Consider the following 72,089-nt stretch of genomic DNA (forward strand, 5'->3'; position numbering starts at 1 on the left):
AATAAGACTGTCGTTCCATCAGTTTGTTTCCATAGTCTGCCCTTTGTTTTATTTGATCTTCACAAAGCTGGAAAGTGAAACCATCCTTATCTCCACCCTGCTGCCTCCGTGTGTGAGGACATCTTGGTAGGTTGTTTCAATAACTTGGCCAACACGTGGACACTGTGCATTTGCTCTGCATAGATAAAGATTTGTTTTGGACAAATGGAGAATTTCTGGCCCAGACTGCATGTTATGCATTACATTTTACTTTGCATATTACAGTTATTTTTGAACCTTTTACTGTTTGATCCTGTTTGTCCAGATTTTCCACCAGTTCATTTTTATACTTCTAATTTATTATGTGTGGTGTGTTTGCTCTTATATTCTATTTTTATTCTTATATTCTATTTTTACTGTTTGTCATGCTGCTGCTGCACTACAATTTCTTATCGATCTGTCTGTCTGTCTGTTTTTTAAACAATGTTATTTATTCATTTGTTTGATTTTATTTTTACTCAACAAGACAAACAGGATGCATTAGTCTCTTCAGTGAATCTCCAACATTTATCGACAAAATCCTCATTTCACAAAGTAGTTTTCCTTAACCATGACCAGTAGTGTTCGATTTATAGATCTGCATCCTTAAGTTTCTAACTTGATGGCATAATGTTATCCTGCTCATAGATACACACAATTAAGACTTGTATGTCGATGTTACGGCTTTTTTATCAGTTAGAAAAACCCACAACACAGAATAAGTTTCTTTCTCTTTAAGTCTGAAAGCCATATGGGGTGTGGATTTGGTTATAGACAGAGGAGACATGTCCCAGCAGAGTTTGTGCAAACATGGTCACATTATCATAACATTTACAAAGTGGAGACGATTATATGGCAACGTTTACATGTAGGTAGAAGGTTGTCTGCAAGAGTGTGAGTGAATATACCAGTGTATTAGATTTAGAAGCATCTATTTACAGAAATGGGATAGAATATTCATAAATATGTTTTCATTAGTGTACACGCATATGAAAAAAGTTATTTCTTATAATATACAATATAATATAATATGAATCATGGTTGCCTTACAACATGTTTACAGCGTGGGACTGTTAGTGACGTGTGATGTGTTCTAATGCTGCCTTCAGGTGCTGTTGGGAAGATGCTCCTTTCCACTTGTGAATTTGAAATTACCAACGTGTTGTGTTCAAGTGCTTTTGTTGTCATAGCAAAATGAAAAATGGCTGACACACAATTTATGGTGACCTGCTAATTGGGTAAAACAGTTTTGAATGTGTTAAATTTTTTAATAAAGTATTTTTTGTGTCATTCATTCATTCATTCATCTTCTGAACTTTATCCTTGAGGGTCACAGGGACATACAGTATATACATATATAGAGACAAACAGCCAATCACTGTAACATTCACACCTATGGGCAATTTATCTTAAACCAATTAACCTATTAATGCACGTCTTTGGAAGCTGGAGAAACCGGAGTGAACCCACACACACAGGGAGAACACACAAGCTCCACTTTTTTTCTTTGTAAATTTTATTTATTTATTTATTTTTTGCAAATTGTGTATAATAGAAATGTGCAAAATAATCAGTTTACAGCAGCAGATCGTTAATAAAAGCAGTATTTCTCATTCACGATAAATCCCTCATTGCTCTCCGCCATGTTGAAAAGGTCAAAGGTTATTTTCATCTCTGCAACTCGTGGATCAACATTTCTTCCCAGTTCTCCAGTGGAAAATATGACGTGAGGGGGTATTTTTTGAGGCAATTTTTGAGTTCATACCTAGTATTTACCATAATTCCTATAACACATGAAGGCAGCATAAGAGCTGCTTTGTAGGTAATCAGATGAACCAACTCCCATTCCAGAGCTGACTTTTTTTTTTTTTTTAGTCCTTTGGCTGCTCAGCTCTGACTCTCAGTGGCTCAGCTCTGCTCACGGTAGTATTCTGTTTCTATTGGTCAGCATGCTGGACATGGATGGACCTGACACTGTGGCTGGTGTCAGATCGAGGCCTCAGTCTGTCCAGGCCTGGTGTAGGCAAGGCAAGGCAAATTTATTTGTACAGCTCCATTTATACACAAGGCAATTCAAAGCGCTTTACAAAGGCATAGAAACACATAAAATTACATTAAAATCATAGACTAGCACAAGGACAATAACAGAATAAGAAAAGCACTCGAAGAGTGCAGACCTCCGCCAGGACAGATCTGCCTCCTGTGCGTGTGTGTTTGGTTGTTAGCAAGATAACTCGAAAAGTTATGGACGGATTTTCATGAAATTTTCAAGAAATGTTGATACTGGCACAAGGAAGAAATGATTAAATTTTGGTGGTGATCAGGGGTGGGGGGTGTGTGGGGGGGCAGATCTGTCTTGGCGGAGGTCTGCGCTCTCCGAGTGCTTTCCTTGTTATCTTCGCCAGGAGGTACTGTGATCACTTTGCTTTGTGTGCGTGCATAGGTGCGTGCATGCGTGTGTGCAGGCATGTTTGTTTGTTAGCAAGATAAGTCAAAAAGTTATGGACAGATTTTCATGAAATTTTCAGGAAATGTTGATACTGGGCATTGTTGATATTGGGCCTAGGGGGGCCAGGGGGGCCAGGGGGGCCAGGGGGGCAAGCCCCCCCACCCCCGATCACCACCAAAATTTAATCATTTCTTCTTTGTGCCAGTATCAACATTTCTTGAAAATTTCATGAAAATCCGTCCATAACTTTTTGAGTTATCTTGCTAACAAACAAGCAAACAAACACGCACGCATGCAAACACACCAAGCAAAGTGATGACAATACCTCCTGGTGGAGGTAATAAAACATTAAACAAAAAGAAAGTGCAAAAAACCTGCACTGTGGACATTCAGACTGTTTGGTACTGAGTGTGGTTCTGCTTCTGTTCTATGGATTTGTTTGCAATGTTTTGCTCATTTGTTTTTTTGTGCAAATAAAAGTTTGATTAAAATATTAAGCAAAAGTATAAATACTTTTGTGACAGAACAAATGCACAAAATGAGGCAGTTATAAGGCTTCTCATAAAAACACTGAAAGCAAAAGGGTGTATCAACACACAATCCTTTTATATTGGCCAGTTTAGGTTCAAATATGAGGCTACACGTGAGAAATACAAGGTGTGGCGTGTGAGCGTGTGAACGGGCTGAAATGTGTGTGACTCACGCCCAATGAATGAGATCTGAGAGGCCTGTACCTGTTTAACCTTTTAACCATTTACTTTATTAAAGTATTTGGAGACTTTCTCTTTTATTGTCTGAAACATTGTTTGCTAAAATTATGTCAACAAGGACGTTCTTTTTCTGTTAAGTGTTAAGTTTGTTAGTTAGGATTATGTAACCTTAGCTCCTCATTTAGTAGATCCCCACATCTGGAATATGCATGAGGGAGGGTACAGCTGTCATTACATAAAGCCATGTTAAATGCAGTAGTTGTGTTTGAAAAACAGAGAACGTCATTAATGTCATTCATTTCAGGTCAAGGGCTTGAGATAAGACTGCCATCCAAAGTATCTCAGGAACACAGGTCAGCAGTGTCTGTCAACACACTCCCCACACAAACGTAAATGGAAAAAATGGATCAATGTCTTCAAATTATCTGAATGAAAGGCTCTTCCAGAGAGTAAACAAATCATAAAAATGGATATATGACAAACCAAAGTTCATTTGCTTTCATTTCCCAACATGATCGGAAGTGTCCTTATTCTCCTAAGACCCAACAATGGGTTTTCTGTCTACATCTGTGGAAAAGAGTCTCACAGCTTTATTTAAAAAAAACAAGAAAAAACCCAAACTGTCCACCGAAAGGATATTCCTTAAATATTTTTTAAAAATGTATCTGAAAAAACTGTTGCATCATGATGTTTCCAATAAAGGCAATTATTTCATTAAAAAAGCCAAAACTTGTACTTCCCTGGGTCTCAGGAGGTTAAATGCATCTATTTTCACCATCGTCATGTTTCCAGTCTTATTACAATGATGAACTTATGACTCATAAGCTCAACTGTCCTTAACTGATTTTTTTTTTTTACTTTTGAGAAATTTTAGCTCTTCAACCTCTGAGTTCTGATTCCAGGTAAAGGTGCTGCGGTAAATCTGTTTCAGTGTCACAAAAGCTGCTGTGAGTATGTGCTTGTGTTCCTTTTCTTCATTGTTTTTGTTTTCATGTGTGTTTTAGGGTCAAAACAGGTGCAATAACAGAAAACACAAGGAAAATGGTGTTTTAAAAAAAGCCCAAACCGTTTATTTTTATAGTGAGTCAGTCTCACTCACTGCTCTGTGCTTTACCCCCATTCCACAGGCAGTGGAGGCTGTACTGAGCATGCTCAGATGTCTACGGAAAGAACAAGGTCTATTTTGTTAGCATGTTTGGACATTTTTCCTATTGAGCTAACAGTTGAAATTTTAAGAATATTTCAAATAAATCATACATTCAGAATGTTCACCACAGACACGTCAGGGGTTAGAGGGTTAAATTATGTCATATGTTGCACAGTTACTTGCATGTCAGTATTCCATTTATCTTGAACAAACCTCTTGGTTATGACTTGTGTTCTACAATTTTCCTGTTTATAAAACAGTTTTAATCCTCTTGTACAATAGTTTGCATGTGGTATAGTGAATAGTCATGTATGTACGACTCATAGGAACAGTAGGTGGAAATTCAATCTGCATAGCCTATGCTTGTCAGTGTCATTATTCTCTTTTAACCTCTGACCCCTTAATAACACCGAGTGTATACATCACAGAAGAATCAACTTGATCAAAACTGATAGAAATGGAAGAGTCACATCCCTGGAATAGTCAAGAAACAGGATGCCTAATAGGCCTTTTCACTAATATTATCAGAAGCGTATTTGCTCTGCCTGCTTTTACTACAAGAAAATAGCTTTCTATGGTATCATGAAAAAATGGATCAACAAAGAGCCAACTCAGCAAACACTGTAACACAGCTGCTTGTAACTTTCTATCTTCATAAGCTCCATAGTCAAAGTCACCTGTGTAGAAGAAACGCTGCCATTTCAGCATCAAACTCCATTCTTTTCGGTTCCAGCTGTATCCAGTGGCGAAAAAACCCACAGTGCTTCTAGCTATTATCAGTTTGTCACTCTTTGATTCTAAAAGTTGTTTCTTAATGGTTCTAATCCGATCTGGTCACTTTCTAACACTTTGGTCAAAGGCCCTGTGGTGTTCGTTTTCCTCACCGTGGGAAATCAGCTGAGTGACTCACCACTCCCTCTAGTGGTCACTTAAATCCCCTGGCCCATCAGTGTAAATAAAGTCAGTAAATATCTCTACAATCCATTAATTGGCATGTCAGAACACTTGTTTGTAAACACTATAGAAAGACTACATACAGCCCCTTCAATGCAGCAACATCCCACATCCCTGTTTCTCTTTTAACCCTTTACAGGGCACATATAGAAATGCAGAAATTCAAAATTTGAACCTTAGTGTGTTATTGGAGGACATAATGAGATTTTATTACGTTTGTGAAATTTGACAAAAAATTTTTATTGTTATGTAGAAAATCAAGGTCAATGAAGTTACCATATTTGATTCCTTACCCGCAAGTGGCAAAAAAATCAAAAATCAAAAATCCAATAAGTACATTTTTAAAAAATACAAGAAAAACACATGTAAGGGGAAAGGAACATGCATTTTAGAACATTAGTACAACATAAGTGTTGCTTACACGTCCACATTAACCTTATAAAACCATTTGTATCATATTTGCTAGGCCAGGTTCTGAGACCTCTATCTAATCAACAAGATCAAAAGATTCCTTAAAAACCTGTTGTATTTGACCCAATATGTGTATTCTGCCCCCCACTACAGCCAGTGGAAGAGCTTTTCCCCCCCTTTTCAATATGGCCGTTATTGTTAAATCATCCACACTCTTTTCGCAGGACAGTCTTTGGTAATTTTCTAAACGTTACGTTTAGAAGAACATTCATATTGTTTTTCTTTTTTTTTTTGTTTTATAAGTACATCATGTACTGAAATAATGCATAATTATTTGATAATTGATTATTTATAGCACAGTTACATTGTGTTAAAATGTCCATCCATCCATCCATCCATCCATCCATTCTCTTCCGCTTTATCTGGGGCTGGGTCGAAGGGGTAACAGTCTAAGCAGGGATGCCCAGACTTCCCTCTCCCCAGACACCTCCTCTAGCTCTTCCGAGGGGACCACGAGGCGTTCCCAGGCCAGCCGAGAGACGTAGTCTCTCCAGCAGGTCCTAGGTCTTCCCCAAGGTCTCCTCCCGGTGGGACATGCCTGGAACACCTCCCCAGGGAGGCGTTCAGGAGGCATCCGAAATGTTAAAATGTGTGTATCAAATTTGATATTGTAGGTATATAAGGTACTTTATAAAAACGCCCATTGTGTCAAATGTGTATCATAAACAAAATAACATGGAAAATGTTTTGGATTTTGTTAAAAGGTCTGATAAACATCTGAATTCCAAAAAAGTAGAATTTTGTGGCTAGTTTTTGATGGTCAGGTTGTACAGGGTTGAGGCTAATTAAGGCTAAAACAAGGTAAGCTATTGGTTGAAGTGCTGGGCATGATACTATCACCATCCAACATCAACAGTGATTTTGTTCTGTCTTAGACAAAAGATGATACAACCTGGTGATATCTTTGGTTGTGCCAAGAAAAAAATGAGAAAAGAAAAAAAAAAAAAGCTCTACAATGCACAGTTAGAAAGATCAGGACAAAACCATCTCATAATGTAACGCTGTTATGACCTAAATCTACTTTTCAACCAATTGGATGTAAGCATGAAATGGCACATCAGATGTGCTTATGTAGTGAAAACAACTAACCTCTAGTTGTATTTTGCAAAATCCTCATGCCAGGTTGGCCTCTTTTTCTGAGCCTCATCCTTCTCCTTGTGCATGGTCATTAGTTCAGTTTCATAGTTTTCAGCTGTTGCTGGACAGGCAGGTATGCATGCACTAACATTTACAGTCATTCATCTATCTCTAGTTGTGTATTTCATAGAATATGCAGATTTTGTTCCTGAGAAAAGAAATATGATCTTCATGAGGACAATGAAAAGCAACGTCTCAATCTAAACACAATCACAATGTAGATTTATACATACATTTTTAAAAAATACAATTAAATTGCTCAATAAAAATGCTGAAAATTATTTGTTTGTGCTTTTATTGAAGCTGAAACAGAACAATGTATGTGACTGTAAATAATAACTCTGACTACCATGCAAGTACAAAAGACATTTACAAAACAGAGACTGGCTCATCATTTCTATGCACATTTGCTCATATTTGCATAGGTAGTATCTGATACAGTATGTAAACTAAGCAATGATACTGTGCTTTTGGGCTCAGCAGACGATTTAAGACTTGTCTAAGTATTAAAATCATTAAAGTACTTGTTTTATGACTATTATTCTGTCTTGTCTTATATAATAATAATCTGCCAAAGACTGGTTGCAGAGGTTTAATATATCATCGGATCATGATTTAAAGGTCCATTAACAAATTAAAGAACAATGTGATGTTGTTGTTTGATGGGTTTTTTTTGTTTTTTGTTTTTTTAACAAACTGTTGAACTGAACATTTAATAAATAGCTAATAAACAAACAAACAAAAAAAGAAATACACTATATTGCCAAAAGTATTTGCTCACCTGCCTTGACTCGCATATGAATTTAAGTGCCATCCCATTCCTAGTCTATGGGGTTCAATATGACATCGGTCCACCCTTTGCAGCTGTAACAGCTTCAACTCTCCTGGGAAGGCTGTCCACAAGGTTTAGGAGTGTGTTCATGGGAATTTTTGACCATTCTTCCAGAAGCGCATTTGTGAGGTCACACACTGATGTTGGACGAGAAGGCCTGGCTCTCAGTCTCCGCTCTAATTCATCCCAAAGGTGTTCTATGGGGTTTGAGGTCAGGACTCTGTGCAGGCCAGTCAAGTTCATCCACACCAGACTCTGTCATCCATGTCTTTATGGACCTTGCTTTGTGCACTGGTGCACAGTCATGTTGGAAGAGGAAGGGGCCAGCTCCAAACTGTTCCCACAAAGTTGGGAGCATGGAATTGTCCAAAATGTCTTGGTATGCTGAAGCATTCACAGTTCCTTTCACTGGAACTAAGGGGCCAAGCCCAGCTCCTGAAAAACAACCCCACACCATAATCCCCCCTCCACCAAACTTTACACTTGGCACAATGCCAAGTGCTTGGCACAATCGTTCTCCTGGCGACCACCAAACCCAGACCTGTCCATCAGATTGCCAGATGGAGAAGCGCGGTTGGTCACTCCAGAGAACGTGCCTCCACTGCTCTAGAGTCCAGTGGCGGCGTGCTTTACACCACTGCATCCGGCGCTTTGCATTGCACTTGGTGATGTATGGCTTGGATGCAGCTGCTCGGCCATGGAAACCCATTCCATGAAGCTCTCTGCGCACTGTTCTGGAGCTAATCTGAAGGCCACATGAAGTTTGGAAGTCTGTAGTGATTGACTCTGCAGAAAGTTGGCGACCTCTTCACACTATGCGCCTCAGCATCCACTGACCCCACTCCGTCAGTTTATGTGGCCTACCACTTTGTGGCTGAGTTGCTGTCGTTCCCAAACACTTCTACTTTCTTATAATACAGCTGACAGTTGACTATGGAATATTTAGGAGCCAGGAAATTTCACGACTGGATTTGTTGCACAGGTGGCATCCTATCACAGTTCCACGCTGGAATTCACTGAGCTCCTGAGAGCGACCCATTCTTTCACAAATGTTTGTAAAAGCAGTCTGCATGCCTAGGTGCTTGATTTTATACACCTGTGGCCATGGAAGTGATTGGAACACCTGATTCTGATTATTTGGATGGGTGAGCCAATACTTTTGGCAATATAGTGTATGTATTGCTGAAAATCTCCCAGAGTTTGAAATCTGCAGATAAATGGCTAACATTGGTCTTTAGTGGTGGATCCAGAAAAAAATGGAAGGGGGGGGGGGGGGGGCAGGGCACTATACACATAGAGTAAATTGGTCACCTGACAGCCCAGTGGGTGTATAGCTCAGTAGGTATTGTGTCGGACTCCAATGCAGAAGTTGTGGGCTCAGTTCCTGGTTAAAGTGGCCATTGTTTCTGCACATTTTCAAACGGGGGGTGGCACCAAGAGCCAGTAGGTAAATCCACCATTGGTCTTCAGAAGAACACTACCTGTATTTTTTTCAGAATTTGGTATATAAGGTAAAAAAAAAAAAATGGTGTGAATCTTACTCTCTGATAATGATGGCTAATGGATCACAGTAAATCACAAAGATCATCACACATCCAATATAAAGCCCATCCCTCCTTTATGACACCAGCTGGTCTCAAAAAGCTTTAAAATATATATACATTTGAATTATATAAAAAATGTAAAATATATTGCCTTTTAATTTTTATTAGTAATATTCAGTAATAAAGACTGTGTTGTAAAATCACAAAAATGATATTAGAGAATCCTCTAAGTTACAACTTAAAAACATTTTCTTTCTTGATTTATACAAAAGCTAAATCATTGATGATATTCAGCTATCACTTTTAAACTCTGACCGAAGCCATTTTAGTCATTTTGTATGATTTTTTTTTTTTTTAAATATTAGCGGAACCAATAAGGTCTTTTAGTCTTTTAGTCTGCATTGGTATTTATTGATTATTTATTGTTGATTATTTAAATGCATTTATTCATAGTTGCTTTCAATTGTCCTGTATTTGTGCACTGATTTATTTATGTTTGTCACATTGCACTTTGGATGTGGGCTGATGTCTGGGCTGATGTCTGTGGTAAGCTGCAAATAAATTGCCCATAAGGGATAAATAAAGTTTTCTGAATCTGAATCTGATTCATCAAAAGACACACTATGCAACTTATGGCTTTCTATGTACATGATGCTAAGCTCAGACAATTGTTCTTGAGACATTGTTGCTCTCAAATTATTTCTTATTCACTTTAGCTGTGAAAATGATCTTTCTCCTCAACAATTTGTTGCCATCAGACAAAGAAATACTGTTAATATTGTTTCCACATTAGGGAAACCTACATTAATCTGGTCTTGAGAGATGGTTTGTTACAGATCTGTGTGTTGAATTTGTTCTTTTTCAGGATAATTCTGCTTGTCATACTCATGGATGTGCCTCAGTTCACCAGTGAGGTTAAACACATACATATTCACTATAATTCCATCAATTATCTATCGGCTCCTGACACAAGAAACTTTGATAGTAAATATTACACATCACCTATATTTCAGCTATCTAGTCAATGCAATTATAGATGATTTATTGCAAAATTTGAATTTTAAGACAAAACATTGAGTAAAAAAAAAGTTCTAGAATTTTTGAGGCCCCTGCAGATAGTGGGGCCTTAAACTGGACCTTATTTAGCTTGGACCTAAATCCCACTGCACACATCCTTCATGTTCTGATCAGTATGTGGTGTGGAAGTGGTTGATGAAGTCTCACGTATTTGGGAACACACACTGCCCACAAAGTGAAATTGACAGGCAGTGCTGGACCTACTGTATATATAAGAAACCCAATCAGATGATTTTATATCCAGAAGTTTGAGTGAGAGGCCTTGGAGTCAGAAAGAACGGAGTGGAAAGAACGTGTGTTGGCTTGATTGAGAAGCAGGACATGGAACCTGAGGTCTGACCCTGGGTTTTCATGTCATGATGATGGTTTACTTCACACTGGAGGACATCACCATAAAAACTCATTCTGTACCACCAACTGACTATCAGGAGGTCATGTTTAAGATACTTGGCTATCATGTATAGAAAAAAAAACAACAGCCCACTGACCAATCAGGTCTCCTCAAAAAGGTGGTCACTATTCCCATGAGATCACGTGGACTTTGAACTCATGGCACATTCTGATTTTTTTAAAAAAAAAGGTGTCCATTGATTGGTCCAACCCTCTTACACTTAAAATGTGACATCTGAAACACGTTTACAGAATGATGCGAAAACATTCCCTTCGGTACTAGGATGAACTGAAATAGTTTTTCATAATCACAGTCATTGTGACCTCACAGAGTATATTTTAAAACTTAACTGAATAATTACAAAAACTTCATGAACAGATTATGATGCAAGAATAGCCGATGCATTTGACTGAGTTTATTATTTCCCCAAAATGGGGTTGGGGGATGTAATGGTTTTACCCTGAATGCCACTGCCGGATATCATCATGAGAATGCAATAACTAGGGCAGATTTGGTAGGATTTCTTCTCCCTTGATAACCAACATAGGAGACCCCTAGTGGAAGAACTTACAGATTTCAGCTTCTCTATGAATATTATAAGTCATCCAAATGAGGGCGCTTTAGTTAAATATCTGTTTTTTGGACATAAATCAAGCAATAATAGGCCGACTGAGATAAAATTCAGTTCATATTGATCGTCTTATAAATATCCATTTTCTTCCTACCATCCAGAGTTCATATGGTGTCATTTTCATTCACTAGGTGGAGTTTTGTGGGAAAAATTGGTTCTGTGACCATTATTCTGCCACTATCAGGTCCATGTAGCTTAAACTGAGTTCATATCGATTATCTAACAATTCTCTTTCTTCATTCCACTACCTTGAGTTTACATGATGTCATGTTTTGACACCTGGTGGTGTGTTTTTTCCGAATGGTTGGGGGAGCAGAGGATTGGGGGGATTTCAGGGATATACCCTTGCTGTCAGCCCCCGACAGCGTAAGCCTCGTTATTCTGGTTCCAGGTCTGGAGGGTAATATGTAGGGGTGTTTAGAAGAATATTATAGTAGAAATGAAATAAAATATTGATGACTGTGCATGAAATGAGAATCATCAAACTTTCATTACCTTAGAATGAGACATTTCCTCTTTTTCCCATTATGCAGCGATTGGTATCCAGTGGAACACACAAAGAAAGCTCTGACTGTATAGAACTAAATGAACTCAGGTCTTTATATTCAGTCTTCTGATTTGGACCAGGGGGAGATAGCTGCGGAAGAAAGGTGTGTGTTTTCAAATACAGGTGTTTTTCCCCTGAGTTTGGGCCCTGCAGATCTTTTGGTTCTTTTGATTTAATTTGTCCTTAATAGTCTTTGAACAGGGGGCGGCCATGGCCCAGATCAGTGTTTCCCAACCTTTCTGAGCCACGGCACATATTTTACATTAGAAAAATCACACAGCACACCACCAAACAAAATTGTCACAAAAAGTATATTTATTGAAATATGATGTAAATCTGGTCTCAATGTACTTACACAGTTGGAAACCTGGGTCTGTTTAGTTGAACACAAAGCTGATATTCTTGCAGGAATTGAAGAAAGACACACACAAATCTTCCTCAACAGCTCTGAGTCTCTGTGTTTTTTGAAGGGGGGCACATCGGGGGTGCACGGGCAACATTGTCACAGGGCGTTTGGAACAAGAAAGCTGAGAGGGGTGTGTCAGTGACCCCTTGGACGGACCCCTGGATTGAGATCCATTGTATAATAGTATGGGAGGCATATCCCTCCGCCCCAACCTGATACCGGGGGTTTGCGGGTAACTCATTGATTCACTAGTGAGGGGGCTTTATCAACAGAACACGCCGCATCGGGGCTGGTTCACTTTCACTTTCACTTTTATTTTGCAAAGGGAAACAGGAGACTGTTGTTGTAGAGTGGATAACTGGTGCGTGCAGTCGTGTGTATCTATATGACGCTGCTTGCTTACAGTACAAATCAGGTGAAATTGGATATTTTTCCACGGCACACCTGATTATTTCTGACGGCACACTAATATGCAGTGGCACAGTGGTTGGGAAACACTGGCCTAGATGGCTGAGAGTCGGCTTGTGGGTCACCGGTTCGATTCCCTGGAGTGGTGGAGAGTTGATGGCTGATGTGCCCTTGAGCAAGACACTTAACACCCCATTTGCTCCCTAGGTGCCTCATATGGCAAACCTACTGCTATGCCCTATATGCAGTGTGTGATGCATGATCTAGTGATGGGTTAAAGGCAGGGGACAAATTTTGGTGTGGTGCATGTTTATGGGTGTGAACCACTGACAAAAAATAAGGATTCTTCTTCTTGAAGTTCAACTGGATCGGTTTTGTTCTTGAAAATTTCCATGTGTCATCCAAGAATCTTCATCAGTTATATTTGCTGGTGGGGGAAAGCAGACATAAATCTGTAGGGGGTGTGGTTAATTGAATGTATCTGTACCATTATGAGCTTCTGACTGGATGAACCGCTACAAGCCCAGACAAGAACACATGGTATGTAAGTTAAATGTATGTATTCATCATTTCTAAAGCAGGAGTCAAGCACTCAAATGTCACACCCACATGTGTGTGTGTGTGTGTGTGTGTGTGTGTGTGTGTGTGTGTGTGTGTGTGTGTGTGTGTGAGAAAATTAGAATAAGATTAACAAGTCAATCATTGAACACATATACAAAGTCGGCCATACTGTATGCAAATACTGTGAATGATATTACATTCAGTAGACAGTGAAAGCTCACCCTTTCTTTGCTCAAGTAGAAATGTAGACACTAAAAAAATACATTGGTATTAATGGAAAAAAAGCTGGATTTTATTTTACTAATGTAAAAAAAAATAACAATTACAGGCTCTAAAATTAATTCAAAATATAAAACTAAAATGTAGCCCTTTTTTGACTCATCAGTTTTATTTTGTTTTCTTGTAAATAATTGTGTATTTTATGAATTTTTCATCTAATGTCACATTTGTAGTGTGTGATACATATGTACCAAGGACTTTTTTTTTCTGTAAGTTTTGTTCCATCCATATTTCTAGGTTGAAATCAGCCTTGATGTTGAGGGGCAATGAATGCAAAACAAAATCAACTGGTCATTTCCCTCAGTACTGAAGTACATTTTCAAACTGTCAGTAAATGTGATATGTTTGTGTTAAATCAGTGGTAAAAGGCAGCCTATGTGGATTTATTAATGTTACCATTGTATTTAACTCATTGATTCATTATTAAAATATAAGTGTCATGTCAAATAAGCTCAACAACTGTGATGAAACTAATAAAAGCTGTGATCATCAGATGTGAATATAATGATGCTCTTTACTGAACCCGCACAATAAGATGCTCTGAGTCGCAGTCATAGTCCCTCATTCCCCGCCGCGCGCATTTGCTTTCATGCACGCGGGTGGAGAAGGTGGTGGGGTAGTGTGGGAAGTCGCATGAGTGTGGGGAGCGCGTGTTCGCGACAGCCAGTTAAGACACCAACCTATCAACTGTAATGGGTGGGGAGAGCTGTCACTTTAATGCTCCTTAATGCTGCGTTCAGGGGCGCCTCGTGATGGTGAAATGATGATAAAATCCTGCAGTGAAGCTGTTTAGTTGAACACAGAGAAAATGTTCATCATGCTTTTATTTGAGGTTTTACTGGTGCATGGTGGCCTCGGAATCCCCCCGGAGCTACTAGAGGAGGAGGACGGGGAGAGGGAAGTCTGTTTGGGGTTCTCTGCTCAGGATGGATGGATGGTGATTGGCGACATTCAATGCAGTGTTTGGTCTCTTTCATTTCTTACATAACTATGATAATCATCAATGACTATGACATCAAATAATTAACATGGATATTTTTATTAAACCTTCATTGATAATTAACAAGTAGAAAGATGCAACATTTAACAGAACTAAGCATTACATATAAGTTCAAGTACTGATACAAACAATAAGCAGGTAAGCATAACAATACAAAAAAGTACAATACAATAAACAAAAGTTACCAAATATTAACAAAAAATAAATCATCAAACAGTTCGAGGGTATGTTCACGTTTGCATTTTTTTGCTAAGGCTAAGGTTTTATAATACATTTTTAATTCTTTAGCAAAGACGTTGTTAAGGAGGGATCTGGAGAACTTTGCTTAATGAATATGATATTTGCCCATCAGTATGATTAGATAAATTAAGAAAATTAAAGGTTTATAAGAGCATTTAAATTTAGTTATGATTTCCCTTGGAGATACTGAGATATGTTTTTTTGATTTAGTTAAATATAACTTTCTCCAGTTCCCTCCAAAACATGTTTGAGGAGGCACAGTTGTACAATAAGTGCAAAATTGTTTCTGACTTTTTTTTTTTTTTTTTTTTTTTTTTACAGAAGGTACAGTTTGCAGCAAATCTGGAGAAGAAGGAATTGCAGGGGTAGATGTCATGTAAAATTTTAAAATGAATTTATCTGATTTTATTGGAGATACAAAACTGAAATGGGTTAAGCCACGACAGATACCAATTTCTATTATTAAACTTTGAATTCCAAATGGATTTGCATTCAGGAGAGATTTTGTGGATGTTTTGGAGCTGCTTCCTTATCCTCCTGACACCCAGGAAAGTAAAAGTTTCAACTTTTTTTAATTAAAATAATTGCCTTGATTGGAAACAACACGAAGCACCGTTTTTTTCAGATACATTTTTAAAAAATTATATGGAATGCCCTTTGTAGTGGACAGTATTTATTTATTTATTTATTTTTAAGTAAAGCTGTGGAAGTAAAGCTCTTTTCCCCCACAGAGGACAAAAATGCATTGCTGGATCTCAGGAGGTTAGATGTTTGTTAGTACATTTAGTATCTGTTATTGCAATGCCATTCACACTTAACAAGCATTTCAGATATTGTGAAGTGCTGTCACTGCTTCACACATCACAGTGACTTACATAACATACAAGGAGCAAAACATCCAAACCAAACGGGGAAAACAGGCAGGGGCAATCGAAAAAAAAAGAAAAAAAAAAAAAAAGAAAAAAAGAAAAAAATCCGACGTTTTCAGCGGGTCCTGAAGGCATCATACACAGCTTTCCTGTTGCTGGAGAGTAGTAGGCAGGCCGGTGATTTTCCACTGCCTGATGCCTCTGGTCCCCCCCTCACAAAGGTCACTAAGAGAAGCTTATAAATAGGCTAAAATATAGGCTACCGACGCGTCCAGCTCTCAGTCGCTCTCACGGACACGGGAGGACACGGACAAGACAAAACGGACAAGGGACTGCGCGCAAAGGACATTAAAAGGACAAAATAATATTAGAAAATCACATCAACCCAGCAGGTAACGTGAAAAACCACACGCTCTTTGCACACCTTTAACGCAAAACTGGGGTGGGTGTTCGTGCTGCTTTTAGTGCTTTTTCCATCTTTTCTTTGTTTTATTTAATTTTTTCATATATATAAAATAATATTTGTGAATTTGAAGCGTTAGTGGCATTTTCCCTTTGTTTGAATGACATGTTTTTTTTTTTTTTTTTTCCTCACACCGATGGGCAGTGAAGGTGCGTTTATGCATGTCTGAGAAAAATGAATTGCTTTTTCTCCTGATGATGTTCAGGCACATTGTGTTTTTTTTTTTTTTTTTTTTTTCTGGTGAAGCAACGAGGTCCATTTGGATGGAGGCTGTTTCCTTGTTTCTGCGCGCGCCTGTTTCCTCTCGTGCGCTTGGATTGTGCGATGTCTTTGACAGCTGAAAGAAACGCAAAACGGCCGTTACTTCTGTCAGTTTCCTGGTTCTTTTTTCTGCATCTGTGTTCGGATTCCAGCTACGCGTCAAGTGTTCTCTAGGGTTCTTGAATGTAGATTTTATTTTTCATGTTTTAGTGAGAGGGGGGGAGTGTAGTTGCATGTCATTCAGAGACCTCATGTATATTTGTGTGGCTTTTCTTTTTCTTTTTTTTTTTTTAATAAGGTAGAGGTAGTTCCGTTAAATGTATGTGGGTGAAGTCCTGTAGAAAAGGGGGAAGTGAAGCGCACACAGCAGAGACACGGAGACGGAGATGCTCAGACGCACGTTGCACAACGCGCGGTGCTGTTCCTCCACCACAGAACCGCCCCCCCCCCCCATCCTCTCTCTCTCTCTCTCTCTCTCTCTCTCTCTCTCTCTCTCTCTCTCTCTCTCTCTCTCTCATATTCTACTCTTATGTCTCTCTACCACCTTCAGCTGTCTCTCTTCTTCCTCTGCCTGTTCTGCTCATCGGCAAAAATGAGAAGTTAAAACTCCAAATCCAGTCAGTGAAATATGTTTTACTAACGCGTTGACCCAGGTTCTGTGTGGTGTAATGTGGTAGTTTTTATGCTGGGAAGAGCTGACATTTGGGAACAGATGTTAGTCTAGTCCAGGGGTGTCCAACTCATTTTAGTTCAGGGGCCACATTCACCCCAATATGATCTAAAGTGGGCCGGACCAGTAAAATTATACCAGTGAAAAAAGTAAAATTACATTATGATAATGTTTATATCTACATTGTTTCCTTAAAAATCTGAACAACGTGAACAACTTGAAATGTCTTAAGAAAAACAAGTGCATTTTTAACAATATTCTGCCTCAGTTTATCAGTTTATCATTTACACAGGTGCATTACAACTTGCATTACAAGTACAAATACACAAAACATTTAGTAACAGGTATAATGTTGATGAAATTGCATTTACTTTTCCAAAGATGCTTCATATTTCTTCAGGTTATTCACATATTTTGTAAAAGGATACTTTGTTAATGTAAACATTTTCATGTAATTTTACTTTTTTTTTTTTTTTTTTTACACTAAAACAAAGACAAAAAATCTGCAGTTGCCAATATTCATAGGTTATTATGATAGTATTTTTCTGGTCTGACCCAGTTGAGATCTAATTGGTTTATATGTGTATGTATGGAACCTGAAATAACATGATTTTTACACTACTGATTAATATCTTCAGTGTAATTTTTGCATTTCAAAAATTCATCCTACGGGCCAGATTGGACCCTTTGGCGGGCCGCATGTTTGACACCTGTGGTCTAGTCTATATTTTATAAGGACTGATATTTGGCGAATCATTCTTTAACATTTAAATGACAAGTAATATATTCATACTGATATCTAGTGACTGAAGTTAGTAAATGCGTCCTTCCTGTTTTTAACTTCATTTCCCATCATGCAGCGTGGCACTGTGCTTCCTGTCAACCGTCATGGGCATAGCAACGTGATTGTAAGGCTATTGTATTCCTCAATTACTAATATCTCCCAAAATATTGGTCCTATCACCTTGCTGTTTTTGCTAGTCTCTTCCTTAACCATAAATGCATTGTTCCTGTTTTTAACTTCATTTCCTGTCATTCACTGTGGTACTGCTCTCTCCTGACGTGCAAGGCAGCTTTCTGTCCCTCCCCCTCAGCTTCGCAACGTGAATTAAATCAGTCCCTCATAACTTTAAAAAAGGGAATTTTGAAGAAAAAAAAATTTAATGTGGAGGGGGGACTATTCCTCAACTATAGGTACCAAATTGGCCAGTCAAATATGTCTCAATTTCTCAGAACCGTGCAGATACACACACACACACACACACACACACACACACACACACACACACACACACGATCTTCAATCTTCAGAGAAACTTAGATTGGATGTTACATGTATTCTCATCAGTCCAACATGTTTTCACACTTTACAAGAATATCTGAGAATATGGAGCAAACAACTGGAGCAGCTACATGTGTTAAATGTTTGCTTTGTCAGAATTTACCCAAGACATTTGTTTGCTTGTCCCCTGTGCACATTTACTCTTTGGTATTAAAAAAAAAAAAAAAAAAAAACTGCACAGCTACCTCAATCATGGCAAAATACATGAGTTTTGGTTTTTTTTTCGAAGGACAAAAATCATGTTGCCGTTTCCATCAACCTGCTCTAATGGGATAACTGAAGATGGAAACAGCTGTTCCATGATGTGTTTTATATTGTCTATTGTTAATGGTTTATTCTGCCTTTTTTTTTTTTCCCTCTTACTACTTTTACGGGCTCGGACATGGCGCAGCCTGGCTAGAGCTGGACTTGAAGCACAGTCCTTCTACTTCCAACTACACTTCTCAATATTAACATTAGTATCCAGATTAGTAAAACCTCCTCTGTCGCTGTCATGTTCATTATTGACTTTCTTCTTCTTCTTAAAAACTTTAATCTTCTTGGTATTTGGCCAGTATGGTAATTAAGAGCAGCGCCCTCTGGTGGATTGATTGAGAAACGCTCATTCCAATGTATATGACGCATGGCAGTATGAAGACAGTGACGCATGACAACATTGAGCCTTAAGGTTCTCCATCAGCTCCCAGTTACATTTCGGCACACAGCCGGGCTCCAGCCGGCCTCTGCGTCCGAACTGTACCATGCCGTGAACTGTGACTCAAGAACTGCACTACCTACTGAACTGTGGATAACCTGTACCGTTGCATCCCTAGCCAAACCAGTAAAACAACTGAATAAAAATAGAATAATAACTTATAAATGTCAACTCCAAACTTTTCTCTGTGTTTAGAGTAACAGTAAAATTACATGTTGAAAATGTTTACATCTATAAACTATCCTTTATAAAAAAAAAAAAAGAGAGAGAATAACAGGAACAACCTGAAATTTCTTAAGAAAAATAAGCACAATTTTAACAATATTACACCTCAGTTTATCATTTACACACATTCAGTACAACCTACAGATCCCAGTGGATCTACAAATACACAAAAAATTTTGTAATTTTGAGAAACATAATCACAGTTACACCAAAAACAACAAATATAAACAAAATAAAGAAGAGCAAGCACAAAACTTGTACAAAAAATTTGAGAAACATGAACGAAATGAACAGAAATAAACAAAATAAAACAAAAGCCAACAAATATGATCAAATTAAGTAAAAACCAAACAAAACATGCACAAACATGAACAAAAACATTAACAAATTTTCACAGATTCCTCCCACGGACCAGATTCAACCCTTTAGCGGGCCGTTTTTGGCCCCCGGGCCGTGTATTTGACACCCCTGCTCTAAACTGTGGACTATGTTTGAGTCAGTGGTGGATCTTGGTAACTTCCTGTAAACTCTGATCACAGTTTTACCTCGACTGTGTGCAATGTATAGGTCAACATACGGGAAAGTCATCAGAGGAGCGTGATGGGTTGGATGTCACACTGTTATCTGTGCATGAGTCAACATTTCCACTTCTTGGATCTTTGTTTTTATGGAATATATTTGTCTCTGTCATAAGTGTTGCTGTGCTTCTGCACCGATGATGACCTATTTATCAAACAAGGCACAAAACTGAAACGTCTGTTACCTTGGATTGTTTTTTTTTTTTTTCCGTCTGGTGAAGTTTTGGTCTATGTTGGTAGTGTTCACTATCTCCTCATGTTCAGCCTAGTCCCTGCTTCTGTCACTTCCTTATCTGTGAAACACTCAACTTCCTGTTTGACACGTGTTATATGGGGAGTAAACTTTTATTTGCTTATGCAGATGACATTAACGTGAGGACTGGAATAGAGCTGCAGCAAATGATTTTACTGACTGTTAAATGTTGTAATGATGTTAATTTCTATATTAATGGATTTATTGTTTCATCTAGAAAATAAAAATATCCATTGGTTTGTCAAAAGCCAAAGAAAGTCAGATTAGCAGTACCAGAAAAGGAAAGAAACAATAAAATATTCACATTGACGAAGCTGAAATAGGAGAATTTAACTACTTTTTTGTAAAAAAAAAAAAAAACTCAGTAACTCAGACTGATTAATCAGTTACCAAATGAGTAAATCTCTCGTCAACAGGTAATGGATTAACTGTCACAGTGCTAGACTGGATAAAGATGATATATTTTCAATTGTATTCATTAAATGGATGGTTCTGTCCGAGGGTTTTCCATCTAAATGAGCAATACTTGTTTGTCATTCAGCCCACGTATGTACGTATGTGTCCGTCTGTCAGTCCAACAGTTTATTAGTTAGTGGGTTTATTCGCTGTTAAATCATTTATAACTAAGTAACCTGAGTTTAGATGTGTGTGTGTGTGTGTGTCTACGCACTTGGTGAAATCTCAGCAGCGTTCCCAGAGAGGTTTCTATAAATGAAAGCGGAGTCCACGGTGGATAAAAACATCACCCTCATACGCTGCAGGAGCTGCTGCCACACATTTATGACCATGACCCGTGTCTTTGTCCCTGGACCTTCACTGTTACTGTACATATTAACCAGCTCCAGCGCCTGACCCACATAAATACACACACAGTATACACCAGGGTTTTTTTAAACTGCCCCATAATTTAGGATCATAGTGCTATAAGTTGAACAGTTAATGGTTATGGTAGGGTTAATGGTAGTTGAAAAGACTGTCTTGGGAGCAGCAGCTGGAAGGGAAACCAGTGTGTAGAGATTAGACTAGTGGGAGGATCCAGACCAGGGATGTCAAACACACGGGCCCGGGAGCCAAAACCGGCCCTCCAAAGATTCCAATCCGGCCGGCAGCAGGAATTTGTTTTATTAACAGTCAAGGGTGTCAAATTGCATTATGAAAATATTTACATTTATGGACTATTCTCATGATAAAATGTGAATAACCTTAATAAATATGAATAACCTGAAATGTTTTAAGAAAAAAAAAGTTACATTTTAACAAATAACAGATCCACTTTGATCTGTAAGTTGTGTTAATAATAAACTGAGATGTAATATTCTTGAAATTGCACTTATTTTTCTTAACAAATGTCAGTTTTACATGGTTTTTGAGGTTATTCATATTTTCATAATGCAATTTGACTTTTTTCCACACTAAAACAAAGTGAAGAATGTGGATTATAAGGTACGTAAAAGTTCTTATCCCTATTATTTTACTGGTCCAGCCCACTTGAGATCACATTGTGCTCTATGTGGCCCCTGAACTAAGACGAGTTTGACACAGATGATCTAGACTGATGACTTTAAAAGGAATTCACTCAGGACTTTCAGTTTGAGAGTGAACGATGACCACAAACACCACTATAGATATCTCACATGGTTACATCCTTATGACGGCATGTTGACTCACTCTGGTTTTTGGTTTCAGACATTTAAAATGTATTTTTACTGCACATAAGGGGATATGTACCATTCCTCAGAAACAGAGATGGTAAAATTGGCCTACCTTGAACGTGAGAGTACCACCCCCCCCCCCCCCTTCCCTCTGCAGCTTTCTCCTCTCAGTCCAAACCAAAGCCTAAATATACATATGACGTTACTATGTCACTGTGTTTCCTAGATAGACAGTAGATCAGCAGGAGGGCACGTGATAGTAACTGGACAGTAATCTGTAATTCCAGCTGCCAGTAACATATTTAACTCCCTACATCCCTGATGACATCACAAATGGTTCTTGCAAAAGTGGCAACCGTTAGTTTTTCCTGCTTCAAATCAAGAGCATCTCAAATATTAATATCATCCCTTAGAACATGGGAGTTGTGTAGTATAGTGTTGTTGTTTTTTTTTTTCTTTTTCTGTAGATTAGATTAGATTAGATGGAACTTTATTGATCCTTTGGGCAGAGTCCTCAGGAAATTGAGGTTCCAATAGCAGCACAAACACTGGATATACACATAAAAAATACTACAAGAAAATAGCACAATAACTCTGAAAAAGAAAAACAGGGTTAAAAAAACAGGCAATTGCACATTAGAAAATACTAATAGATATAACAACTAGCAAAGTGGTAATAATAATCATAAAAACAATAATAAAACATAGCAAATTAAGTAGCGTGTGTGTATGTATAAAATGTCATGTCATACAAGTTAAGCCTTGTTGCATCAGAAAATATAATCTGACCAGTTGTATTCAGATTAGGTCTTTTGTATTCTATTGACTCAGACTGATTGCAAAATATTAGACTGACATTGTAGTCTTTTTTTTTTTTTTTTTTTTTTTTTTTTTTTTTGTAGTTCATATACCATGCCTGTCTGATATTGTACAAATAACACTTGCAGCCTGAATGCACTAAATGATAAGCACCAGTTTAGGCCCAAACCGACTAAGCTGAAAACAGAACAGCCGAATCCACGTCTTCCACGTACTGTATCTGTCAGAGGGTTTTGCACATATTCATTCTGAAACTGATCCTCAGACAAAGCACACAGTCTAAATACCGTCTGAGATCAACTTCAGTAGCATATGTGGATGAGATAAGTGTAAATGTGTAAACAGCAGTGAGTCTGTTGACCTCATGTAACCTGGATATGGACTAAAAGTACAATGCAAAAACACCCTAGCCCTAACGGAAATCAATAGTGACTGTTGACCCCAGTTAGATAAGACTGAAAGTTAGAGCGCTATCTTGCTCTTTTTTCTTGTTTTAACCACACTGAGCCTTTTTGTGTCATTGTTTTTCCCATTTTTTTTGCATACTCGTCTTCTTCATTGGGCTGTCTTTAATCTTGCTCAGTTTCACTTTTATCTGTAAAATGACACCTATTTTTGATTACTTTCTGTGATGCACTTCATTTTATCTGCTTATATCTATATCTCTATACCCTGTTTTTTTTAGTTGCTTTTATCTTTGCTCTTCTTTTAACTGTCGTCTGCTTTATCACCCCCTTCCTGTTTCTTTCTTAATGCCCCTGCCCTCTTCATGCACTCAGTATCTTTCCATTCCTCATAAATGAAAGTGAAAGAAAAAGGGAGAAGCAATGGGGAGGATGGATGAAATGTAGGAAGGTCAGGAACGGTAGGAGGGAGAGTCAAGGGAGAAGAACTGAAGAACAGGGAAGGGGATGACAAGGAAGGGAATTGGAGTGGAAAGGAGGTTGAGGATGACAGAAAGGAGGGAAGGGTGCAGGAGTACGAGTGGATTTAATAGGCGGTAAGTCCAGTGGAAATGTACATGGTCTTAAAATAGGAGCGTGTGTTATGTAAGTGCTTAGTGAGTGAAAAGTGTGTGTGTGTGTGTGTGTGTGTACGTGTGGTAATGACTAGGTTCTGAAGTAACTGCCTACAAGTCTTGGCGGAGTGATCTCATACATACACAAACACAAACACCAGACAATGAGCTTCTATGTTTTACGGAGTCTTTGGCCTGAGTCGTAAATCGTCCCATAGTTCATAGCGGTTCTCATGGGCCGGACTCTTGCACTCTTTCTGGATGTCACTTCTAAGGCAGCTGTGCAACTGTGAGTGTTCGGGCTAATGCATCATAGCTGTCACTGGAGAATTTACAAGAGTAACTCTATATCTTCCACTGGACGCTGGTCTGCACTGAGGACAACGTTCTTACTTGAAATACGACTCTGGATAATCAAATTTTATGGGGAGCATGGTGACATCTTCTTTGGGTTTGCTTTTGGCATTCCTTTTGGAGCACTTTTCATGGACCCACCAACAGGATCAACGACTGCTATTCTTGCTCAGTGCTTAGTTCATGTGTTCGTTATTACTGGTGGTTTTCCAGTCATGGTTTTCAGCACTGGAGTTTCAAAGACATTTGTGTCGGAGTTGCTTGTATGTCCTTCATAATGTCGTTCCCAAACCAAGAGTTGGAACCAAAATTTTCATTTGGGTTTGTCAGGTTGCAGAGTAAAGTGGATAACAATACTGACGCTGATTCAGATGGAGCACTGTTCCACATTTTCATACGCTGGTCTGTACAGATACCAAACCCAGATTGGAAAATACAATTAAACATTGTATTTGACAGTGGGAGTAGGATTATCTCAATCAATCAATCAATCAATCAATCACATTGTACTTATATAGTGCCAAATAATAACAAAAGTTGTCTCATGACACTTTACATTAAGAGCTGCTTGAAACCAGAGTCTCTGTGGTATCATAGGCTACGTTCAGACTGCAGGTAAATATGGCCCAAATCCGATTGTTTTGTTTTTTTTCGACCCAGGCCACTTTTATGTCGTCCTAAATCCGTTACGTATCTAATATTTTGTAATGCGACCTCAGTCTGAACAGCTAGGTCTCATTTATCCAACCTTTACATCATTGAAATGCGACAAACGCACAATTCTGAGTTCTCCATACTTACTTTCATAAACACAGTGCGTGCCTGCATGGTCACATATTACATCAGGACCTCCTTGCACATGTGGGTCACTTCAGGGTTGTGTTCAGTTCATACTCAAAACTGACAGAAGTCGCATTTAATGTATAATATGAAACAGCACACAAAAAATTTGGATTTCACCAAAAAATCTGAATTGTGCATGAAGACCTGCTGTCTGAATGTAGTGATGTGTTTCTGCAAGTTTTGGTGCCAGGAAGATGCAAAATTCCAGGAACATTTTATTGTGGTGAACTGTGTCTTAGAGTGACATACTTTAGAGGGTCTGTAGACCCATTGTTAATAGACTTGTCCTTGGAGCTCCACAAGGCATCATTCTTGGTCCTCTACTTGTTTCTTTGCAGATGATGCCTAACTATATAACGTAATCATTGTGAGGCTTTTATCCCCTTATATACTGCCTCTCAAAATATCTGTACCTCCACACTGCTTTAAAAGTCTACAAAGTGTTTAATAATAAATGACATGCAACAAATGCAGAGACTGAAGTGGATACAATATGATATCTGCAAAGGTTATCCGAAGAGAGTCTGACTGGAAATTGAACTCAAACTGGTAAAAACCCAAGTGAGAAAATGTGCATAAAACATATTTTAATTCTTTTCTCAAAAAAATACTCCTTAATCCAAATGGTTCTGTTACATGAATTAATATATCAGCAGCTTCTGCAGAGGAAGTAGTATCATGGTCTGTATTTTTGCTCCCTTTAGCAAATGGCGTCAAACAGGAAATACTTGCACATAGTGTAAACACACATACACAACAGACCAGTTTTCAGTTTCCTCTTTAGTGTTCCTCATTAAGGAAGTTATTCAGCTAAACTAAATGTATGCTGTGTCTATTTAAAGGATTAATTAACTTATTTGAGGGAACTTTATAAACCAGACTTAATACACATGTACAAAAGGTTGGTTACCAATTAATTAATTATAAGAGCACTAATTTAATGAGACCATCTAGTAAACACTGGTATTGTATCACCAAATAGTAGGCTGCCCTCATGAGTGTTGTCATTTATTTAAAGGGTTAAAGAGTTGGTTTTGGTTTTCAGGGTAAGTGCTTTTAAATGCCAGCACTTTGGAAAAAATAAATGTATCTGTAGGGGAATTTATCCAAATTCTGTCACGTCCTTGATCCTGTCCTGTGTCTAATACAGAGAGAGGGAGAGCTGGAGTTTGAGGGCAAAGCAGCATGGCAGATGGAAAGAGATAAAGACATGACATTTTCCACAGTGACAGACATCTGCTGACTACTAAGTATGTCTGACTCTCCTGTGGCCTTTGCCTGGTGGAAATTTACTGCTCAGGCTGTGTTGTTTTGCTGCTGTGGCTGTGATATTAGACATCCAGCCAATCACACAGTCTCATTCAACGAAGTCTCATTAACTTTAACTGGGGGGGTGGGGGGGTGGAGTCGAGTATCAGAATACAAATTTTCTACCATTTCATACAATACACAGGATGAGATGTTTAAGAAGTTGTTCATTGTGGTGTTGATGATTCCCTACACTGCAAAAAAGCCATGTACAAAAATAAGAAAATTAAAGTCATTATTGGGTTAAAATGTCTTACTTCAAGTAAAATTATCTGCTAGTGTTGTAAGAAAATTGCACTTATCAAGTTTTCCTAAAATAAGACAATATAATCTAAGGATTGTAAAAATGCTAAAAATTATTTTAAGCAGAATATACTTGTTTCAACTCTTTGTAGTAAGATTTTTTTTTAACTATGCTATATATATGTAAATGGTTGTATGAAGGCATAATGACTCAGTAGATATGTAAAGGCAAAATTGCATAAAACGAGTAAAAATTTGTTGAGGCTAAACAGTTACTGTCTCCTCCATGCTCACCCCCCAACAATGTAGCTTGTTTTGTCATAAATATTGCTTAAATTAGTTTATATATTTATTTATTTAATCAGTTTATTTAAGTCAGATATTCATTTTTTGCAGTGTACAGACCTGATGGTGAATATGGTACGATCTAAAAATCAGTGTTGCATCGAATGATAATAAATTACTCATGTACCACTTTTTGCATTTAACAAATTAACAAAGCTTAGGTGTATATATACAAAGGGCAGAGAGTTAAACATCTTTATTTTTGCTAATATAGAATGGACAGTAGATGACAACCTGGAAATTAATTTTTAAAAAATCCAATTCTAACCCCAGTTCAAACCTCAGTTAGTTTTTTTTTGTGTGGGGTTGTGACCTTTAATAGTGCTAGTAGGTTTCCATGACTTTGTGCTAAACTGCCTAGAAACTGAAAGAAACTTCATTTTTACTCTGTTTACTCTTTCATTGTGCTCCACAGAAAGCACCCAAGCTTATTAGTCTACCTAAAGGCTGAATACCCTCAGAATACTTGAAGGTGCCCAGTTCATCCTATTGTGTTCTCCAGCTCAGGCTTGTGATCAGATTGGACACTTATTTTAATTCCCTGTACTTAGTTCTCTCCATAAACGTCACAATCCTTATTTGTCCTAGTCTGGAATGACTTAGAAAAATGTTTTTTTTATTTATTTAATTTTGTACTTTCTCCAGAGGTTTCAGTCTCAGTTTACTTCAGATGGTTAACCCAAGCAGACAGAATGCTACCAACTGACTTAATGATGATACATTGTGGATTGTGTGTTATTTGTTGGTCTACAGGCCAGTTTGGCAGATATCCAGCCTCTATTAAGTGGTTCCATCAAAATCAATCTATTTAGCTCATGATCTAATAAACATCCTTATTTGGTTTTTGCATCCTTTTAGGTTTTTATTGCATTTGATGAATCAAACACTGAACTAATTTCAGACTTAATTAAACAAGCTTCTTTCTCTGTGTCCTGTTCCTGTAGAATGGCTCAAAAAGAAAAACTTCAGTGCCTGAAGGATTTCCACAAGGACACTCTGAAGCCATCTCCTGGTAAGAGCCCTGGCACCAGACCTGAAGATGAGGCAGAGGGCAAACACCCCCAGCGGGAGAAGTGGGCCAGCAAGCTGGACTTTGTCCTGTCTGTGGCTGGAGGCTTTGTTGGTTTAGGAAACGTCTGGCGTTTCCCGTACCTCTGCTACAAGAATGGTGGAGGTAAGGTTTTCAAAAACTGTTTGTGTTAAATGATAGCATTGTTCTGCATGGTTTACACCAGGGTGTCAAACATACTGGCCCATGGGACAAACTAGTGAAATGCAAAAATTGCACAGAAGATATTAACAATCAATTATATTAATCATTTTAGTTCATGTTCCACATTCTGACCAGTATGATATGAAGTGGGTCAGATCAGTGAAATACTATTATAATAACCTATAAATAATGACAACTTCAAATTTAGTCTTTATTTTACCGTAAAAAAGTAAAATTACATGAAAATGTTTACATTTACACACTATGCTTTCACAAAAAATGTGAATAACAAATATGACCATGTAATGTCTTAAGAGAAGTAAGTGCAATTTGAACAATATTTTGTCACTAAGTGTTAAGTTTGTTTGTAGATTTCCTGTGTTCTGTAAGTTGTAATGTACGTGTAAATGATAAACTGAGGCATAGTATTGTTAAAATTACACTTATTTTTCTTAAGAAATGCAGGTTCTTCATGGTTGTTCATGTAATTCACATTTGTTTTTAGGATAGTTTGTAGATGTGAACATTTTCCTTCCTTTATGTAATTTAAAAAATTGACATTATTTCTTTTATAGTATTATTGTACTGGTCTGGCCCATGTGGGATCAGCATGTGGCCCCTGAACATAAATGAGTTTGACACCCAAGGTTTACACTATTATACCGTTAATGATACTTCATTCTTTTTTTAATCTTCTCTGTTCTTCCCTTTCTTCTGCTTAGGTGCATTCCTCATCCCCTACTTCATTTTCCTGTTTGGCGGAGGTCTGCCAGTCTTCTTCCTGGAGGTCGCCCTGGGTCAATTCACCTCCGAGGGTGGCATCACCTGCTGGGAAAAGCTCTGCCCCATCTTTACTGGTGGGTAGCCTTCTGTAGCTACAGACCATTTGTGACTGGGTACTTGACAGCAAAAATATTCTAACACTAATGTTTTGGGTTGATTGATGATTACATAGTGCTGTTCACTAAATGACCCAGTACAAGGACATCAGGCCCCACATTCAAGTCTGATGAGTTCTGATCTAGAACCACAGAACATCCTTTTTCCTGAAGGCTTATTCCTCTATCTATGAAATGCTCTATATGTAAAGTGTCATGAAATAACTTTTGTTATGATTTGGCAATATCTAAATAAAATTTGATCTCAAGTGGGCCGGACCAGTAAAATAACAACATAATAACCTATAAATAATGACAACTTTTCCTCTTTGTTTTAGTGCAATAAAAACATGAAATTATGAAAATATTTCCATTTACAGAGTTTCACCAAAAAATGTGAATAAACTGAAAAAAACTGAAATTTTGTAAGAAAAATAAGTGCAATTTTAACAACATTATGCCTCAACTTATCATTTATACATGTGCATTACACCCAAATTTACACAAACGTGGTAACAGGCAGAATATTGTTGAAATTTTGCAGTCTGGAACTAAAATAAGAACAATTTCTACAATATAACATCACAGCTTATTTTTTTCACAACGTACAGATCACAGTGGATCTGCAAATGCACAAAACATTTAGTAACAGGCAGAATATTGGTACAATTGTACATAATTTTCTTAAGATATTTCAGCTTGTTCATATTTGTTCAGGTTATTTACATTTTATTGGTATAGGATAGTTTGTACATGTAAATATTTTCATAGTATAGTGTTATTTTTTCAAGAAGAAAATTTGTAGTTGTCAATTATTTATAGATTATGTTATTATTGTACTAGATCACATGGGTCTGTATGTGGAACCTGAACTAAAACAAATATGACACCTTTGATTCTTAATACCTTCAGTGTAATTTTTGCTCTTCGCAAATTCATTGGAACCTTTGACGGGCTGGTTTTGGCCTGCGGGCCACATGTTTGACACCCCTGGTTTACCCGTTGACTGTTGGATCTCCATCCAGGGTCTCATTGTTACATTAGTGGAGGCTAAACCGCTAATATGAGTCTTCGGCCTGTTAGTGTCGCTGTCAGTTGTTGTGGTGACATATTTGAAAGGTTATAATTTCCAGAAGACATTTTGGCGGTTGCTATCTTCTGGACTCCACAAGACGCTGGTGCAGACGTAAACCTCAACACTTCACTCTGTGATTTACTAGAGTGTAAATTTTTCCAGACCTCTGTTGTTCTTCTCACAGAGGAACTGCTGTGCAGCATTAGGCTGAGTCACACCAGACTCTCCTCCAATCAGGCAGCTGAGACTTTACCCTGCAGCTGTCACCAGGCAACCGGGGCTGTACCGGTACACCAACACACTGAGGCCTCTATTGTGCTTTAACCTTCCCTCACTCTCACCTCCTCGCATGTGAAAACCTCCTCTCTTCCACGAAGGTCTGTTAAAAAGTTACAAGATTCCTTCACCGATATCACTTCCTCTGTGAGGTGATTCAGAGGAAAAGGTTTACTTTCTATTCATTTTGTCACTCGGATCTCTTCCAGTTTGTTGTTCTCCATTCTTTTCCCTCTTTTTCCTTCTCATATGCTCTTATCCTTCTCATTTTTCTCACCTCTACTCATCACCTCCCCCTCTCCTCCTGCTCTCCACCCTCCAAATAAGGATAATGTATTCGCTCCTTTTTTTAATATTCATACAGAGGATTTGTCTCAAGCCCATCCATATGCTTCTCTCAGATTCCTTCCTATTTCTCATTTTGCTGGAGTGGTTTTATCGTCATAACCATCTGCAGCTCAACTGTCTGGATTTTTAATTATTTACACGTGCTACTATTCTCGCTTGAACGTTAGAACCATTCGATTTTCCTTTCGAGACACATTATCCTCCCGCTGTTTCTCACACACACTTGCACATACACGCAAACACACGCCCCAGACGGTGTACAGAGTGTCCCGAACCACACGTTGCTATGGTAACAGCACAGCAACACATCAGAGGCAGAAGGAAAGAGAGAGAGAGGGAGAAAGGAGGGCAAAGCAGTGAGATCTGAGGACTGATGGAGACGAGAATGGAGTGTTAGAGAAACGTAAGCAAAAGAGGGGAGACTGAAAGGAAAAGGAGGCGATATGGAAAATGTGGAGAAGAAGAAGACGACGAAGAAGAAGAAGAAGAGGGATGGATGCAGGAGAATGAGACAGGAAAGAGAACAATAGAAGAATGGAAATATAAAGCAGGAAATGGTTGGGAGATGGGAGATAAAAAGAAAGAGATAAAATGAAGGAGACTATTGTTTTATAGTCTCATTTCTAAATTGAAATTTCACTCAAATTCCACATCTTCAATTAAGGGAAGATAGCTCAGACTCATTCACAATTAATAACTGCCATTATTTGAAAGTACACCCCTTCCTTCTGCAGTTCTCTGAGGTTATGTCCAGACGACAGCGCTTGTGGTATTTTTCTTTTGCGGATTCTAAAAGTTTTGCGTCCATACACATATCATTTCAAGAAATATCTGCATCCAGGTGGAAACGGGAAAACTGGGTTAAAACGGTGTAATACGTATGCCACACCTATAAGTGGTGCTGTACACAGACACAGCTGCAGATATACTAAAATCACAGAAGAATGCAGTGAGCATGTGCATGAGGTTACATCCAGGGTTTTCTTCTTCCAGTCCCATGGTTGTATGGCGTCATTGTTTCCAAAAAGTGGTGTTTTGCTTATCCATACGGTAACACGAGGGCAGCGTTGGGAGATTTTTTTGTTCTGGGACCCGTTCTCCACAAATGCTGTTTCAAGATGTCAACAACACCGGTGTCATGTGGACGAAAGGCCAAAACGATATTAAACTTTTGCGGATTGACATAATTTCGTTAGTATCGATCATGGGTGTCAAACTCATCTTAGTAACACATTTGATCCCCTGTCTGTCTGAAAATGCATGTGATTAGACAAACTCAGGCCATTACAGCGTACATTTTCCACAGCCTGAAAACAAGGCAGATATACAGAAGTGTCCTGTCCTCTCAAATCACCAGCTAATCATGATGTTTAAAAAAACAAAATAAACAACAACTTCCAAGCGCTGCATCTATGAGCAGAATGGGTCTTCATTTGAAACAGTTAGTTTTAGCTTAAATTTGAAATCACAAAGCATAATTCAAAAAGGTTTTGGGGGAAAAATCCAGCCTTAAAATACATGAGATGTGTATTTGAATTATGCAGACACCTGGGGTTATTTCCATTCACTTCTATCTAGAGGTGCACAAATAAATTTATTAGTTGTTTATGTTTACATTACTCATATAATTTATAATTGATAATTGGTTAGAGAATTTTTTAAAATGTTTTTTTTTTTTTTTTTTTTTTTTTTTTGACAAAGCTCTGTATGGGTGTGGCCAAGTGGTACTAGATGGACAGCTGTACTACAGTTTTGTTTGCCCTTTTACATATATTTATGATAGAAAGATGAATGAGGCCTCATATTGCAGGGAATTAAGAGCACTTTTACATGTGTGATTGGAAAAAAAAAATTTAATTTAATTTTCTGTGGACGAAATGATACATTTGAGGACATTTTATTGATCTGAAAATAACTGGTTAATGGAAGTCATTTTCAGTTGCAGCTATGGCTCTACCTGAAGGTGTGGTGAATAAGGTCTTCCTTACTTATTTATGGGACTTTTTGATCCCTTTAGGACCTTGACCCCATAGTGCATCTTTTGTGGTGTTCCCAGCAGCGGCATGTGGCCATCCAGAGGAAAGACACAGCACTGGTCTATTTCTATTTGTCACATCACAACTGCTTCAGCCAGCATTCTGCCAACAATTTTCCACTACAAAAATAATTCTTTATGTACACAGGCCCTTATTTGATGGTGGAAAATGAAGATGGACAGGAAATGTGTAGTTCAATGTGGTCACCCAAAGAAGCTTAGGTTTTAATATTATTCCTCCCATTTGCAGGTTACACTGGTTTACAAGTAAAATGCTTCCAGAAGTAGTGACATTTTACCATCTGTGAGTCACTGACAAAGAAAAATCAAGTCAAAAATGCTGGTTGGCTGAAGTTTCCAAGATACAGTCTTGGGTCAAAATGTGATGTTTGAAAATTAATGAGAGAATGGATTTTACTCCAAAGGAATGTTTGTCTCCGAGCTACCAGATCTACTTCAAAACACTGTCTGCACATTACAATACGTTCACTTTACAGGTTCTATCTAGTGGAATATTTATAAATCTATTGTAAAAATGTACATAAACCAACATGTATGGGTAATAACACTTTATCATTTACCTTGAAAACCTCAGCAAACCAGCACTTTTGTCAGTTGTTTTCCAATTAATCTTATTAAAATACATTACATTTAGCACATTTAATCTGTGAGGCAGATGATTTCTAAAAAAAAAATTATAGACCAGTGTTATCAGGGGTCCCATTTGTAAATATCAAACATGCTTCTCCAAGATGGTGACATATAGCAGCTGGACTAAACTTATTAGATTATTTCAACAAAACACACCATGGAAATTAAGCTTGTTTGGATTGTTTTCATCTGACTGATCAACCACAACCTGCTCCTGCCAGCAGATTCAGACATTGTCATGGTAGAACTGAAGGTCCAATCAGTTCTCGTTGTAAGAGATTAGTTTTGGAGATTATTTAAACACCTTCTGATTTGTTAAAAAGATCAACAGACAAAGAAATCTGAAAATAACTAACTGCTTCCTATTGTTTTGTGAAGGACATTAGGACCAAAAACCTTTATTTAGTGCAAACAAGATTAGTATCTCATGCAAACACACGAGTCCAGATCTTCCAGGCTCTGTGAGACTTGGATGTCAGCTCTTACCACTATCTATTAACTATTACTGTGTGTTACACCAAGACACACACACACACCCTCACACACACACACACACGCACGCACACACACTTATGACCAATGTTGACTTACTAAAAAATATTTGAAAGCTGTATTTTTTTACTGTAAATATGGATATAGAGAGAAAACAGATGAATATAGTAGGTGTGTGTGTGTGTGTGTGTGTGTGTGTGTGTGTGTGTGTGTGTGTGAGGGTGTGTGTGTGTGTGTGTGTGTGTGTGTGTTAAAAAGGCTGTGTTTTGGATGTAAACAGTGGCTGAGGTCAGCTGAGGTCAGCAGAGCAGCAGCAGAAGTGACATCATGGAGGAGGATGCATGTGTTTGTTTGAACATCACTGTTCCATGTGATCTGAGCTACTGACTGTGTGTGGTTTACGTGTGTGTGTTCAGAGATGTAAGCGTTCGGCAGATGCTAATCAGTCAAGTGATTCAAAGTATGTGATTATGAAAGAACTGTCATTGGTACATGAACACACATGAAGACCATACAGCCAACGAGACCACATTCATGTGGATGAAACCAACGTGGACGCACACAGATGGCAGTGACGTTGAATTAATTTGGATGAGTGGCCTTGTGTACTGACTGATACACACACACAAAAGTCACAGTCATTACTTAACCCCTAACCTAAAACCTAATCCACGTTCAAGTCTTTACGTAACCCCCCGACTGCTATACTGTCTGCTGTCATTTCAGGGGATTTTGTTCTCCTTACGCTCAATGTGTAGTTGAAATAAATACACACACACACACAAACACACACACACATAAAAGCTCAAAGCCTTGATTCTGTACTAACCATGGCTCAACGCCAGACTGAGCTGAATGATGCGTCAGCTGACCCTATATTTGAGATAAACAGAACTCTTCAGCTCGATACGGAGCTCACCGTAGACCCCCGGAAAGCTAACAATATAGATAAGTCATAATGATAAGCAGTGAATGCAGTCTTCAGATCCTTTACTTTAGTGTAGCACACTGTGAAAATACTCCACAATGGTCTGAGTTCAAAATAAGTCAAAGCATGTAAGCATTATCAGCATTTTAAAGCAAATCCCAGAGGTTTTCTCGGAATTCTTGGTTTTCAACCTATAAAGAACACTACAGCCTTTATTTTTTTTCACAGACCTTCAAAACCAACACATTTTGGGGTTTTCAGTGAGCAGGAAGGGGATGAAAAGCTGAAAATCAGAACAGTCTAAAGGTGTCAGAAGAGTGGAATAAAGTCGCTAAAGTCGAGGGAGCTCTGGTTGATGCAGTTCTTCAGTTCATCTATGGACTCATCTTCATTCTCTCTGTGTGTCTCATCAGGTATTGGTTATGCCTCCATCGTGATCGTGTCCCTGCTGAATATCTACTATATCGTCATCCTGGCCTGGGGTCTCTACTACCTGTTCCAGGTATGTTTCAAGATTAAAGAAAACCAAACACTCAATCTATCAGTTCTTTTCAGTTTTTGAGTTTCTCTTAAATCTTAGATCTGGCTTAAAATAATTGATTAGGGATGCACAATGTATCAGATGCATATCCATATTGGATGATATTTGCGGATATTGTGCAATATCAGTATGATTAGATGTATTTTCATCAGTCGCAGTCACATATTTGTCTGTTGTGTTAAAAAGGTTTTTTTTTTCATACATTTCAGTGTCTGGCATTGGCTAAATCCCACTGAAAATGTCATTTCAAATATCAGTATCCGTATAGGCAGAGAATTTTGCAATCGGTGCATTCCTGTAATTAATAAATGTGGAACTGAGCATCAGACTAACCCTATGAATATCTAGGTGGAAAGGATTTTTGCATTTTTAGCAACTGTTTTCCCTTCAAGTGAGTTAATGACACTTTAGAAAACTAATAACTGAACCGTTATCATCACCAGTCAATCACTAATCTCTGGAACCAATCTGAAATAAAGCAGGGGAATTATTGCACTGCACTAGCATGTATGGTGCAAGGTAGTGTGGTGTGTCCTTTTAGTAGTAATTACATTAAGTAGTTAAATATGTTAACTCTGGGTCATCTTCTTCTGTTTATCCTCTACGTAACCCTTATGCCCTCCTCACATTTACTATACTCTGGTTACCGTTGAGGCAAAAATGTACACACACATGAAAACTACTATAAAATAATCATAAGTCAACATTTTTTCTTGAAAAAAAGAAAAAATATTTGTAGGCCAATGCATGCAATTCTTAAATTTCATGCATCAGCCTGGCAGTGAGATAAAAAAAAAAAGTGGTTATAATGGAAGTCAATGGGGCATTTTTTCCACGAGGGTAACCAGAGGGAGAATCTGACACTGCAGAAAAAATACTCAAACCAGTTTTGTTGCTAATCTTTGATACATCCAAGGCTCTAATAACCACCAATGTTTATATAGAAAATATTCAATTGGTTTTTTTTTTTTGGTAATAAATCACTCAGAATTCAAATAACCTGGAATTTAAAGGGTTAAAATCCTGAAAATTGTTGAATGTTTGGTAGTTTTGAACAGGGCTGAAGTTGTTTAAGAGATCTGTGACATATTGCTGTATGATGATTTTATAGCAGGTTTTTTGTGTGCACATTTTTGCCATAAAGGTAACCAGAGGGTGCAAAATGCATCATGGGAAAATAAAACACATCTAAGAGTAAAACACACTGGATTTCAAAAATATAACTAAAAAGAACAGTTCTTGCCAAATTTCATGCCAAAAGCTGCAACACAGCTAAAATGATCACCAAAGAAAAAAAAGATGAAGAATGTTCAAAAATGCCTGAGGACCTGAGGGCTAATATAAGGAGGCTCACAGCACATTTAGTGTTTGGTTGAAACCTGTAGAAAAAAAACTAATTTGAATCCCACTGCTTGTGAAAGAAAATGCTAAAATTTGAGTAAAAAGACATTAGAGTCATATGGGAAGAAAGAAAAATATAAAACCACCTGCAAACTCCTGCCATCCCCCACTAGTGTTAGGTATTGACTGGAAGTGACCTGCTCTGCACTAACCACTGGGTCTGACATTGTTTCCATAGGGGTCTTTAAAGTATTCAGCCGAGGTTGTAGAACCTGCATAAAGCTTGTCACATAACTAAGGGTGAAGAAAAGCTCGGAGAGTTTTATTAGTGTCGTCTGGTTTCTGATATTATTGCTATTTGAAATGTCTGCACTGTAGCAACTCAAGGTTGTCTGGTCAAATGTTGTGATTTACAGCATTAGCTTTAGCTCTGCCTGGGTAGTAAAAAATCATTTGGGATGTTTTCCATCCACTCAGTAACACAGTGCACTTTTTTCCTTTAGAAAAAGGGCAGGTCATGGCACTAACACCACTGAATAATGTAATTTTAGAGATAGAAAATATGAAATAAATTGTACTCACATAATCTCCTGGCATAGATGGATGTATTGACAGAGATATTAATAATGAGATATAGAGATATTAATCAATGATTAATGAAATGATTATGTATTTACCTGTGTCTGTTAATGATAGCCAAATTATTTCTGCTTTAAAATACTGCACCAATACTGTACAGTGTATGGTCACAGCATTGTCCTCATTTACTCATCTTTCAAAGAAATTATAGATAAGATGGTATCAGGTCAAATGTTAGTGTCCCAAATATCCAGTGCAGTTTGAAGATCAATGTGTTATGGCCTCTTTTTCTCACATACTAGTCAAAACCAGTGTGTATTTACATACTGTATATGTAGGTGTGTATACTTGTGTCAGGGCAGATCATGTAACATTCAGATCAATAACTCTATTATAGCTCACTTAAACTGTTTGTTTAGGTAAAAAATTCTCTCAGAACACTCCATTCTGCCAGCGTGTAAATCAATGCCATTGTTATAAAAAGAAGGTAGAGTTAAAACGATGGCTATGGGTCATGTAAACCTGAGGCATAAGGACAGTGTTTAAAGAAGACTTGAAAATGGAAAAAGAGACAATGGAAGGGAAAAAAGTGTGTGTTAAAATTTGTTTTAAAATGCGCATATCTCAAGCAGTACGATGCCTGTTTTGCTGGTGAAATGGCTACGTAGCATAACAAGATGATGTCATAAAAGAATAGAATAATGAATGCTCTTGTTATCATGTGTCATGTAAACCAATGTGGCACCAAATCAATTTTACACAATAGCTGCTATCTGGCTGACACTCCCAGTTGACTAATGTTAGCTGATAGCAGCAAACTTAAATCTAGAGTGAGTCGTCTGCTCATATTAAGGTGGTGTAACAGTTTTTTCCTCCAGTGTACTGTCTTACAGTGTCCTGTTAAAGCTAAGGCAGTTGAAGTTCAGCTCTGGTTAAATCATAATCTCTATAAAAACACCAGATCCAATACTTACAAATCATATTTCCAACCCAATATTTGGTCAGACTTCCCTAACCTTGACACCAGCAGCCTTTAACCTGCCATTTGGATTGATACAATAACCAAGCTATGTTTGGGATATTTTTTGGACTGGGATGTCACAGTTAGGCTCTGCTTGGAGTTTAAGTTGCCACAGAACAGCTACACGCCCCTTCACCATGTGCAGATTTAGTATTATAGTAAATACTAGTGTGTTGACCTGTGGGGAACCACAGGCTCTAGATGTGGTAGTTTTTATGCTGGGGAGAGCTTACTTTTGGGAAAAGATGGTAGTCCACATTTTATAAAGTACTGACATAAAATTTTTTTAGTAAATCATTAAAATTTTAACGACAATTAATATATTAATACTGATATCTAGAGACTGAAGTTAGTAAATGTGTTGTTTCTGTTTTTAACTTCATATCCTGTCATGCAGCATGGTACTGCGCTTCCCACCAACCGTCATGGGCATAGGAACGTAATTGTAAGGCTATTGTATTACAAAATGGCTAATATCTCCCTAAATATTGGTCCTATCAACTTGCTGTTTTTGCTAGTCTCCTCCTTGACCAAAAATACATAAGTATGCCAAACTGAAGCAGTCAGCTCTTTCGGGATTTTGTGTGATGCCCGAGACACACAAACAAACAAACACAAACAGAGTCCACTTCCCTTTTAAAACAGCACTGGTCACGCCCATTGTCTCTTGACATGCAAGGCTGCTTCCTGTCCCTCCACCTGGCAGGTGCTTAACAACATGAATTAAATCAGTCCCTCCTGGCTTTAAAAAAGGGAATTTTAAAGAAAAAAGATATTTAATGTTGAGATGGGACTATTCCTCAACTGTAGGTACCAAATTGGCCAGTCAAAAATGTCTCAATTTCTTAGAACCGTACAAATACACAGACAGACAGACAGACGCTTTGATACCTTCCAGTATTCTGGTGAAGATAGTTTTGTATTCGTGTTAATGCCTCTTGCTAAAAATCTGAGCTGCCTGTCATCTTTTGTGCAGGATCCTTAGTGTCTTTGAAAACTGGTAGAGAACACACAAAGCCCTTTGATGGTACCACATTAATCCAAACAGGTGCCTTTTGAGCTTGGACAGACCACAATAAAGGAGGTCTAATACACTATAAGATCTAAAAGGATGGATGGTCTTCAAAGAAGACTAAACAGCTGGTGCACTCAGTACTTTTGGATTGAAGCGTATTCTTTTCAGGTCCAGAGCTTTGAGTGTTGCCTGATCGTAACATTAGTCCATGGTGATTTTTTTTTTTTTCTGAACAGTGGTTGGTGTGATAAACTGGTGATGTGTGATACCTCCAACTGTTGTTCTTTTTTTTTTTTTTTTTTTTTTTTTTTAGTGTTTTCAGCCAGAGCTACCCTGGGCCAAGTGTAATCAGCTGTGGAACACCGGTCACTGCATTGAGGACACCTACCGCAAGAACAAAACTCTTTGGGTGGCTGCCAACGCCTCCAACTTCACCTCCCCCGTCACCGAGTTCTGGGAGTGAGTTACATAAGAACACACACAGAAGCTCACTTTCATAACCACACTAAACTTTCAAATAATTCATCATGTGAGCTATATGGTTAAAGGGAAGTTAAATACTCTACAGTGTAAACCTTTTGTCAACGCTGAACCTGCATGAATAGAAAAATAGGCAAAGACATCAGGACTTTGAACTTCAGTCAGGGTCATATCTAAGCCAAAGGAGGATTTTACTCATTACCTAAATACCAGTAATTTCTCAAGTACTAACCTGCGACTTTAACAAAGGAACATTATGCTTAACAGCTTCTTACACTATTTTCCACACATATAAAAATCAATAATTTGATCGATACGTGAGGAAGTGGGACTGAGCACCAAAAACAAGCAGACAAATTTCAAGGCCTGTATCCTGTGTGTTTCAGACATAATGTACTTGGTATCACCAGTGGAATCGAAGAGATCGGTCCGATTAAATGGGACCTGGCTCTGTGTTTGCTGCTTGTTTGGGTCATCTGCTTCTTCTGCATCTGGAAAGGAGTCAAGTCCACTGGCAAGGTACCTTCACATTCTCTTTTTCCTTTTTGATCAGTTTTATGTTGTATTCTCTGTGATGCAGAGGTTATCAGAGATGTATCATCAGTGCTGGAAGCCATGACAAGATGATGCTCATGTGATTCTAGAGAACAATAGAGTTCTATGTTCAAACTGAGCTCCAGGATAAAGCCTGTGTGAATTCAAAAGACACAAACAGAACAGAGACAGATAATATTTTACATTAATGGCCACTCTGCATCTCTACAGTATTCACTTACTGTCTTGTTTTTGTGGGGTCTGCTTTGCTGTACAGTATCATAGGTGATGTAGCTTTAGATTAATGTGTAAGGGGAACATTTCAGACCATGTTCAATAGCTGCAACAACAACAATAACAACAACATATTGCCTTGGGACCACAGCTCAATCAATCCCAGACAGCTCTTTTTATAGCCTCAACTCTCTTTATTGATTGGTTTGGCTTGATTTATGCTTTCTGGTTTCTCCAAGTAATAAACACAATCCTGCAAGGCCAAATGTGGTCACTGCTTTCCAAACAACAGATACTGATGCACTGCAATTGATTTAAAGGACAGCCCGAGGTCATTTCCTGTTGTACGCCAAAAATAACATTCCATGGTTTGCACATTTATCACTTATAATTGGGTGCTTCTATGAAACTGGGTTCATTTTGGTACCTGGCACTTTGCCAGCTTTTTAGACCCAATAATAAAAGAGAAATGGAGACATATTTCCCCCAGGATGTACATAAAGATGATCTTAGATAAATGCAAAAAAAATTATACTCTTGCTCTGAGCCATCCCAAAATTAATGAATTTTTAATGAAAGACTGGGGCCAAAAATAGGACCGAAATTTGGACAGGAAAAGCTACCTAGGTGACAATGCATTATCATGAAAACATGGCTGTAAATGGTCTTATATAGTGCTATAAATAAAGACACTGTGTTAAAGCTGACAATCCTAGTGGCTTTTCTAATCCAGACGTGGATTTTTCATGAATCAGCAGTCTCATTCTAGGTTTTGTGTGTAACCCATTGTGTCCACTGGTGTTACATCTGGAACCTGCCCATTTAAACTCATATAAATCGTGAGTGATTTTGCAACAGCGGTCATTTTTGTGAAACACTCTGCCTTGCATAATTAATTCGATTTCCAAAATTTACCAATAAAAATAATATAAAAATGTGTTTTATCTGAAAAATCATTTCTCTTTTATCTCAGTTAATATTTATTTTTCAAAATAGACATAAAGTGCTTCCAAACTTGCTCCATAACATTAGTCTACATCTGGTTTGAATTTTTAGCCCCTCTGCCCTGTTTTTAGGGACCAGTTTCATAGAAGCACCCAACTGCCAGTGACGGCTTATAGAATACTAAATACATAGCCAAACAAAAATATATTGTAATAATATGAGTTATTACAAAGAGAGACTGTTTGAACCATGAGCTTCAAAAGGATTTAAACTTCTGCTGTATAAAATACAAACCTAGGGTTTACAGTTTTTTGTGTAATCTCTGACCTTGTTTTTTGGATATCTATCTTAGGTGGTCTACATCACAGCCACGTTCCCATTTGTCATGCTCATTGTACTGTTGATTCGCGGTGTAACACTGCCGGGTGCTGCCGAAGGCATCAAGTTCTACCTTTACCCTGACCTGGCTCGCCTGAAGGACCCAGAGGTAGGTACTGCCTCTGAAGAAGCATACGCATCACCGGGATCCTCCTAGGGTTTTATGCTGATCTAAAACAAGCCAACTAAACTTTCTGTAAAAGAAACAAGACCAGATGCCAAATAGTTTGATGAGACTGAATGTAGTCCTTGGATTCCATTGGTTGGGATGAAGTCTCTTGAGTTTCAAGTAGCGGGTGTGAACTAGACCGGGTGCGGCTGAATTGCTGTTCTTTTATCAGTAAAGTTGTCGGGAGTTGAATCCCAATTCACCTCCTACCCCTCCATTTTGCGTGTTCACGTGAAGGGGTAGGGGTGTCCCGATTCTTGATGAGTCAAGGGCAAGGGCCAAGGGGTAGTGGTAAGTGGGGGGATGTAGGGGTGAATTGGGATTGGGCCTGAATCTTAGTATGTCATCCCTTCACAGTGGGTGTACTTCCACCAGAGACATCACAGTCTAAAAAGGAGGAAAAGTACTGCATTGTACTGTGACTTGTCTATTGTTAGCAGATCAAGACAAGCAAACTCACAAACCACGTAGAGCAAATCATTTTCTGACTAAAGACAAAAGACTCCAATCTTTAGGTGTAACATCTGAATGGATTTTTTCAGGAGAAGTGGCTCAGTTTCTCATATAAAAAAACATTTTGTGAAAACTGTTGGTTCCATAACAATCAGATGACCTCTAACATCTTATCCATATACTAAATTTAGCAAAGACTAAAACCAGAAAACTGTGATGCCACCTGATATGATCTAACTTGAACTAAATGATCATTTGGGACACAAATGACAGTTTGAGGTGTTGCGACAGTCGCAGCCTATTTATAGGAGCTCAACAGTCTGTCATGTAGCTGAACTGTGGAGCAAACACGGATAGATTTTTTTTTGTATCTCTTTTCTTCTTTATGTCTTCAAAACCACAGGTATAAATAACCAAACAGCCAAGAAGTCCAGTTTTCTGTTCAACAAGACTGTCATAAATATGTGATGATTGGCTCACAGTGATACACATGAAGCTTAAGGTCATTAGCAGCAGATTACCTATTATGTTGTCATCAACAGTTAAACTAGCCATAATGGAATCTTTTGTCTTTAGTCCCATGTACGTTTGGTAGAACACATGGTCAGTGTTCAAAGCAGAACACCATGGAGTCAGCCATGTTTCCACAGTAGTTCCAAATGGACTTCCTCTTTTCTTTTTCTCCATTTTATAGTAGTAGCGGCATTATCAGTGGCATTAACAGTCAAACTAACTTCTGAGTAACTAAAAAGCCCAGAATGGTTTTTGCCACCATAGGTGAGGATGAGGGTGTATTCCTTTGGCTGAAATCCACAACTGCATTTTTAGTTTCATCTGTTTACTACAGCCAGTTGAAAATATGTCAGACAAAAACTTAAAACCATTTAACTGTTGACCTAAACCATTTCAGAGTTAGACCAGTGGAATCCAGGGATAATGCAGCTCTTGACTTCTTTATTCAACATTCATATCGTTAGCCTCATAGCATAATTCCTTTGACATAGAAACATCAATATTAATAATCAATATGATATTTATCCCAATATAAAACTATATTATGACATTTGTCATTATTGTTTTGTATCCCAGACCCCTTTTAGAAAAGAAACACCTGAATTCAATTTGTCCACATACTTTTGTTCATATAATGGATGACTTCTGCAATTATGATATGAGGATAATGATATCAAACACAAAGTGTCTCCCCTCTAGTTTGTCTGTACATTACATCTGCCTCTGTACTTCCCATCATCAGCAGACCTCAGCCTTTCTGTCCCCGCTGTTTTCCCTTTTACCCAACAGGTGTGGATCGACGCCGGCACCCAGATCTTCTTCTCTTACGCCATCTGTTTGGGTGCCATGACGTCCTTGGGGAGCTACAACAAGTATAAATACAACTGCTACAGGTGAGGCGTCAGTTTTTGGGGAGCGGGTTAGCGGTAGGGGACAGAGAGGGATGACGGGATCCTTGTGTGTTCATTAACAAATCCTCCTCATGACATATGTGTGACATAGGGACTGTTTGCTGCTGGGAGCCCTCAACAGTGGTACCAGTTTTGTGTCTGGCTTCGCAATATTTTCCGTCCTGGGCTTCATGGCACAAGAGCAAGGGGTGGACATTGCTGATGTGGCAGAGTCAGGTACGAGGGTTCTGAAAAGGCGGCAGTGATGGTGGGCGCTGCTTCCTGGTTAATTAATTAAACTACAGTAAATTCAAAGAAAAACAGCAACAAAACCCTAAAGGAAATACGCTCAATATAATTGGAATTTGGAATTAAACGGATTTCCTGATCCTTTTACAAATGACGGCATCGAAATATGGAAGTTTCCGCAATCAAACACTCCTTGACAAACTACAGGAAAAAGTCCGATCATGTGTGATTCCTTTGCTACAATGTGAACAGCAGGCTGATGGATTTGACTGAGACAGGGGAGTGTTGTCGGGACGTCTGTTTTGTTGTTAGGAGTTAGATGTAAAACACAGAAAGAACTAATGTGCATCTTGTGCCAGTATGCCATCTTGAAAACCTTAGAGTTTTGCTTCTGATTTCCTTTTTGTCTCCATGTCCTGATGTTACTATTGCTGTGGTTACGCTGTATTTCAGTGACATACTGGGTTACGGGGTATTTCTTATACTGAATGCTTTGTGGCTAAAAAGAACCAGGAGGTTTTTTGTTTTTATTGGAGAAATGTGTGATATGTCTTTAAAAGGTATTAAAGAAGACCTTGCCTCACCTTTAGTGCATCAAAAACTTCCAAGATCTTTTCTATTCCGCTTATAGGGTTTATATTAGCACGTCATAAGTGTGCAGGTATTCTGTGAGGCTCTGCTTTTTTGTGTTTTGAAATGAAATTGTGCCTTTTTTTACTGCAATCCCTCAAAATGTGCAGTTACATTATGCTTGTTTTCAAATCCCAACGCAGATAAGATGATCGACTTCAATCCAAAGGTGTTAAAACGCCCACAGGGCATTTTTGTAGAGCTGGGCTGAAGGGGTTGTTTGGAATGTTGAATTGTCCATGTATTTTTGGATGTACTCGCATGCTTTTACATGCTTCAACTTTAATGGCTATCTTCAGATTAGATTTTGTAGCATTAGTATAACTACAGAAACCTTCAATGCTCTAGTTCACATCCTTGATGTCAAAGCAACGGCCACAGATAGATGGATACCTTTTTCTCATTGGGTTACAAAAAGTGAATAACAATCTGATGGTGCCCTCAACAACCATCAAAATTAAGACATTTTATAGAGATTTTGAATTTTGTGCATTTGCTGACAGGCCATCTATCAAAGATTTATGTTGGAAAGTTGAGTATTGCTCCACAAGTTAAAAAAAAAAAGAAAAAGGTAGACACGAATGAAGCCTGCTTTCCCAGAAAGCTATGAAGTTTAGTTATACATACAAATGTCAATAGTCGCTTTTCCATTGGACATATGTGCAAAACTTTACCGATATTTGCTAAATGTTGAAAAAATAGAAGTGTGTAATGTCGGCTTTTCCATTAACTCAAAAATGCGATGATTTGTTTATTTATTATCATGAAATGTCATGATAAGTCATTCCATAAACATGGCGACAAACATAAATATCTGTTGTTTTGAATCTAGAATGCTCGTTACCCCTCTGTCTCGTACTAAATTCAAAAATTATGCGGTTTCCTCGTGTCTACACGTTTGTTTTAAAACTCTTCTTCTTCGCTTGTTGTAACATCCATTTTTTTTGTTCACGTGACTCTAGTTGCGCAAAAAGATCTTTCCATTGCAGTTTTGCATGATATACCAATTTCGCTACACCCGAAAAAACACCTCTTGCAATTGCAAAAACAAGAATTTTGGCAAAATTGTCTTTTTTTTCTTTTAGCAAATTTTTATACACAAGTTCTATTCGCGCAATTTGAAATGATCAATTTGAGAGCCACTATTGACAGCCAGGAGCACTGTGGCCTTGTACTGGAATAGAGGAAGAAACAAAATACATTTAAAAGCCATGAAAGATAAGGAAGTTTGGATGGCAAGTAAGTCTGCTTTAACTGCTGCTTGATTTGGAAGAACATTTTTGATCTGCATGAAATATTACACCGGCTGCAGACACAGCATGATTTTCACTGTGCAATGTAAGCACACATGCTGAGGGTTCTGCTGACTCAAGTTTTAGAAGAAGGGGGGGGAGGGGGGGTGTACATCAAAACTTAATATGTGATGTGTGATACTTTTTTTTACAGTCCAGTATTGACAAATCTGCCTGTGTAATGAGGATCTTGTTACATTTTGTGCTAGTTTTTCCCTCCCAGGGAATGGGACTGGAGTCAACGCGGTGTTTGGTTGGATGCCTTGTCATAATTTGCAAAAAAAAGAAGATAAAACTTAAACAAAAAAACATTGACAGTTTTGTCATTAGCTGCTGTACTGTTTTGTGGTTACGGCTGCTTTCTTGTTTCTTTTAGCTCTGGTTTATGGTTCACTTTATATTTAGCATTAACATAAAATCAGAACAAATTATTTCATAGATATTGGTATCGTAGTTTGAAGGTGCCGCTGTTTTGCCATTGTCATTTTGCATTCCCCTAGAGAAGATGAAGGGGTCACAGATGCAAAATGACTCGAGTGAAATAGGTTCTGATGTACTTTTTTTACACTTTTTTTTTTATTTTTTATTTTTTTACTTTTTACTTTTTTAAAGTTTAGTTTAGTTTTTTAAAGAGTTTAGTTTTTTAAAGATGCACTTGGTGTACCTTTTTCATCTACCCTGCAAAGTGAAATAGGCAGATATTTAGCAGCTTAAATATTTAATATATTTCTCTCAATGTACTTGTTCTGCAATGTTCACAGTGGTCTTCTGTCTTTTTTTAACCTCCTCACAGCACTAGTTTCAATCAGCTACTGTATGTGCGCATTTATAATATGCTTCAGAATGTCTCATGACTTACTTCCACAGAGTCCTTAATGTTCAGAGTCAGCTTAGTTCCATATTATATTTGAAGTGTTTATCATTACAATATTCACATGCTTAGTAACTTATCATAATTAAAGTATTAAACTGTTCCACGTACACTTAACACATGGTCTTGATAACGTCTCTTTAGTAATATTTGATAAAACAGGTGAGTAAACATGTAGCAAACACACTTTTTTACTGACGGATCATAGTTTTGTGTAAAGACATTCCAAAAGCGCAGACACATTTCTACTAGTGTAAGCCAGGTTTGCTCTTGTCTCTGTATCTGGTCTGTTTCTCTGTCTTTCGGGGCCTTTCGTTCCCACTGGAGTGCAGATCAGATGAGCTTATCATATGATACTAATGTCTCCCCTCCCCCACACCTCTCTCTGTTTGCTCTCCCCCCTCCCCATAAACCCCGTCCTCTGCAGGTCCAGGCCTGGCGTTCATTGCCTACCCCAAAGCTATAACCATGATGCCTTTTCCTACACTCTGGGCGATCCTCTTCTTTATTATGCTGCTGCTGCTTGGCCTCGACAGTCAGGTGAGTGGGAATGTTCACACATGGTCAGCTGCATCTTAAGGAAGCGATAACAACACATTCGTAAACACTCACGGCTGTCACATTCTGCCACTTAACTGAAAGTCCAAGTCACAAGTCAGGGGTGTCAAACTCATTTTATTTCAGGGGCCACATACAGTCCAATATGATCTCAAATGGGCTGGATCAGTAAAATAATTATATAATATCATATAAATAATGACAACGCCAAATTTTTCTCTTGGTTTAGGGTGAAAAATGTAAAATTACATTACAAAAATGTGAATAACCTGAACAACCATGTACAACTTAATGTTTATTGAGAAAAATAGTTGCAATTTTAACAATATTATGTCTCAGCTTATTATTAACTAAACTTACAGATCGCAGTGGATCTATTATGTTGTTAAAGACATTTCATGTTTTTCATATTTGTTCAGATTATTCACATTTTATTGTGACAGGATAGCTTGTAAATGTAAATATTTTCATATAATTTAACTTTTTTCTCATTTTACAAAGAAGAAACTTTGGAGCTGTTATTATTTATAGGTTATTATGCTATTATTTAATAGTCTGATCATATTGGTCTGTATGTGGCCCCTGAACAAACACGATTTTGACACTATTGATAGTAACATTGTTAATACCTTCATTGTTGAATTTCATAAACTCATCCCAGTGGCCGGATTGGACCTTTTCACGGGCCACTTTTGGCCCACGGGCCGTATGTTTGGCCCCCCTGGTCTAAGTGGTAGGAGTGTGGCTGTGGACTGACAGCTGTACCGATGTTCCACATTTATTTCTGAGTTCAGTTTAAATTATTCAGCGACTGTGAAGATCGCATCGTTTTCAAGACAAACATGAAAAGTCATTTACCTGCAGAAGGAGTTTGTAGCCATTACCAGCTCTACCCTGTCAATAAAGATTTTATAACTAAACAGAAACACTTGTGTAGTCAATCAGTGTATTGAAGTGCAATACCATGGTTGGCCACTAGACACTGGCTTCAAAACATAATGACTCCCATAGACTTAAACAGATCTTCACTCTAGAAATATTTTCTTCATGGTTTGGTGACAGGGTTTTTAGAGAGTCTGTCTATTGAATAAAACATAGTGTTTTTTTCCTTCAGACAGCTTCACTGTTGTTGTGTGTAATAAGTTGCAGCAACAGGAATGTTACGCAAAGTTCTCCTGAAGGTAACTTTTGTACCATGTTAGCTAGTTTTTAGCATCAACTCACACATTATCTCTCATATTCTTCCACTATTGCACATATGTCTAAATATGGTTACTTCTGGCTCCAAAATGATGACAGCCAAAATACAAACTCCAGTAGTTTTAAGGAAGGTTATTGATGATACTAGATAAAGATGTTGTGGTTATACTGGTGAACAAGTGAGAGTCATGCTTTTGAAACGAATACTGTTAGATAAAAGTCAAAGTGTTGTATTTCTATAAAAAGAGCTGTAAGTTCATGTTTTCTTGTTATGCAAAAAAACAGTGTTTTTCTTTGTCGGCAAAATTATAATTATTTTAACATTTATAATGTTAATTAAAATATAATTATGATTAATTTTATTTATAGAGTGCCTTTCCAAGATGAGATTTACAATGTATTTTAGGAGGTCAAATCAACAGACAGGAAATGTGAAAATCATAAAGATAAGAGCAATTACAGCAGCAATAAAATGGCACATAAAATAAGCAATAACCATAAAATGCACTAATTAAACAGAAGTAAAAGTAAAGTCATAGAATGAGTGGTGTAGTATACAATACACTGACAGGAAGGTTGGATGTTTTTAGAAGACTGTTTTTTAGTATTTTTTAACCCTTGTTGTCTCATAGTCCTTCCTTTTTGAGTAATACCTCAGTAACATCAGCGTCACTGTCTTTGTGCAGTTTGTGGAGGTGGAAGGGCAGATCACATCACTGGTGGATCTGTATCCGTCCTTCCTAAGGAAGGGTTACCGCAGAGAGATCTTCATCGCTATCATCTGCTGCATCAGCTACCTGCTTGGTCTTACCATGGTTACCAAGGTAACAACAACAACACACTGAACATGATCGAAGTGGGATTGGAAACTAACTTGAACACAGTTAGGGTCAAACAATGCTAAGCTAAGGATAGGGTTAGTTTGGAGCAGAAGTCTGAGACCAAAATGCATATATGTGGCCTTATTTGAAATGTCGTCTAGATTGTCTTTTGAGATACAAGCCAAACGTATAAACATAATTTTAAACATGGCATGCATTCCAATCAAACAGGTGAATATTTAGAGGTTAAAGATTAAAACTGATAAAATTGTATACTTGGAAAAGTTGGAATATTTTCTAAATAAGTAAATATTTTAAAAACTTTGCTATGCAGTATGTTTGCTTGAAAAGGATGAGATAGTAGTGAATAAAAACATGGTTTTCTAATTCAGAACCACACATAAATCCATTGTGTTTGACCAAAAATCTGATCTGCAGACAGGATTAATACACAGACGTTAAAACCTCTTTATGGTCTGGACCTGTGGTTCAGTAAACCAGGAACAACAGCGTTCAGACTGTTAAAAGTGTCCCTGGGGAGACGTTGAAGTCTATTTATACTGTCAAGTCATGAGAACGTCCTTGGTCTGGTATTAATGGGAGACAAGACTTTGCTTTATTTTTCTCCTCCTCTATTTCTGTATCATGTCTGTTTCTCAACATTTACTCCCACCTCTTGTCTTTCTCCTCTTGCTCATCTTTTCCCTTCCTTAACCCAAAAAAAAACCCCCAGTACTACTGTTGTGGCAGTTCCCAAATGATTTTTTTCTCTACGTTTAACGTTTCTTAACTGATTTATCACCATGTATTCTAATATTATGCTCTGTATTTTGAATTTTAAGTATAAATTAGGTATTTTCCTATATTTAATGTACTGTCATCAGTGTTTCTCAAGGGGGGTGGTACTGGGACAAAGCCAGGGGGTGTTTGGAAGGAGAAAGCTGAGAGTGGGGGTGCTGAGGTCATTATATCAGAAACAGAAAAAACTGAAGAAAATGTGACTTTTAGTAAAATACGTCATTAACTGAACATAGACCCAGTGTGTCCATCCACTGTCATTGATCCACCTCCATGGGTTTTACTGGTGAATCAATATTGTAGAAGATGACGGTGTTTCCATGTTCACTACAGAGCCTCTGAACGTCCAAATGGGTCATATCTGATGACCACGAAAAGATGACAAACTGTACTTTACACCAGTTATTTACATGTATTGATAGGATTATTGGATCAACAGGTATTAAACAGTTTAGATCAGTAGAGGATTTTGGTCATCGGTGGAGTTTTGGGTCTTCATGGGTTAATGTAACTTCTCAGGTAGTTGTCTGTTGATGATGCACTGTTCATGTCCAAATTCCATAATCTTGTTCCCTGGTGGGAAACAAGGCCTTGTATGCACCATGTCTGACCCATGTCAGACCCACGTCCTACAGTTATTCTTGGGTTGACCTTAGTTTTCCAAGTAAAGATGCTAAAAAAATTCAGTTTTTATCTCATTGCCCATACTCATATACAAATCACATTTTACTCTGGGTTTTGTTCGAGCACCCTGGACTTTGTGTTGGAAGTAAAAGTGAAAAAATAGATGCTGTATAACTAAAAATATAAAGTGACTTTGAGCATCTTAGTCCTCAGGATATACTATTGTGACCTCCAGATAGACTAAGGTCTCTAGACTTTTCCAAATTACCTACGTTTATTCTTTCTCTGTGCTGCAGCATATAAATGAAACCTGTGATATTTGTCCTCCATGAATCTTTCAACAGAACCTTCTCACACTGAAAATTAAATCGATATGTGCAACTGAATGAATTCAGTATGTTGGCCCTCCTGAATCTTTTGTCCAAGTGATGATTGGAGGACATGAATGATGGTGCATCTTACTGAGAGGAGGCTGATGTGATTTATCAGTCAAAACATTCTGACCCTTTTCTAATCGTATCTCAGAAAGGTCTGAGTTTCAGACAGAGAAGATAAAGATTACATGGAGTTACAGCCAAATGCCAAAAATACTGTCTTTACTGTCCAAATTCCATCAACACCAGATGAATACAACCCAGGAAACGATGACATATAAATAATCTAGAGAGCGTCGGTATGAAGAATCAATTCAGACCTCTTTAATTAAGTGAAAATGCTGAAACATCTCATTACAAAGTCTGATTAACAGAGAGGATCGGTGACTTCTAACCCCGACTTGAGCTAAAATGCCAAAGCTGACACACTCTGTATTATATTCTGTACTCTGCTTCGTGCATTCATGTAGGTTACTCTGCTTTCACTTTGCTCAGACACTAAGTCTGTTTATATTCACACTAAGGCTACGTTCAGACTGCAGGCAAATGTGGCCCAAATCTGATTTTTTTTGCCCATATGTGACCTGTACCCAATCTGTTAAAGACAGTTTGAACAGCACAAATCTAATTTTTTCAAATCCAACCCAGGCCACTTTCATATGTGGTCCTAAATCCATTACATATCTGATATTTTGCAGTGTGACTTCAGTCTGAACGGCCAGGTCGCATTTATCTGACCTTTACATCATTGAAATGTGATGAACATCACAATTCTCCTCCGAGATGAGATGCCTCCATATTTACTTCTGTAAACACAGTGCGTGCCTGCATGGTCATTTATTACATCAGGATCGCTTTTGTGCATGTGGGTCACTTCAGGGTCACATTCAGTTTATACTCAAAAAGTGACAGAAGTTGCATTTAAAGTGTAATATGAATGAGCACAAAAAAATCTGAATTGTGCATTAAGACCTGCTGTCTGAATGTAGCATGATACTCTGATTATCATCTGATTTCTGGAGTTTTCAGATTATTCAAGTGGTCTTGTAAACAGAAAAATCTGATATGTTTTATGTGATAATGGCAATAATCTGATTATATTCTCTCTGATGTCTTCCTGCATTGGGTTATAGGTTAATCTGTTGGTTTTCTTTTACATCTGAACATGTGTAAACACAATTAAATCATAGAAAACAGAGGCAATGTAGTCAATCCCGAGTGGAAGACAGTAATAGGAAGTTTGATTCTACCATCACTGTGTTCATACGAACTCCGATAATGGACTGAAACATCGAACAGGGTTTACTGTTGTGGCATTTGTGAAGTGCATGTAAATGTATAATATCTGATCATTACAATTATCTGATTACCCCCAGTTATCGGATTTTTGTGCTCATGTAAACAGCCTCACTGTCGTTGCTTATGCCCTCTCACTTCAGTTCTGTTTCTGTCAAACTTATCTGATGTTTCACATGTTTAATTTGCTGTGTGGTACCAGGCCTGAATCTCAGAACACAAAACACTGGTATGTTTTCACTTGTGATTTATGGAACTGTCACAATTCTAGTTCTGTTTGGTTAAAAGGAGGAGCACAAATGTCTGAGAGCAGCTGTTCTCTGATGACAGTCATACTTCCATCCCCTCTTCCATCCTGTGTTCTCACACATCCCTCCCTTTTCACTGTCATTCTATTTCTATCCAACTCTCCCTCCTTCCCTCCCTCCCCTTCACTCTCATTGTTCCCATGGCAACATCTTTTTATGGTTGTGGTGGCCTGGTTCAACTTTAGGATTCCCATGATTGTTAAAACACTTCTCACACACACGTGAGCACACAGAGACATGTGCACACAAACAGTCTGGCACGAGGATACTTAAGAAGTCTTAAAGGGCATTGAGTTCATTCTGAAAAAAAAAAATGGCCTTAATTAGTGATTAATCTTCAAAACTCTTAGAAATGCTAAGACTTACAGGCAAGCAGCCAATCATTGGACTGGTGTGTTGTGTGGTTGCACCGTGTACATGGAAATTCTGTGAGTAGTGAGTTCTTTTTTTTTTTTTTTTTTCTTTAAGTGATAAAATTAGTCTTATGCTGCAAAATGTCTGTTCACTGAGCTGTCAGAACTGACAGCTAAACCTTGAAGTGGACAAGCGATCCACACTTTAACTTGAAAATGTTCATTTTCATATATTTTTAAACATGTCTGATAAATTGCTCCATTCTCAGACAAACTAAATGGAAAATTTAGACATTACATGAAACCGACACACTGTTAGACCTTACAAAAACAAAAAAAAGCAGGAAGATCAAGGGGCATAAAACTGCATTAGTTTAAAAAGGAATATAACCTGAAATACACTGTAAAGTTTTTTTTTTCCTTTTCACTGCAGCAAAAATCAATGATCAATAAATCTACTCAGCAGATCTTACTGTTTGAATAGGCATGGATATAAGATGTTTTTGTTTTTTGTTTTTTCTCAAATGTGGTGATTTGTGGTGATATCTCTCTGTGAACATTTGACAGTAGATTTATCCTCTATTTTCTTTTATGTTAAAGAAAGAACCATTAAATCTCTGTTGTAAACCTTGTCTGCAGAGTATTTGACAGTTCTGTTTCCTTCTGTGTCCTCTCTGCAGGGTGGCATGTATGTTTTCCAGCTGTTCGATTACTATGCAGCCAGCGGTGTGTGCCTTCTGTGGGTGGCATTCTTTGAATGTATAGCTGTTGCCTGGGTTTATGGTGAGTAGAACAACTAGACAGTGTGTTAGAGGATAAACACTTACATTGAACAAAAATTAGCTTTCTCTTCATACCAATAAAAAACTTTGGTGCATTTTCAGTTCAAAATGGTGCTGAAGTAGTTTGGCTTTTATTTTCAGAAAACTAATTTCCTTTTTGTGACAAATAAAGCTGATCTGTGTCTGTATCTGCATGGGTGGGATTATACTATGTATTCATTTTCATTTCCTGTCAAGTTCTTTGGTGTAACAGTAAACCGTAGAATGCATACTTTATGAGCTGACTGATGAACTTCCTGCTTTCAGTGTGCATACAAAGATAACAAAACAACAGTGTCCACAAGTACCAGTGTAATGCATACAGTGAATGTAATGCTGTGTCCATCTGTCTCTGTTAACAAGCATCTACTTTTAGAATAAATGGATAAGACATATAACAATATAACTGCAAAGTCCATTTAGAAACTGGAGGTCTATCCAATCAGAGCCATTTCCTTATTCATTCAGATCAATTGGAACCCATTCGATCATGTTTCCACTGCACAACTCTTGATTTCCTGATAATGCAGATGCAAACCTTCTGTATTTTCTACTCTATTTAGCATACAGTTCTTTATACCTTAAGTAGCTATGGAGTCATTTTGACAAAGGTTGTAATATAAGTCAATAAAAATATGGGTTGTTCTTGCAGGCGTTGATAATTTCTATGATGCGCTTGAGGACATGATTGGCTACAGACCAAATCCTTGGATGAAATGGAGCTGGACTGTTATCACTCCTTTATTGTGCATGGTAAGGACCTTCTATAGTAAGGACCTTATACGATAAGGACCTTACATTTCTGAGCATCATTTGGAAACTTTGCTTCTTTTACTTGAAAGTATTTGTATTAATATTTCCTTGTCAAAATTCAACAAATCTAATCCATCAAACTCTTGAATCATTGGGGTGTAATGTAATATGTTCTACTTGTTCTTCTCCACAGGGCTGCTTTATTTTCTCCTTGGTCAAATACAAGCCATTGACGTACAACAAGGTCTACGAGTATCCTGACTGGGCTATCGGAGTGGGTTGGACTCTGGCCTTGGCCTCCATGATCTGCATCCCCATGGTGGTCGTCATCAAGATCATTCGATCTGATGGGCCGCTCATTGAGGTGAGTGACGTTAAAGGTCATTCTGTCGATGGCGCTTTGGCTGCTTACCTATCAACATTTACGCTTTACAGAGGTTGAGTGTATCCAAGCAACTTGGTTTCACTCAATTACATTTGTAGCTGCACCTCCACTTTTCTTTTTCCATCCCCTTCAAAGATGAAGAGAACACTAGATCTTAAATATTCAGTCTTAAATATTATTGTTGAATACTGAATACTTCATTCTTTTGTATGGTTTTCATACCATGCTATGAATATCATCATTTTCATACGGCCGCCATTTTCCTCTGTCCCACTTATGTGTTAAAGTCATATAAACGCAGAAAAAACATTATCTTTGTATCACTTTCCAAGTGATCAGCAACTGAAAAGACAGTCTGAAGGGACATTGGACCATATTTCAACATCACCTTTTAGCTACTGTTAAGGCAACGGCTAATGATAGCATGTAGCCACTTGCTAGCTAACATTACCGAATGATATTGTTGAATGATATGATACAACACATTACATATATATTTCTGAAATATATCTACCTGTCTTGCTGTCATTTTCCTCCCAATGAAGTCATTGGAAAACACTTTGATGGTGCTGTCAATTAGGTTAAGAATGACATCCCTATAAAATGATAATGTTAGCTAGCTTATGTTAGCTGTAACAGTAGTTAATGCATTGTCAAATATGCTGTTTAACTTTAAAAAAACGATTGTTACTGCTGATAAATCTGGAGGAGGTAAAATAATACCAATTTGCAAAATTCTTAACGTTTATACAAGTTGAGCAGTACCATGTTGTTAAATAACAATATTTGAGTTTCCCACATTGACCATAGTATCAGTGGAAAACGGCCGCCATGTGAATATGGTGCATGAGATGGTTCAGATTACAGTTAAATCCTCATCCATCCTTCTTTCCTTCCTGCAGAGGATTAAGGCAGTGGCAGCCCCAGTCCGTGGTGGGGCCAGCTCCCGTCCTGCGGACCATCGCGGCCCCAAGGACCTCACCTACCCACTGGACCCCAACGGGAACAAGGGCCTGTCGCTGAAGGGCCCCACCCACACTATCGTGGAGACCATGATGTAAAGGAATGAAGTGGGGGCTCTCCATGAGATGCCCTTTCCTATCTCCTGTCCTCTGAAACGCTTCTAAAGCTAGCTAGCTTTCTGTCTATCTGTCTGTGTGTTTGTCTGGTGGACTGATAAGGGTTTTAAGGAAAAAAAGTTCCCGTTCAAATCTTTTAGGAATACTTTGGACGTAGTTAGCTGTTGGTGGTTTTCTGAAGAGGGTAGCAATCACATTTCAAATCTATTTCTGATTTACTCATGAGCTGTTTTTGTACTATTTTAGCGTCCATGTGACTATGCTTTTCCCACTTTTGTCTTGTTTGTAGACAGAGTGACAACCGAACACCAGCCTCCTGGTCATAAGCTGGTAAAAAGTGGGGTCTGTTTGTTTTTACCAGCTACTTTTAAAAATAACCAGCTGTTGTTCCAAAAAGGCGGAGAACGTTTTTATCGAGTCTTGGAATCAAACAGCTTTTTGTAGCCACAGTGTAATACAGAAAAAGTCTTCAACACTGATCATAGATCACTAAAAGCAGATACTTTTGGCTGTCTGTGGGAAATCTCCTTTCCTGTGATACTCCAAACAGGGTCCACTTCTATCTGAGGGCTTGTGCCATAGGGTTCCACCTCCTCTGTTCCACTGGGTTCAGCTGAGGTGTGCTGATAGACGGAAGCACACTTTTAGAGCTTTGTTAACTTTAAAGGCCCATTCGTGTTCACAGTAAAGACGTATACGGATGGAGTGTGTTGTCCATCCTCGGGGAGTTTACAGATAATATGCTGCAGTACCAATGGGAACCACTGGGGGGGGGCAGTGTTGAGATTTGAAGAGAATAATATCCAGAAATGGCGGAACTTTTCAAAGAGTGACTGCATGAGTTAGTGAAAAACTACTGGCATATTTATGATGCATTAGTAAAACCTCCTCTGTCATCGCCATGTTTGTTATTATTGACTTCCTCTAAAAAACTGTTCTTTGTGGTATCCGGACAGTATGTTAATTGACACTGTTTGAAACAAACGAACCTATTTATGTGCATAAAGTGAGCATGAATGGGCCTAAAATCGGACTCTTACCATATCAACCAGAGGGAAGTATTAAGAGGCATGTTCCCTTTCTTTCAAGAGAATTTTTGGCAAGTCTTTTAATGCTATTTGAGCTTCAAAAGGCAAGATTTTTCAACACAGTTGCCTGAATTACACATTTCTATAATCCATGGATAAGAACTATGTCAAGTGAATTTTTCCTATATGGATTGGCTACTTTTCTTTTGCCTTTCCTCAAACTTCCACAAAGTTCAAATCCTGATTCATATCTAGAAATGTAAAAATGAAATGTTTTGGTTTGGATTATCCATGGTTTAAGGAAGGTAACTATCTATTTTGGCAAATGGGTTACTAGTTTTATGGTAAAATCTAACAAAATGACAGACACCCTGCTCTCAGATATTATATGGCTACATATCCACTGTAGACTTTTGTAGAAGAGTGGAGGAAACAGTAGTATTTCCTCCTGCTTTTCAGAGGTAAAGCCAAAATATTGCAGTGAAAGGAGATGCATCTTGACTCTGCAGTAGAAAGATGACAACTAAAATTCAGCAGACGCATGCCTTGAGTTATAAGCCCATGTCTGACTGACTGATGGACATAAGGGAGAGGGGGTTTTAAAACGTTAACTGCAAAGGATTGAAATTGTTTGGCCTTACCTTTGGGGAGCTGCTGTGTTGTCCAGTCTACAGTATCCACCTGCAACAAGCTGCAAACCATGACTCAAAACAAATGCATGCTCTGTCCAAAGAAAACTGCAGCCACCAAAAGTAAATGCTAATCTTCTTGCCCATTCTTTTTGATTAAACATGCAACTCTTTTGGGACCACTAATGTAAAAAAAAAAAAAAAAAAAAAAAAAAAAAGAAAAAACTTTTTCTGTGGCTAAAAAAAACAAACAAACAAACAAAAAAACATAATGTGACAAATCTGTGAAAGCCGATGGCCCTTATTAAACCAGAATCCTGGTTCTTGATGCACCTTAGCACAAATATCCCTCCCTCCATCTCCCATAGCCACAAATTATGGCTCAAAGGCAAAACTAACACTGAGACTGTGTTATGCTGCACAAAGAAAGCAGTATCTGAAAGGATTTGAAGTGTGGAGGTTGAACCCTTGAGTGTGTCGTCTGTGGCGTACTGTACAGTAGTAGCTAATCTGTCTGTATCTATCTCTATCTATCTTTCTCTGTCCTAGACCAGTTTACAGTACATTAGTGACTGCACTAGGCACTCTTGGCTTACAATTTTGGATTGGATTTGTTTGATTTCTACAGAGGAAGTTACATTATTATTGCTAGTTTTTCCTCTGTCGATGTTTAGATTGTTTTTTTATTATTATTATATTATTATTAAGACTATGATGTTATTGGTATTCACTATTAATGATAATTGCTGTAGTTTTACATAGAAGAAGGAACACTTCTTTCATCTGGTGAAAATACTAAGCTGTTATACAAATCATACATTTACAGTGGCAGCCATTGTAGTTTAGTCCTCGTCATGAATCCTGTCAAGCGTTGGTCCAGCTTTAGCATTAAACAGGAAAATGAAACAAGCAACACACATTTATTCCCCAATAGTCACTCTTTGGAGAGGTGAGGTGTGAGGAGTTGAAGTAATACCAAATCCACAATGGCTCCGCCTGTAAGTTTGTAGGTATTTGGTGGTTTTCCAGCTTTTTATCTTCTGCAACAGGGCACAGTATTCAGTTTGGATAAGATTAAGTCTGTAGCCGTTTATTAACCCGTATGTCTAACAACAGCTGGAAAAAAGTGTATCATCTCCCATTAAGCGTGATTAATTATTTTCCAAAAATGTCAAAAACCACCTCAACTACCATTGCAATTTTTTCTTTTTTTTTTTCAACTTTTTCAAAAACCTTTTCTAATGTAACTCTTTAAAATGTTCAGGAAAAAACAATATTTGTTGGGAGCTTTCAAAAATAACATCGCACAAAAAAAATGTAATTAAGAGAGAGAGACTGACATTACACAGTCTGGTTAATTACAGTGATTTACAATCCAAATTCTTTGCAACATGGTGTTGATTACAATTATTTGTCAGAGCAACATTAACAAAAAAGTCATGTTCAGCTTTTGAATTACTCTGAAAATCCTTATAATGCCCCAATATATCACATACCTCTGAGAATAATCAAACTTTTAAAAGCTGAAATTTCTGGTAATACAAAACTTTTGATAATACCTGTGAAAGTCAAATGGAGTGCTACAAGGAAAACGCATACATTGATATTGTGTTGTAAACCCCAAAATTTGCACATACACTTTTAGCCTTTGATTCGGTCCATCCAAAACCAGTTTAGTTCCCCTCACATGAGAACGACACTTACATAACCACAAGGCTGCATTTTAACCAGTTGCCATTTCTCTCAGTTGTATACTCGGGAAATGCACTTTATAAAATGTTTGTATCGTGTTGTCAAGATACAAACCTGGAGTTCATTGAAACGTATCTACATCCAAACTAGTCGCTTTTCCAAAACCAGTTTAGTTCCCCTCACATGAGAACGACACTTACATAACCACAAGGCTGCATTTTAACCAGTTGCCATTTCTCTCAGTTGTATACTCGGGAAATGCACTTTATAAAATGTTTGTATCGTGTTGTCAAGATACAAACCTGGAGTTCATTGAAACGTATCTACATCCAAACTAGTCGCTTTTCCATTGGACATATGCACAAAACTTTACCGATATTTACTAAATGCCAAAAAAACAGAAGTGCGTAATGTCGGCTTTTCCATTAAATTACAAATGTGATGATTTGTTTATTTATTATCGTGAGATGTCTTGAGAAGTCATTCCATAAACATGGCGACAAACATAAATATCACATTGATTTGTATATTTATAGTACTCTATCCCGAACTAAATTTAAAAAATGATTCAGTTTCATTGTGTGTCCACACACACCGCACCATGTTTGTTCTAAAACTCTTTTTCTTCGCTTGTTGTAGCATCCATCAACATCTTTTTTTTTGTTCACATGACTCTAGTTGCGTAAAAAGGTCTTTCCATAGCAGTTTTGCGCGATACACCAGTTTTGCTACACCAGAAAAACCACCTCTTGCAAATGCAAAAACTTTTTTATCGAAAAAGGAGTTTTGGCAAAATTGTTGTTTTTCCGTTAGGCAAATTTTTATGCGCAAGTTATATACATGTAATTTGAGGGTCAATGGAAAAGCGACTACTGTGTTCATTATGGGTGCTGAGAAGATGTGTCCTCAATCTTCAACTCTGATTTTTAACAAACGCACAAGCACAGAAACACATGTTGGCTAAGACTAAAGGGAGGACCATCGGAGAGGTAGAGGAGTTGCAACCAGTAACATTCATTTTAATATGTCTGTGCAACAAGCGATTTGTCATGTGTGTGTGTGTCACCAGCGACCGTCCACTCAGGACCTTCTCTCTAGTGCTTTTATCTACTGTACGGCTGCATCCACTTGTACTTGTGTGCAACAAGGAGCTGAAATCACAAAACTGAATGGAATGTCTGGCATAGGCTACGTTCAGACAGCAGGTCTTAATACACAATTCAGATTTTTTGGTGAAATCTGATTTTTTGTGTGTGTGTGCTCGTTCATATTACACATTAAATGTGACTTCTATCAGTTTTGAGTATGAACTGAATGCGACCCTAAAGTGACCTGCATGCGCAAAAGAGGTGACATAATACGTGACCACACAGGCACGCACTGTGTTTACAGAAGTAACACTCCTGGGACACAGAATTGGGACATTTGTCGTATTTCAATCATGTAAAGGTTGGATAAATGCGACCTGGCCGTTCAGACTGAAGTTGCATTGCAAAATATCAGATACATATTGGATTTAGGACCAGATATGAAAGTGGCCTGGGCCAGATTCGAAAAAATTGTATTTGTGCTGTTCAAACTGTCTTTAATAGATCAGATACAGGTCTCAAATGGGCAAAAAATCGGATTTGAGCCACATTTGCCTGCAGTCTGAACGTAGCCTTAGATCAGCTGTTTGTCACACAGGATGCAAAATATACACCTTATACTGCCTGTTTTATCCTCAATCAGAAGCAAAAGTACAGAGTGAGTTTTTATTGCACCTTATTTGTATAATTGGGATTTCATATCAGCCGACGAGGCCAGACAAACACTGCCATCTTTTTATTCAGGGTCCTACTGGCCTCTGTATTTGAAAAGGAAAAAAAATGTTAAAAAAAAAAAAATATTGTGATATTGTGATGACAATTTTTTTTGCTTGAAGTGCTTCTATTCTCCCTAAAAGCAGACATATTAAAATAAAGACAGCAACAGTCCAGTCATAACAGTCAAATATTCATTTAGCAGCTCACCAAACATCCTTAGACCAACATTTCATGTTTCATATGCGCTTTGATGTTGTTTTTATTACCTCTTGTGGTCATGTCTTTTTTCAACTAGAATAAAGTAGTTCATATCATTTAAAGGGATTTGTGTAACCGAATCCTTAGCAACACATCTGTTTCCATACAGAACCAAACTGATCCTAAAATATGTAGTGTTTGTACAGTTAAGATCCCATTGCAGATTCCCCATTTTAATACAAAGCTTCATTTATTCTTAAACTTTTGTACAGACCTGGCTCTCGTTTCTCCCCAAGGATCTTTGCACTGAGATAATAAAAACATCACGCTGAGAAAAGACTGAATTTTACTGCTCAGAGGAAAGTTTCTGTCCCTGTAAGAAACTCAGCACCAGGAAAATAAAACAAAATACCATAACTCATATCACGGTTGTGTCAAAGCTAATATTGTCCCAACAGTATTCTGTATTTCCAGTTTTAAGAACATTTTAAAAACACAAAATCTGTCCATACTGTCACAACTAAATGAAATCATACTGCTAAGATCTTTTAGTGAGAAATGTGGTTCAGACATGATAACTAATGCAGTCGTTTACTAGTTTATTCTGCTTCTCTGTGTATATTTACGGTATGTACGAGTCCTTTTGCCTTCTTACACTCCCCATCAGTTAGCCAACATAAACCCCTCATTAACCTAAACTAGCAGATTTTTTTTTTCTTTTTCTCAGAAATATTGTAATTTGCAAGAGAATCGAAGCATTAGCGATGCACAAGTTTTTACCGCCGAATGTTGAAATGTGAACGTCACCTGTGGGTGGATGTAAAAGTTTCTGAAGATTTATTTTTTAATGTGTGTAAAAGAATAGTTTCTTTTGTTTTACTGAACTCATCCATTTCTTTTATTTTAAAAATTGCGTGTCTGTCACATTTGCCTTTTTGTATTCCAAATGTTCCAGCGTATTTGTACCTCTGTCATTGGAGTAACATGTACAACTGTCAATCAGAAGCAAACAAAAAGCTGCAATTTGTTACGTGCAATACTTTGTAGAATACTTTAATTTTCCATGCTGTTTTTTCTTTTTCTTTTTCCCAAGAGGTGGTACTAACTAACCTTTGAAATAGCAAATACCTGTGAAGTCTTGAAGAGTTAAAACATTTGAATCTTCAGGATCCATTCTAAATTTAAAAAAAATTTAAAAAAAAAAAAGAAAAAAGAAATTTAAAAAATAAAAATAAAAAAAATACGCCACAAAATGCTTTTGCAGTGTGTGGAACGAAACCAAACTAAACCACTACCCCATCAAAGATCTTGTGGTTTGAAATGCACTGAGAATTAAATCAAGCTTTGTCAAACATCAGACTGAGTGGGTCTGTAGAACCCAGGACCACTGCCACTGAACCCACCATCCTTCTGTCTGCTGACAGTTAAACAATCAAGCTGCATCCTCCCACAAAGTGAACGATTTCTACTAATTTATAACTGTCTGTGAAACCTAATTGACTTGTGTTGGAATTAATTCATTGGAGAAATTTGGGACCTGCTCTTGAGAGGTCAAAGAAACAGCAGAACTAGTAAAAAAACAAAATAAAAAAAAAAATGAAAGTGGGTTTCTCTTCAAACCTCATATGCAATTTTTACATTTTGCTTTTCCATATATTTCTATGTCTTCGCTCTGCTAAACACTGCAACCTGAGTGCTTTATCAAATAGAACACCAAATGACATTGACCGCAGGAGCAGACGGTTTGGTTTTGTCCATTTCATGTCTTGTTTCCATCATATCTGCATCATATGGAGCTGTCTGTTCTTGTCAACATTAGACCGTCAGATTTGACCTGCAGACCACGTTGAGGTGACATCAACAGAACATCTGTATTATCAAAGCAGGGCTCCATTTCCTGAAAATGTCCTTCACATAAACATTATTTTCATTCATTTGTTAGAATTTGGACAATGTACTCATAGAAACATAGTGACTGTGATTATATGACATTATTGAACTTCAAATAAAAAAAAATCTAAAACTTGTATAAAGCTATAGAGTTATCTTACATTTGTTCACTTCTTTGAATGGTGATGTCAGCACCGAGGGCTTGTGGGAAATGGAGTCCTGCCCCCTCCTCCACCATCCTCTGAGCTGTCAAATTGACCATGGTCTCCATTGACAACACCTCTGTCTTTCTTGTATAAACACCATATACCAGCCCTTCCTTTTTTGAGAATGTACATGGGGAAAATGTTTTTCATTCTTGGTGAAGGAAAAAAAAACATTTTTAAATGAATTTGAAAGGTTTTATTTTTTATTTCTATGGCCAACTTGTAAGCTACAAAAAAAAAATAATATGTGTTTGAACAGGTTTTACAAAAGATGTAAAACTTTTTTTATTTCTTAATAAAAAATTTGTCTTCAGAAAATGAGGTCTGAGTTTCATTTGTTTTGCGTTTTTTTTTTTTTTTAGACCAGACACACATACACATTCATTCCATTCATGTTTAATTTCCCAACTCATGGGATTTATGTACTTAAATCCCCCCCAACGGCATAATAAACTCTAATCCTACAAAAGCCTGTAATACAAGATTTAAGGTGTTCAAGCAAATGAAGGAGGCTGCATTCCAGCTCATGCACTACTTACTTTAACCCTTTATAGTTCACTCAGAGAAATACTCTGAAATTCAAAATTTTAACCGTAGTGTGTTATTGGAGGACACAAGACTGTATTACTTTTGTGAAATTTTTCAACATTTTTTATTATGTAGAAAATGAAGATTGATGAAGTTCCCATATTTAGTTCCTTACCCATAAGTGACAAAAAAAAATCCAAGAAGTATATATTAAAAAAAAAAAAAAAACAAGAAAAAACACAAAAAAGATGAAAGGAACATGTATTTTAGAACATTAGACCAACATAAGTGCTGATCCAGACACCTGTCCACATCCACATTATCCCTTTGAACATCATTCCTTACATTAGTACCATTACTTCATGGTACCTAACAAAGCAGGTCCACTCACTGCTCATGCAGAGGTGGACCTTACAGACCCTGTAGACCACATTGGACCTCAGATTGTTGACTCACTGTCCTCACTGGAACTGTTGATGTCACTGTCTTGTAATGTATGTGGAGATTACCAAAAATAGTCACTTGCCCTATAAAGGGTTAAACATCAAAATTTTCTGTTTGTATTTGGAATATGCACAGCTGCAGGTGAACAGGATTATAGTGGAATATTCCATTTATATGAACACAGACTGGGCAAAAAAAAAAAAAGTCACAAATACAACATTTTGCTGGACTGTCTTTAGTTTTGATGAAAGGACACATTCACCGTGGCATTGTTTATGCCACACATGGTTGTGGAACATCACAGGAGTTATTTCATCCATAGCTGTCTATAGTTGATGAGAGTCAGACTGTAAATGACCAAAAGTAGTCACTTGCCCAACTAGAAAAGTACTCGGACAGTGCAGACCTCCACCAAGGCAGGTCAGTCCCCCCACCCCCTGATCACCACCAAAATTAAATCATTTGTTCCTTGTGCCAGTATCAACATTTTCTGAAAATTTCATCAAAATCCGTCCATAACTTTTTTCCATTATCTTGTTAACAGACAGACAGACAAACAGACAAACCCCAATGAAAACATAACCTCCTTGGTGAAGGCTTAAATATGTGCAGGTAAAACAATATTTACTTAAACAGCGAAGCGACTGCACTTCATCAGTGTAAAAGATCTGTCACCTACATTCCAGTTAAACAGCTCATATTGTTTTCCTTCATCAGAGACTGTTGTGCTTTTTTAGTTTCCAGTCGTCGCAGTCACCCACCTCACAGGGCTTTAGTCGTTATATCATTCAGTAAAAACGCTGCCTGAAACAACAGCACAACACATCCACTCCCAAATACAGGGTCACAACCCACAGGCTGGTCACAGGAGATTTTATTTAGGTCACTAAGTAAATCTGGATTCCAACAATTTCAGAAAAACAACTCTAAACAAAAAAGATTTTAACACTTAGGTCCTTGGGCATTTTTGAAGATTTTTGTCTTTTTTTTTTTTTTTTTTTTTTTTTTATTAATCATTACCTCCGCCAAGGAAGTTATGTTTTCATTGGGGTTTGTTTGTTTGTTTGTTTGTTTGTTTGCTTGTTTGTCTGTCTGTTTGTTTGTCTGTTAGTCTGTTAGCAACATAACTCAAAATGGTATGGATGGATTTGAATGAAATTTTCAGGGAAATGTTGATACTGGCACAAGGAACAAATGATATATATATATATATATATATATATATATATATATATATATATATATATATATATATATATATATATATATATATCATATATCATTTGTTCCTTGTGCCAGTATCAACATTTCCCCGAAAATTTCATTCAAATCCATCCATACCATTTTGAGTTATCTTGCTAACAGACTAACAGACAAACAAACAGACAGACAAACAAGCAAACAAACAAACAAACAAACAAACCCCAATGAAAACATAACTTCCTTGGCGGAGGTAATGATTAATAAAAAAAAAAAAAAAAAAAAAAAAAGACAAAAATCTCTCCCTCTCCGAGTACTCGTCTCGTTTTGTCTGTGTTGGAGCTTTCAGCATGAAATTGGCAAGGACTTTTCTTTTTAGTTACATTTTTGAAATCCAGTGTCCTTTACTCTTAAATATGTTTTATACTCCCATGATGCCTTTTGCACCCTCTTGTTACCTTTGTGGCAAAAATGTACACACATAAATAAACTGCTACGTTTCATACATCCATTTTTATTACCTCCACCAAGGAACAGTGGAGGTAACGTTTTCGTTGGGGTTAGTTTGTTTGTCTGTTTGTCTGTCTGTAAACAAAATAATTTCAAAAGTGATGGACAGATTTTGATGAAATTTTCAGGAAATTATGTCAGTAGTCAGAAATAGGGTTGAAGATGGACCTGTGGAGTTTAATTAAGGAAGACTTCAGACCCAAGCATACCATTTACAGTTTATGTAGACCACGGGGAAATGTTTTAAAATGAATAGTTCCTTTTTTTTTTTTCTTTTTTTTTTTAAAGCAAAATAGCACTCTGTTAAAGCAGCACTGTCAAATTCATTTTCTATCAGGTGCCACAATAAGCCCAATCTGATCTCCAGTGGGCCGGACCAGTAAAACAGCAGTATAATGGCCTATAAATAAATAGAACTCCAAAAATTACATTAAATTATAAAAAGATTTACCTTTACAAACTATCCAAAACAAAAAAAAGTTGCAAATAACCTGAAAAAACTGAAATTTCTTCAGAAAAATAAATGAAATTTTAACAATATTCTGACTCAACTTATCATTTCTACATGTGCATTACAGTCCAGATCTACAACGACGCAAAACATTTAGAAAAAGGCAAAATATTGTTAAAATTGCACTTAATTTTCTTTAGATATTTCATGTTCATATTTGTTCAGGTTATTCCCATTTTATTGTTAGTTACTGATAGTTTGTTTATGCAAATATTTTCTTGATTTTATGGGTTTTTCCTTTTTTTTGCACTAAAACAAAGAGAAAAATTAGGAGTTGTCATTATTTATAGGCGTAATATAATTTTTTTTCCACATTAAACCAAAAAGAAAATTTAGTTATTATTTAGAGGCTGTTTTGCTATTATTTTACTAGAGATAATATTGATTTGTATGTGGAACCTGAACTAAAACCAGCTCGACATCTTTGACTGTTAATCTCTGTAGTGTAATTTTTGCATTTCATAAATTCATCCCATCCATGTTGAGCTGGTTTTAACCCATGGGCTGGATGTTTGACACTCCTGTACTAAAGTACAAAATAAGTGTGTAAGCTAAAGCAGTCAAGTCTATACTTATTTAACCAAACAAAAATAAACCAAAACAGAAAGCACTTACCTAATCTGCTAAACCATACAAACACAGAGGCACCTCCTTCCAACAAACCTGCCCAAATTAAGCTTCATTTCTGACATAATGGCAGTAAGCAGCTCTGTGAAGCTGCTGGAAACTGTTTGAGTTTATGGAATATTTTGACCCAAACATCCGTTTCACAACAGGGAAGTAGAAGCTCAGACATGCTGGTGATTAATAGAAGCTGGGACTGAACACAGCGCATTTTCCCACACTGTAATTTTCTCTGCAGTTACATGAGACATGTTTTTCTTCTTTTTTTTAACATTCTCCCAATCAAATCAGCTGACAATTCCCATGATTGTCTTGCTATATGCAGCTTATATAATAATAGTGATTTAAAATGTTTTTGTTGAGCAGAAAATAGTCTGACTGGACCGGAAGCTCCCTCTTCCTCACACAACTTTTAACTTGTAAAGACCCAGTGTTACTTTTGTGGCAGTTCCCAAATGAGTTTTTCCTCTATTTTTAACATTTCTTAAGTGATTTTTTTCACTATTTACTGTAATATTATGGTCTGCATTTTGAAGGGAAAATCATGTATTTTCCTATATTTAATTCACTGATCATGTAGATGTTCATAAAAGCTCAAATTAAAGTTGAGGGTTATTATATCAAAAACAGAAAACTAAAGAAAATGTGACTTTTTCAGTAAAATATATCATTAACTGAACATAAAACAAGATAAGATAAGATAAGATAAGATAAGATAAGATAAGATAAGATAAGATAAGAAATCCTTTATTTGTCCCACAATGGGGAAATTCCAGTGTTGCAACACTCATTATAGGACAGTGCAGAAAAAGTTCACACAGAAGGTTTTAAAAAAATAAATAAATAAAGATGTGCATGCATTAAAAATATGTACAATATGGATACAAGTGTGTTTATCCACTGTCATTTGTCAAACTCCATCGGTTTTACTTTTGAATCAATGTTGTAGAAGATGACGGTGTTGCCACGGTAACTATGGAGCCTCTGAACATCCACATAGGTCAAATCTAATGACCATGAAAAGATGACAAACTGTATTTTACAGCAATTATTTCAACATATCAATAAGATTAGTTTATCAACAGGCATTACACAGATGAAATCGGTAGTTGCTTTTGGTTAATGATTTACTCTTGATTCCTAGGTTTGTTCAGGGAAAAAGTCATGCAAACATATTAACAATAAGATTATTCGGCCCATGTGACCGAACAAAGCGGCTGTGTTCAAAATTATGCATGAATAATATGAATGTTAATATTGCTGTTGCGTGCCTGTGTTTTAAATAACTGCTACTCCAGAGGAAGGATTGTGATGCTGACATTTCCATTTTCCAAGAATAGACTTTGCTGCTGAGAATTTCTCTTCCCATTTCATCTTCACGACAGTTTTTTGGCTTTCACACAGAGCAAAAACAAATCAGTTTTTCATGGCACTTTCGCCTTTTGTTCTGTAGTTAAAAATAGAAAGAAACAGGAAATGGAAGAAAGAGGGATAATGTGAAAATCAAATGTAGCCAGGATGTTGTGGTTACTTGCTAAGGGCCACAGGGACTTGAATGTAAATGTACTGTTGTCTTTTGGATTTTGCAGAGTTTTTCCTGCTATTTTCTTCCATTTGTTATGGGAACAGTCACTGCTAAAGCTTGTTTTCAGTAGTTGGTTTTCCATTCACATTTTCATAAACCACAAGAAAATGTAACTTCATGTACATTGTTATCCTCTCACTACCGTTATGTAATATTATTTTAAATGTTATGACAAGCATATATGGTAGTTTCAACATATGTGTGCTCTGTGGTGAGCCAGGAGAACCTGCTCCACCAGGGTACATTTCACCACCAGTATGTGGAGGCCCACCCCCATCAAAGTAATTTGATGACCCTTAAGCAATGTCCTGTGAAACCTTCATCATACCAAAGACTCCTGAAACATTATGTAAAAAACAAAATAGAGTCTGACTTTAGGAAAGTTGGATTTTATTTGCATAGATTAAACTATTCCTAAATACAGATCACAGTTTTTATCCAAGCTCAGGGTTATTTAATGCTCATAAGGACATGCTCTGGTATTCTATCTGTTTTGCCCACTTTGGATTTATTTTTAAAAATCGGTGTGTCTGGCTCAGTAAGACGCATAATTATGTCTAGAAAATCATTTTGGACCATGTTCAGTGATGCATGACTCAGTTGCTGAAGCAAAATAGTGATATCGAGCATCTCCAAAATGGATCCCTTTTAGCGTGATAATGTCTGTAATACTTAGTCTGGAACTCTTTCGTATTAATAGCAACATGATTTACTCACCAGGAAAGGAGTTGTATTAAATCAACAAATACTTATGATCATAGTAACAACAAACATTTGTAAATAAGACATGTTTAGGTGATCAGCTGGGATGTTCCCTTCACTTCTGCATGGAATGGATCATTTTTAAACCTTCTTAGTTTGCCTTAAAACTGAACATCTTGCCCTCCTGGAAGATTCTGAAGCTTGATATATTTTATGTATAAATATAGTGTGTTTAACACATTTTAAGTAATAGAATCTACAAGGTGGGCAAGAATGTTATATAGGTTTTAAAAGTCAAACTTCAAGATTTTGTTGTATTTTCCAACATGATATTCAAATGAGTTCAGGTCAAAGGTCATGTTTGGTCATTATATGGAGCTGGATACATATTAAAGGCACTATCTAAGTATTATATGCATGAATGATATGTAAGTTGGTAAAATTGCATTGCTTTGATGTGATTTTTAGTAAATATTGCTGGTGCAAGGTGATGGTAAATGGGGGTGAGTTCAGCTGCTGCTGTAGCAGCATCTGGAGGTTTAGAGAGTTGGAGGGTATCAGTATATGGCAGTGGTTCCTGATCTTTTTTGGCTCGTGACCCCATTTTAACATCACAAATTTCTGGCGACCTCAGACATTCAAAACTGAGACATTTTTGCTAAAATTAATTTGTTTTTGATCATGTAATAGTTTGCTATACTTTGTTGCAAATAAATAATAATTTTAGATGACATTTCGGCTACATAATGTAAATAATGCACTTTTTGGTGTCTGCTTCTCAGTTTCTCTTCCAGATGTCTCAGTGGGGTCAGGCGGGTGAAGAAATCTTTCCATTCTCTGTTCGGTCCAGTTTTCTGACTGTGACTGTGTCCAGGCAGGTTGAAGCATAGTAACGCACGCGGTCACATGATCGGGTCAATCGAGATATGCCCTCTCAGATATTATGTCCTGCATTCTATTTGAACTGGATTTTTATTCAGAAAAGTGTGTGGCATTTTAATTATAATGAAATATATATTGAATCAAAACAAATATTTTTTATTTATTATTAATTTTTTCTAAATCAATTACTAGAAATTTCAGGTGACCCCATTTGAATTCCAGGCAACCCCATATTGGGTCCCGACCTCAAGGCTGAAAAACACTGATATATGGCATCATAAGATGGATGCTTCTAGGAATCAAAAATTCTATTATTTCCGAGTAAGCCTATGAAAATGGGTCAGGTGGGTACAGACAGGAGACAAACCCTTTCATGGTTTGTCCTTTCGCTCCATCACACTTCTGTACAGATTTGAGGGTAATGTCTCTTGGGGGCATGGTGGCTCAGTGCTCTGCACTGCTGCCTCACAACAGGAAGACTCAGAGTTGGATTTTCAGTTGGTCCAGGATCTGTTTGGATGTTGTCCCTGTGCTGTGCTGCTTTTCTTCTCTGGTATATCAGGTTTGTCTTCTGTAGGTGCCATGATATAGGTACTGGGTTTGATGCAGAGCTGGTTAGAATGGTGATCCTGTCTGCGTCTGTGATAGTCACCCTTACATCCCCCAGGGTTCCTCTGGTATGGTAAATGGACAGTTTGTAGGTCAACAACCATGGCTACTTAATTCATACTACATTTTAACTAATCTAACTGTAGTTAAATGAATATTATCACTACAGTGGTGAAGTTACACCCCTTCTACTGTGCTCCATGGGACCATAACTTCAGGAAAAACACATACGTATAGTAATTTAAAATATATTTTTACTAGTAACAACTAATTTTGTGGACTGCACCTGTAGTCATCTACCGACATCAAAATGTCCATTACAGCAGGATATTGATAGTGAAAAATTGTTAAAACAAGTAAAATTGACTTCCATTCTGGTCAAAGTTACACAGACATCTGCAGAGACATTTACAATATCACTTCCAGGACTTTTGGATTTTTCTATTGTCTTATTATTGCAACAAACTATGACTGTCTTGACATGTAAACTGATTTTGTTATTTAAAACGTTTAACCATGGGACATATGGACATCAAAGCTCATCATGTTTTTGGATCAGTTTGTTTCTTTGATTGTTACTCTCTAACAGCAAAACTCTTGGTTCAATTCATACCAAATTGGGTTTATAGATTGCCAGTGACCCAGAATAGATCTGATTACATTTTGGGAAAAGTAGGCCAAAGTTCAAATTTTTTATGAATTTTTAAAATCTTTTTTTTTTTCCCCATTTACTTAAAATGGGTAAAATTTCAAATGTTTATAAAAACATAATTTTTGTTTAAATTTCTTTCAAACTTGGCACATACATAAAGGCAATTGTATGCTGACATCAGTACATGCATAGACATGATGACATCATCAAAGTAAGCTACAATACCTGCAGCGGTGGGGTTTGTTGTGCCTGGC

At 37.5% G+C, this 72,089-nt stretch overlaps 1 protein-coding gene across 1 annotated transcript; it reads left to right on the top strand.

Annotated features, from left to right (window-relative positions):
- Positions 1-15,863: 15,863 nt before the first annotated feature.
- On the top strand, positions 15,864-59,061 carry LOC115419589 (sodium- and chloride-dependent taurine transporter-like). Its single transcript, XM_030134475.1, has 15 exons — positions 15,864-16,063; positions 27,684-27,913; positions 28,675-28,809; positions 35,049-35,137; positions 39,446-39,591; positions 39,999-40,131; positions 41,678-41,812; positions 43,628-43,731; positions 43,841-43,965; positions 47,198-47,310; positions 49,215-49,352; positions 53,783-53,885; positions 54,576-54,676; positions 54,870-55,040; positions 55,964-59,061. The coding sequence occupies exons 2-15, from the start codon at positions 27,685-27,687 to the stop codon at positions 56,120-56,122; spliced, it is 1,881 nt and encodes a 626-aa protein (XP_029990335.1). The 5' UTR covers positions 15,864-16,063; position 27,684; the 3' UTR covers positions 56,123-59,061.
- Positions 59,062-72,089: the final 13,028 nt, after the last annotated feature.

The sequence above is a fragment of the Sphaeramia orbicularis genome, chromosome 5 (genome assembly GCF_902148855.1).
Source record: "Sphaeramia orbicularis chromosome 5, fSphaOr1.1, whole genome shotgun sequence".
NCBI classification, from domain to species: domain Eukaryota; kingdom Metazoa; phylum Chordata; class Actinopteri; order Kurtiformes; family Apogonidae; genus Sphaeramia; species Sphaeramia orbicularis.

Excerpts from the sequence above, each read along its gene's own strand:
- LOC115419589 (XM_030134475.1), top strand. The coding sequence starts at position 27,685 with ATGGCTCAAAAAGAAAAACTTCAGTGCCTGAAGGATTTCCACAAGGAC. Across the intron at positions 41,813-43,627 it reads CTCGCCTGAAGGACCCAGAG|GTGTGGATCGACGCCGGCAC; the intron begins GTAGGTACTGCC and ends TTTACCCAACAG. Across the intron at positions 43,966-47,197 it reads TGCTGATGTGGCAGAGTCAG|GTCCAGGCCTGGCGTTCATT; the intron begins GTACGAGGGTTC and ends CGTCCTCTGCAG.